Here is a 72,089-nt window from a genome sequence, read left to right on the forward strand (position 1 = left end):
ATTTATCATGTTTGCCACTGTAAGCACATGACATCTCTCAAAGCAGAAGTTTAAATGGGTGACTAGCACAGTGATAAAATACAGTGTACACTACTTCCTTGCTCATTCTAGCATCATCATATTAATGAGCTTTGTGAAACTTCAGAGTCAGTGATGGATTATACCATCTTATTATAGATAATCTTCTCCGATCATAGATTCACAGACGATGGACAAGGTAAACATGTTTAAATATCTGAATAAAACTCAGCGCTGATCTATTTGCTAATGTCTGTGATTTCATTCTCTTAAATTGAATAGACACTTGAAAAACAGTCCAGCTCCATTTGTAACATTTTTTATGATTGCTATTTTAGGTACTGACAAACTTTTAAACCACAAGGTTAAGCTGGTGACCAGCACAATGGTAACATACAAGCATATAGTTTTCTAGCTGCTGCACTCGGACAAGCCCCCCACTGCCAGCAACCCAGAGTATGAGAACACAAAACCTGCTATTCTTTCTCTCCTTACAGACATTAGAGCATAATTCCTCAGACTCACACTCTAGTCCCTATTAATGGATACAATATTGTGTGACCCCACAAATGCTTGCCCTAACTGTTTCTGCTGTAGAAACGTTTAAATTAATTTAAACATTACCACAGAGTTTCTGTGAAGCCCCTCCCAAGCCTGAAAACTGGAGACATTATTGGGAGGATTTACAAATGTTTGAACTGAGTATTTTAGCTGCAGAAAACGTTTAATTTGTATAAACATTACCGTTTCTACTCTGAGCACTTTCCTAGTCCCAGTCATTGAATATCTTATGAACCTATCACGAGTCTCTCTAAAGGATTCTTCTGACTATTTGGCCACTAAATCATTTAAACAAGTATAAGTAAGGATTTCTAGCTTGACCTGTACTTTTCAGTAACATACCTTGGTATCCTTTTGCTTACAGAATGTTGGAAATTTTCCTGTGTGTCAATTTTTTATGAAAAGACAGATTTTCAAAATGTTTCCTTATTTTAAATTTCATGCCCTTTTTACGGTTCATTTTGTTTTACCTCATAGAATCCCCTTTTGATGTGCCACATGATGGACTTTTTTTACTCAGCTCAATTTGATTTTTTCCTCAAGGAAATTCCATTTTAAGCCTATAAGAAGACATTGCATGTAAATAATCAAACTGTACTGCTAGCCATGTAAACTCACAAAACTTAATGTAAACCTGCTACTTTATTAGAAATTTATAACAGGTGCATAACATTCTACTTTATAAAAATGTGTATAATAACTTTATACAAGTCTAAAGTTTTGCAACTAGTTAACCTAACACTATAATATTTGAAATGTATAATTTTAGTTTACTTGTACTGTTTATTTCCTCTGAGCCTATGTTATGGTTGAAAGGGTCTCTGGACCAGCCCACCTACTCAGTTACCAAAGTAAGTAAGGAAGTAAATAAATAAATAAAATGTTTATCTCATGAAACTTATAACAGTTTTTTTTCTAGGTTATTTTTGCCTCATTACCTGAAAACTACTAATCCTCTCATCAGTGCAGCACACAGTCATTCTTCTGTTCAAGGGATTTCTCCTGGAGCTAAGACAAGAGACATCCAAATGTGGGACATCATTCAGGCAGCCATGAGGGTGCTTTATGGTCTCACCAGCATCCCAGTGATGAGAGCATTCAAAATGTCCTAGCTCTGCTCCCTGGTAGGGGGAACAACAGAAATGTATCAGTGTAGTGGCCTATAATGCCTTTACTCCTTCTAATACCTATCACAGCACTCTCCATCTGAATCTACTAACAGCAATCTCTTCTTCCACTCTCAATCCTCATCTCATCTTTTTACTCCACATTAAGGATGGCACAGTGGTGCTGTGGTAGCATTGTCGCCTCACAGCACAAGGTTCTCAGCTTTGATTCTTGGCTGGAGTGCCTTCTGTGTGGAGTCTGCATGTTCTCGCTGCATTCGTGTGGGTTTTCTCCAGATGCTCTGGTTTCCTCCCAAAAGACATGCGTCTGGAGCATTTCTCCCCGAGCCTCCGCTGAAAATTGGCTTCATTCCAAGTCGGACTTTCCAGGTAAATAAATGTTAAATAAATAAAATAAAATAAATTAAGACCTTTTTCCATTGTGCACTTAAACAGTACTCCCCATCTCTAGCCTGTTACACTCACCCCTTTATTCTATATTTTAATACATACCACTCTCAAAAAGAGCCCTGTACCATTCTGTTCAGGTTTGTGACATAATTCCTCCTGGCCTCATTTCTCCTGCTTCTAGTCCCCATTTTATCTCCTTTGCCTTCCATACCACCCAGTTTGTTATCCTTCAACTATGGAGGAATTAGTGACAGCTTTGCATCCATTATTGTAAGGTCTTTTTCCCAATTTACCTTGAAATTTTCTTCAACTTCCATTTGCTTACATCTTTTCGTTCTTAGGAAAGGCTGATGTTAGCTTGCCTTCTATAGTAATTTCTTTGGAAAGACTGATGTTAGCTTGCCTTCTATAGTAATTTCTTTGGAAAGACTGATGTTAGCTTGCCTTCTATACTCCTCCCTTATTCCTTATCTACTCTTTCTAATCTTATCTATCCTTGCTGCTTTCCTTGTAAAAACATTACCCATATATGCATTCATTATCTATAAATGCACAAACACACGCACATAAACACGCATGCACACATGCACACACACACACGCACACATACACACACACACACACACACACACACACACACACACACACACACACACACACACACACACACACACACCACTAACTTATACCTTCTCCCTGAGTTCCCTCTTCCTATAACCATAATCCTTCCCCTTGCAGCCCTTTCCTTTAATCTCTATATATTTGCTTCTCACAATCCAGTATCCTTCTCAATTTACTATCTTATTACACTCCCATTCCCTCAACTCTGTTACCTACCCTATAAGTTACCCCCAGTCCTCCAATCTAATTCCTGGATACCCACCTTCTTATGCAAACCCTTTCTATACATGCTCTGTGTCTCCTTTAAGTTTCCATGACGTCTTTTTTCGAGATACTTAATTCAAATCTCGTCTCCCTTCTACCACATCCACTCTTCCACTGCCTTTTCCTCTTTCCCTTCACCCAAATACCATCACATTTCTCAGCTGAATACCCATAATACAAATAACAAACATATGACTCCAATTATCCTGACATAGTTGCAGTCACATAATCCTGGTTAAAAGAGATGGCCAAGTCCTTCTATCCATCTGTTCCACGTATATATATAAGAACACCCATTCAGAGATTCAAATGGGAAATGGAACAATGATTCTTAATAAGAAAATCCTCCAGGTCTCCCTAGTTACTTGTTCCACTTCTGAGCAGGAAACTAATCATTAAGTGGGTCAGTATTTAATCATTAACTTGGTCAGTATTTAATCATTAAGTGGGTCAGTATTTTTCTTATACTGGGATCATGCACACAAACTTTACATTGTTTCTGCCAACCAACCTCCTCCACCCTCTTTCAGTAATAACTCCAACCTTCTTGACCTACTTTCTCCTTGGTCCTCTTGTAATACCTTTATTCTTCTTGGCGATCTCAACCCTAAAGGGCTTGGCTCACTCCAAAATTGTCTAGAACAACAGATTGTCTTCTACAACCTGACCCAAATTGTTAAATAATCCACCAATACCCTCAGCCAGTAGTAGCTCATTTCTAACAATTAAATATTATACTTAATTAATATTCCAACTTAATGCTACTCCCTTAAGTAAGCTTCCTAACTCTGTCACTTTATACTTCCCCTTACCTGCCCTATGGACTTTAAAAAGAAGAAAAATCCTACCATAATCATTTTCAGCCACTCAGTTCTGGTAATTAAAGAAAATAGCTGCATTATAATATTGAACCCTCCCCCATAATAAATAAAAGCAATGTAAATAACAATCTGTAAATAGCAAGGTATAAAACAGAATGAAATGTAAGAAAACTACACTGCCCTTCCCAAAGAAAAACGCAGACAAATGGCAAAATACATATATAAGCATACTAGTAAAATATCTTCCAAGTCAAAACAAGTGCTCTACTATGTGGCCAATGTGACCAGAAACAATATACTGGAAACTTAAATGTTTAACTTTAGTATATCAAACTCAAAAGAAATGTTTTATGATTCATGCCTTTGCCCCCCGTTATATAACTCATTCTGAATCTTACAGTACAAGATTTTTCAAGTATTGTATCCCAATCTCAGTAGGTCAACAGGCAGCATATTGTCTTTGCTTCAGAAGGCTGTGGGTTCTATTCACATGCCAGGTAGTTGCATTATTTATTTTTTCAATACTGACACTGCAGTGCAGCATAAGGAAGTGTTGCACTCCTGAGTGTGCCATCATTCAGATGAGACATTAAAAGATGCTCCATCTGCCTAAGACAGTGATAACTCAGGTGGATGTAAAAGATCCCACAACACTTATCAAAAAGAGTAAGAGTTTTTTATTTACATAATCCATAATTATTTACCCAATCAATAATTCTTTACATTTACAATATATACATATTTTTCAATTATTTACAATATATATGTACACTTTTTTCAAATCACATCCTCTTTTTACATTTAGCTTCATCAAATAAATTACATACATTTTAATTTTCAGACCCCCACTCCAATTTTCACAAAAGCTTATTTTTTCAACATCGTTGACAAGTCCCATTTTGGCATTAAACAAAATTTCCTTAACCCTCTGATTCCATGTCAACCATAATATATCAAACATTTTTTATCAAGACTTTCAGCCTCCTTCTTATTTTTGTTTCTATAATATCCATATTCAATTATATCCATGTTTAAATTATTCACATCTTTACATTCATTCACATATTTGTTTTCTATAAACCTTTTCCATAACATTTTTGATCTAAAAAACATGTTCACAAGTTTCAAATTCCACACAATATAAACATCCTCTATTTTATGACTTTTAGATGGTACATTTTCTTTTACTGGTAATTTTTGTATAGACAGTCTCCATAAAAAATGTTGACTTTCTATATATCTTTTATGTCTCTTCATTCCTGCAGTGATAGCATCCCTTTTTTCAATGTTTAATTCCTTACAATGATATAGCCTATATTTGTCCATAATTTTTGCATACCATTCCTTTCTCTTATTATCAATTTCATTCACATTTATTTTCCACAATATATTTTGTCTTGATAATTTTCCATTTCTTTATTACAACAAATCCTTCTTTTTCTTGAACTAGGAAACATCAACCATTCTGTTTTATATTTTAAACGTAACATTTTTGGTAAAAATGAACGCGCATTTTCCTTTAAACATTTCATTACTGTATATAAGTTTAATGAGGACATATGCACTACAGAGTTTATTAAGGCTAAACCTCCTTTTTCCTTTTTTACGGACCATACCCCTCTTTTCACAGGGTTCAACCTCAATCTCCAAATAAAAGAAAATATTATGTTATATACATCTTTCTGTAAGTTTAAAGGAAGACTGTAAAAACAGCTAGATAAGCAATCTTTGCTAACAACACATAATTTATCAAATAGACTTTCTTTTTAAAGGAAAGCCTAAAAGATTTGAAACACACACACACACACACACGCACACGCACACACACACACACACACACACACACACACACACACACATGTTTTATTTCCTCTATTTTCTCTTTCCATGTGGAATTTACAATTTCTTGGTTCCCGAAGTTTATCCCAAGGATTTTAATTTTATCCTTATTGAAAATTATACCACTAATCCTTCCCTCAAAACCTAAACCTTGACTTTTGTCTTTATTTAATACAAAACCAATAACCTGAATAATTTATTGCACTCATTTTATCATTGTATCCATACTTGCTTCATTTTTGTTATAACAATATCATCTGCATAATTTAATAAAATGGACATTTTTATTCCTTCATTTGAAATATAGCTCATAATATCAACCTCCTTATTCATAAACATAGATATTGCATTCATTACTAATACAAATAATGTACCACTCAATAGGCAGCCTTGTCTAATACCTTTTTTACCTTTATATCTTCATCCAACCATCCATTTATCATAATCTTCACTATGTTATACTTACATGCTGACATGCACACATTTTAAAGCCTCCTAATTATATTATACAGATTGGATGAATCCCATAATACTGAGTGATGGACTGCATCAAATGCTTTTAAATCTCCTACCATTACTTTTGCCTGTACATTTGTAACTACTATATCATCTACTATTTTCTTCATTATTAACAAGGAAATGAATCCTGAACATTTTTTCCATTTATGCCAAACACATATTCATTTACAACATTACATACTTTGTCTTCTATCCTTTGTTGTAATTTTTTCATAGAAATCTCATAGTCAGTATTATTCAATACAACTGGTCTCTAATTCTGGATATCTTCTTTCGCTCCTTTTTTCCATATAAACCTAATGATACCACTACATAGCTCTTTATACTTGAAATCTTTTTCTAACCATTCATTTAATACCTTTATAAACCATTTATTTTGCTCTATAGTCATATTTTTATACAACTTATGCACTATTCCATCAGCACCTGCTGATGAATCTAAATTAATTACTTTTAATGCCTATTCTAGTTCCTCTATTCTTATATATTTTGTGAAATCCTTATTTTCATGTCAGAAAATATATGTACCTTCCATTCTTTCCATGTTTTTGTTCTCTGCTCTTAAAAAATGTCTTAATATGTTCTTTTACTGTATTCATAATCTTCTCTTGTATATTATGCATTTTACCTGAAGAATCATTTCCCTCATTACACTTATTCTGTTTAATTATTTTACTTAAATATGTTGCAATTTCTTCCTTTTTCCTTTCAAGAAATATTTTTGTTTATACAATAAATGCTGTAATTTTTTTGTTATTCAAACCATATAATTTCTGTTCCTTAGTAAAAAAAAAATCTTCATTGCTCTTTTATAAACAATCAATAATATCATTGTTTAAACTCTTAACATTATTTTTCCCATGTATAGCTTCTCTTTCTCCCATGTTACATAACTTTTTTTATATTTCAGTTTAAAATTTAACCACCATTCTGACCAATCTTTTTAAAATTCTTTCATTTCCACATGATCTTATCATAATGTCATAACCTTTTTTCCTGCTTTAGCATCCCATTTCACTTTATTTATTCTTTTTATACCTTTCCCTATTTTATATACTCATTATTTCCCTTTACCATAATCCAAATTTCCAGATGGTCTGAAAAATTTGTCAATAGCACCCCTTGTTTAACTATTAAACTGTCAATAAAAAAATAATCTATTTCTGTTTTGTTTCCCCTCTTCTATATGTCCAAGTCTCTAAATTCCATATTTTCAACTGTCCATATTTCATAATGTCCTTTAATATTTTTATATCATAAGCCTTTGTGTTTTGCTGTCTTAGATTGGAATTAAAGTCTCCACTACAATTATTTCCATGTTAACAGCTACATATTGTATTATTTTTCTAAACATCTCTTCCCTCTCCTTTTTTATTACATATGCATATATTGTAAATAATTATCATAACATGTTCTCTCTATCTTACATCGATAATATACATTCTACCTGCTATAACAAAGGTAACAGCTAATAGTTATATAAAGATACAATTAAAGTATTTCCAAGCAAGACTCCCAAAATTCCATATCATATTTTCCCCACCACACTTCAGTTTGAATTCTTTCTGACTTTGACAAAAATCTAGAGTCTTCTAGTATAACATCACTATCTAATTGTTTGCACCACTTCAAAATCCCTATCCTTCTTTCCAGCTTTGTAAAACTACTGACATTTAATGACACAACTTTACATGTACCTCTGCTTTAAATAATGTGTATTCATCCTTTTTCCTTCTTTTTTAAATCTTCACATTCTTTCTTTTCCTTTCTCTCACTCTTTTACCAACTGAATTTCTCTTTTGTTTAACTATATTCCATTTAACATCATCATTCTCTCTTAAACTTAGCTCATCTTCTATATTTAAATTCTCCTTTACTTTATCTTTTTGTATCATTTGTTCTTCATCAGTAATACTATCTTTTTCCCATTTTTTACTTCTAATTTCTTTTCTATAACTTTGTTCTTTTTACCTTCTTCTTCTGTTATGTCTGGCACTGCTTCATTTTCTTTTTCTTCACACCCCTCCCCAAATGTCCCAATTTTTTACATTTATAACGTTTTGGTTCACCAGTTTTTTTTTATTATGCCCTATGCCCCTGCATGAAAAACATAATTTTTTTTCTCATTTGCTAAATAAATTATCTGTTTTTCCACACAAAAAGCATGTTTTTGGCTGTCCCCAATATCTAACTAGGCCTCTATTACCTTCAACATTAACGCTTGGAATATGCACAATACTATCATTTTCTAGTTTCAATATCACACTGCAATCCCAAGCTCCAGTCCATACACCTCTATTGTCATACAAGTTTGATAAATTCAATACATCAGTATATAAATATAGCAACTACCTTTCTCAAATTCTCTTTTTCTAGTTCTAAATTGAGTATTCACTTTTTTCTTGGTTTCCCTAAACCAGGGCTTAAGTACATATAAGTTCCACAGTGCATAGTTTTTCTTTTTTTCATATTCTTCTATAAACCATTCCATTATGTGCCCAGTCTCAAAAATAATGTGACAGAAAGTCTGCTTATTGATAAAGCTCTTACCTCATTAGTTTTAACCTTGAGCATCTTAATAACTTCATCCCATACCTTTCTGTATCTTCCTGTACTTTGAACAATCTATTTTTCTTCAAACTTACTTCTTTCTCTTCTTTTTTCCACACATCCCCTGTTTTACAGTTTCTGCATAATATTTCTTTTCAACCTCCATACCTTCTTTCTTTTGCATTTCTTCATTCTGTATTCTGTCCATCATCTGTCCCAATGACATTTCCTTACTGTCTTCTGGCTCACTCTCATAGACCATGCATAGCAACATATCATCCCGCAACCCTCCTGACTGGAGGGTTGTAACAACAGACTCTTGTATTATACTCTCACACTCAAAGAGTTTCTGCTGAAACATGTCTTTTGAAACCATGAAGGATGCATCCATCCATTGCAACTGCTTTTGCAAAGGCTCTACATTCTTTTCCATCAGCTCTGTTGTTCCTTTATTATTCTCGACCACCTTCTTGCTCTCCAACACAAAAAATGCATCTGCTGCTCAACTGGCAGCACCAGAAACACCAGTATCAAACTAAAACTCCTTCTCTCATTCTATCTGCACTTCACTAGCTTCCTGCTTCTCCGGACTGTCTTTGTGCCTGGAATGGAAGACAGGAAGTGCCACATGACAAAGACTCCCCATACGTGAAAAGAGTAGAGGAAGTTCCCTGTTGCCCTGCCCAAACAGTATGAACACCACCTCAAGTCTCCCTTGAAAATAAGCTATTGGCCTATTGGTACTAACTCTGTTAACAAAGTATAAATAAAAAAAATAAAAATATATTCAGTAGTCAGTCTAATGACATATCTAGATAGCATTATATAATAAATCTACATATCCCTTTTCAGGACACACATATTCTTTTTATCAATGCATATGATATGCTCATCTTCACAAATGTATTCACATGCTTTGTTTGCCATCAACACCCCAACCAATCAGGAGCATTTTTTCTAAAGCCCAGCATCAGATCCTGTTAAAGAAGAAAAATAAATTACTTACATTCCTATTCATTGTACATGTTATACAAATAATCTAATTATTGCATCTCATTAAAATGAATTGGAAACAGTCATTCTAACAAAGAAAAAGATAACTGGAATCTGTGGGTGTACAGCTTGTACTGTAAGATGAGGAATGAGCTTTCATTACTGATAGCTTCATCACTAATTACAATTCTCATACACTAATCTTATCATACTCTAACCTACCACATTTTCCATATACACACATACACAGACAAAATACAAAAAAAATTATAACTATTTCCATAAAAATGGTGCTAGATAAAGAGACAGGTGGGCATGCATGCAGACAGGCAGACAGTTAGCATGCCTCCCATCTTACTATAGTAATTTTACCTATAGCTTGGGTTGTGTTTGAACACATGGCAATACATCACATCTGAACAAGCCAAACAAAATATAAAGGGAAATCCACAGCCAGTGAATTCATTCTAAATAAATCTCATTATAAGTGACCCCAGAATGGAACAGCCTGACACAAATATTTTATTATTTCCTGTCTCAAAGGTATAAAAAGCAATTATTTAAACATTCTATATCAAGTATAAACTATAGATACCTTTATGCTCCATAATACTATGAAGCCTATTTAATATATGCATACATAGAATTGTGCAAACTCTGCTGCTTAACAAGTTTTTAATTCAAGACACTGCTGAGAAAAGAAGTATTATAATTCAAGAAGTTACCACTTGAAACGATGCAACTAACTAGTGGAATGGGAAGACAGTTGAGGACTTCAAGATGCAGGATAAAATCGTCACATTCCTGGCAAAGACTACACTGACATAACTGTCTGAAACTTTAATTCATGCCAAGGAATGTAATTTCACAACTGAACATAAAATGCTGGATAATATAAAATGGACTCTTACTTATCTATTTATTTACTTTCTATTTGTTAACCAGGTAGGTAGACTGCTCCGAAGACCATTTTTAGCCATGACCTGGGCCAGCAGTAAAACATAGAGAAGACAAAATACATTTGTATTTTATATATATATATATAGAGAGAGAGAGAGAGAGATGCAGATACATTTATATTTACACACTTTTGTAATGTTAAGCTTCTATCCATCAATGAAAAAGACAATACAGATATTGTACACAGTAGGAGTTTGCCATGAGCACTTAGATCAATTTGTTACTTGTTGTAATGTTATACACACAAGGTAATACATGTAAGCAACAGACACAGTAAGATAGCAGAATTTCTAACCATTACTTTTTCAAAATTACAATATGGGCATTATTGTTGATTCTCAGCCTCCACAATGAAAAAGTGTTTCATTGTCTGGACTAGCTTTACTTTTGTTTCAGTTGTGGGGCAAATTCAGTTTTTCTGAATAACTCATTGTGATGTGGCAAGATGTGAAGATTGAACTCAAATTATAATGGTATGTTTTTGAGTGGTTTACATTGTAAAGAGCATGAAGGAGATGTCCTCTCATTTCAGTGTGATCTTCGGATAAATCTCTTTTGTGGGAGTATTTAAGAAAGCACATGTCATGGTTATTTGACTCCAGGACCATCCTTTAGTCAACTGGTGCCCTAGGCAAAAGGTCTCCAAGGCGCTGCCCCAAAACTACTCTGTGCCCCCAGCCTGCTCTACCTACACCATCCAGATTACTGGAAAAGCATGCCTGCTAAAGCAGCGCCCTAGGCGGCAGCCTAGTTGGCCTATGCCTAAGGCTGGCTATATTTGACTCCCTCTCACAATAAATAAATAAGCATTATTTACTGATAGTATTTTAGTTTACTTGAAATATCAAAAAAAGACTTACTGCCTTTTTTACAGGTACTGTTTGAGTACCTATCTGTCATTGTACAACATTTACAGAGAAAAAAAAAACATAAATCCTCTCTTATGTGAACTATACTCATCTTTTCAAAAGGTAAAGGAGTACCTGCTATTTAGTTGGGTCAATACATCTACTAAATACCCAGGAAATTTCTTCTCTGAGATACATTCCAGACATCTTTTGCTCAAGTAATATGTCAGCATTACCATTTCATAAGAAACTTGGCCTGTTTTGATTTTTAAAGACTAGCAGCAAATAAAAGAAGTTAAAATGGTTGGCCTATACTGATTTTGAGAGACCTGTAGCAGATAAAAGCAGTTGAAATGATTGGCCTATTCTGATTTTTAAAGATCTGCTGCAGATGATAGCAGTTGAAAAGGTTGGTCTGTTCTGATTTTTAGACACCTGCAGTGGCTACTAGCAGCTGAAATGCTAATTTTAGTGAATGAGTTGCTATGCAGAACATGCCTTGCCCTTCACCTTCCCAGCTAGTATAGATCTGTCTCTACAAAGGCAGGTGCTGCAGCAGCCAAATGATCTGCCTGTGACAGGAAAGGGGCCTTGTTCTTCCAAATCCTGGGCAATTTTTTTTTTTTTTTTAGCAAAGCAATTGTTAACTACATTATATGTCTATTCCTAATTACTCAGGACTATCAAAGTATACAGTGTTCCAAATAGTTTCTTGGTTTAGGAATCCTGTCCTGTTTATTGAACTAGGCTGAAAAGCATGGTTGCTGCTACTTCTTCCATGCTGTCAGGCACCTCTTCAGAATTTAAACAGAATAAGTTATATTAGTACTAGAACCTGTTGACTGATCTTCAGTCCAGTAGTTATAAGCCAGAAATTACCTAATTTTACAGCACTGGGAAGACAGAGATCTGATTTACAAGGAAGCAGTGGGTATAGAGGACTTACATGGCAACTTGCCATTTTCCTGACGATGCTAAGACTTGATATTTATTTGCCATCCAACAGTCTGGTACCTCAAAGGCAAAATCTTTTTAAACATCTCCCCTCATTGTGGTCATCAAAGATGACTAGCTTCCCTGTTCTTTCCTTACTTTTTCCAAAACAGACGTGGATCTCTCCACCCTCTATGCATACAGTTCATTGTTAGCTCATTCAGACACATGTAGTCCACTTGGGTGAAACTGTTAGCCCATCTAGCTCAAAGAAATGTACACAAATCAAACAGTACAGACAACAGAATTGGTTACTAAGTATTACAGATACTAGCATTTTGCTTGGTAGTTCTCCCACCAGTACTTTTAAGTTCCAAACCGTCTCACCAAAGTATACCCAAAAGCCACTCACTATACACTAATAGTGTAAGGCCAAGAAGACACCTGACTTCTCATTTTCTTATACTATTGTTGGACTTTATCTGTTCTTCTGGGTGACTGCTGAGTTAATATTATAACTGGCACACATTATTTTACACCTCCGACAATATTTCTGGGATTGGTCAAAAGAAAGGGTTAGGCTAGACATGAACTGCGATTCGTCTGAGCTATTTTACCGGCAACTAGAAGGGCTATAAAGTGCAAGATGAAAAGTGAGAATCCACTAATGGAGGTCTATCACACATTAAAAAAAAGATGCACAAATGGCACATATTTGACAAGATGCCCTAAGTGGGATCAAATGGCTTCCTTAGATGGAAGTGTGCTTACACTTGACCCAGCTGTTTCCCTGCTAGAGCAGGGATGACACTGATGGACAACTTAAAGTACAGGTCCTGCAAGACAATCCAGATATACTTTATTGAATGCACAATAGTATTAATTTTACTTTACTGTGGTACGTTTGTGAATCCTGAGCTGTATTGATTTAGCATGATCACTGGTAATAAGCTGGTACAACTCATTATATTACTATAATAATCAGCATATTCTTTTGGCCTGGTACAGGTCAGCAGAATGGCATCTCTTGTATAATGTCAGTTTTGCCTGTTTGATGATGGTATTTTTATGGATATAAATTAACTTAGATGTAACACATAAAATTCCCCCATAAAATATGCTACGCTTGCACTGAAGATTTGCATGTTGAGATTCTGATTTTTTTTCTTTTCACATCTCTCATTTTTATGGAAAAACATCAATTTATGCTTCTGGTTTAATATCTCTAATTGATTAGCCAGTCTCAACTAATGTCATATGTTTTAAACTTGTCATGTCACATTTCTCAGCGTATTTATTGCAAGAACCAATGATGTAAATAGCAACAGCAAAGAAGTGCTATTCTGTGATGAATGACAGAAGAAAAATCCTTTAACAAATATATAAGAGAAAATGAATAACTTGAAATTTAAGAAATAATACGACAGCACTGTGTTCTTACAAAATCTGAAAACACGTCTTCTCAAATTGTGTGGATGTATTTCAGTTTCATTATCAATCAGCCCTTTTTAAATGTCAACTGTTTTTATCCATGTAGTATAGTGACTGTGTGCTGCTTCTTCTAACTAATTCTTAGTATTTTAAATAAGATAATGCTTCCTTTAACGGTAATAGCATTTATTAAATCACTTATATTTCTTAACTAAGTTAAGACAGTGTGTTTGGTCTCAGGAGAAAATTGATTAAAATCATTTAGAATGCTTGCACCAACATATAGATCATTTGTATCCAGGGTAATACAAACAAACATACTCACAGCACTAGAAACAGTACTTAATGGTAGCAACAGATTTAAGTTTAACATATGGTTTAAGAAGCAACCTCATCGTTCTTATCTACCACTTCCATATCCGGCAGGCAGCTTCAGCACATAGCAAATCTGATAATACACTGTCTTCAACATCAGCATTAGTCAGGCTCTTTCTATTGCAAAACAGCATTTTGCCATCAGTTTACAATAAACAAGGCAATCCTCCTCTTGCCTTTGCAAGCATTTACTGAAAATTTCCTAAGTACAAAATTCTCCAAGTGTTAAAAGGCACAGTGTAAGCAGGGTGTGTGTGTGTGTGTGTGTGTGTGTGTGTGTGTGTGTGTGTGTGTGTGTGTGTGTGTGTGTGTGTGTGTGTATATATATATATATATATATATATATATATATATATATGTGTGTATATATATATATATATATATATATATATTTTTTTTTTTTTTAAATAAGTAGGAGTCTCTATAGTATGCTATTGTGCTGGCAAGACTCATGAAGAGGGATTATTGTGGGTTCACATACATCAAACTGGGGAAAGGAAGTAAAGAAGGCTGGTCAGACATACTTACTTAGTAAGTAGCAAGATGTACTGTAACTTACGGTAGATGGACAAAACCATATCAACTGCCAGATCTGAAAAAAAAAGTTTGATAGGGAAGAAAGTAAGAGTCAGGACTTCATACAAAGTTTATAACCTCAAAAAGAGGAAAGCAGCAAGAACATATAAGACAGGCACAAAGGTCCCATATGCACATGTACATTTACTAGGTCCCATATGCACATGTACATTTACTATCGTAGTGCGCTGACTCAGCCAGCTTGAGTTTATTTTCATGCTAAAGGAGATTCATTTGTATTCACTAGTGAATGTTATTTACTGGTTCTTGTTTTCCAGGAAGCTACAACACAGCAAGTGATGCTAAGTGGGGGTTGGGGGTGGTATGCATCATGATTCTGCAACAATGCGATATGCACCAACAGACCTACATCATTGCATGTTGGGCATGGGGATGGGGAAAGGGTAGGGCATAAATCAGAAAATCCCCATGGTCATGAGTATGATGCTGAACTGGGATACCTCTGCCTAATATCCCACAATGGGAAGAAGTATCAGATTAAGTACAGGGGTTCAGGACTGACCACTGGCATCGGAGATTGAGAACAGATGAGCAGTGGCAGTTGATGTCTCTTGCACAGGGAATAACAACTTTAAAAAAGAAAGAAAAAGAAGTGAAAGATTTAAAACATCTTCCTCTGAATGCAGTGATATACTTCCAGCAATTTTTTTTTTAACATCAGATTAAAATTAATCTAATTGTTGCTTAACAATAAAGAATTTCTGTATGTGTATTATATCACTAGGAATTTATTTTGTTTGTATCCTTATAACATAATGTCCAACATGATATTATAAGACTCTGCAAATGGGTGGACCAAAGCACAAAATAACAGCACCATCAATAAAGACTTAATGACAATGATAAGTAGTGACTTGAATTTAACCAGTGTCTGTACCTACTAATTTCTCTAGCCTTCAAACAAGCCTCCTAAAACGGGTCTATATCAGAACATCAAAAGTTCATACTTTCGATTGTTCTTACATCAACCCCTATTCAGCAAATGCTGAAAATAGCAAAATGACAGATAACCAAATTTTTTCCTAGAGAAAGAATTCGGTTGTCCATTTCTGTCATTTCGCTATTTTCAGCGCTGTGGTGGAAAGTTATGGGTCGGGTTCAGGTAAGTGTGCGATAGGGCATGGGTTAGGTGAGTTAGGGTTAGGGAGCGAGGGAGGTATATGTGCGATTGTGTGGACATGAGGGTTAGGGTGGGTTAGGTGAGTTAGGGTTAGGGCGCAGGTGAGTGTGCGATAGTGATAGAGTTAGGGTTTGGGTTAAGGTAAGTGGATAGTTAGTGGTGTTTGTACAGTTTAATGTAGGGTTAGCTGTAAGATTTTGTGTGTGTGTGTGTGTGTGTGTGTGTGTGTGTGTGTGTGTGTGTGTGTGTGTGTGTGTGTGTGTGTGTATTGCTGTTTTTTTGTTTTTTTGGTGTGCTTGTGTTGTGTGTATGTTCATAGGTTCATAGGTTCATACTAGGCTATCTGCCCTAGGGCATTTATAAGCCTAGCCAGAATGTGTTTGGCTTTCGCCACCCATTTTAAATTTATTTTGCTATGCCCTTTTTCGAGGTTAGTATACTGTGCCTCTGTCTAACAGTGACACAGAAGTGATACCTGGGGTAAACCTACAATCTCCCATCCACTCATCAAGATTCCTCTTGAAGAGAGTCAATGAGGGACTCTGCCTAACCTGGACTGGGATTTTATTCCAGAGTGAAGGGAGCCTCTGGGTTATGAATCTGTCCCTCCAGCATGTCCTATTTATTTCAGTGCTGAGGTTCAAGTCTCTCGAGCGTAGCTCGATGGGATTTGGATTTTCTGAGGTGCAGCATGTCCATTAATTCCGGGTTGGACATGGCTTTATACATCAGGCACAGATTGCCTCTGAACAGGCGGTATGCCACTGAGTAGAGCTGGAGTTTCTTTAACTGGGCAGCATATGGCATCTGTTTGAGCCCTTTGATCCTCTTGGTGAGGTACTTTTGGGGTCTTTCCAGTTGCTGCAGGTGTCTGGTAAGGTACAGCCCAAAAGGGCATTGTACTCAATTATGGGCCTGATGAGGGATGAGTAAAGAGGCACAATGACCTTCCCTGATCTAGATGTGAATCCCTTCATGATTAGGTGGGCTATATAAAATGTTTTTCTAACCACTTTGGCCACGTGGTTGTCAAATGAGAGATTGCTATCAACTTGGGTCCCCAGGTCCCTAATTACTTCTTCTGTACTTAATGGATTACCACCTATGTGGTAATTTGTGGGCACTTTGTTTTTGCCAAAGGGGATGACTATACACTTTTTGGCATTTAGCTTGAGGCCATGGCTCTGGCACCAGTTGTCTGTTTCTATGAGGCCCTTTTGGAGGACGCTTGTGTTGGCTGGAGAGTCGATTATGGCGCCCGATTTGCAGTCATCTGCGAACTTGGTCAGCCACAGTCCTTCAGTGTTGGCCTGTACCTCCGAAAAATATATACCGAACAAGAGAGGTCCCAGGACTGAGCCTTGTGGGACACCACTTGTAACTGATTTGGAGTCTGACATGGCTCCAGCAATTCTAACCATGTGGGTTCTGTCCTTGAGCCAGTTTGCAATCCATCTAGTGACATAGGGGTTTATATTTAAGCTGGTGAGCTTATCTATAATGCCCGAGTGGGGTATTGTATCGAAGGCTTTTGCGAGGTCCAGGTAGGCTGTGTGGACCACCTTCCCCTCGTCAATGGCCTTGGTGACTGTTTCAAAGAAATCAACCAGGTTTAAGAGGCAGGATCTGCCCTTAACAAAGCCGAACTGGGTAGGATCCAGTGTTTGTAGGTCCCCAATATCTTTATTTATGAGGTCCATGATGATCCTTTCCATAGCTTTGCAGACCAAGCTAGTCAGGCTTATGGGGGCGATAGTTTCCAGGATCCGTTGAGGCACCACCTTTATGGAGAGGGACTACTGTTGCTGTACGCCACTCTTTGGGCACATATCCTGTAGTAAGGCTGAGATTGAACAGTAGTTTTATGTTTGGGTTTAGCTCTTCCTGGAGTTCATGTAGGATGCAGCCCGGGACACCATCTGGTCCCATTGATGCTGTGTTTTTTGCTTTGGAGAGGGCGGCTCTTACCTGAGCATCTGAGATGTCAGGGGCAGCACTCTGCTGGGTTAGATATTTGCCGTTTGGGTGGGGGGGGGGAAGTTTGCGCTGAACCTGTCAGCTAGGATGTTGGCAATGTCTGTGGGTTCAGTGTATTTTTTGTCATTTTGGACTAATTCTGAGCATATCTGGGAATTACCACCCAGGTTCCTAACATAACTAAAGAAAGCCTTGTGATTATCCTTAGTGTCCTGTGCAATTTTTCTCTCAAGCTGGCCTTAGACAATTTTATGTGTGCCCGTAGTTTTTTGCTAATACTAATCAGTGATGCCTTCCCTTTTTGGGATTTTGCTCTATCATTTAGTAGCTTCCTCCTTCTATTGTATAGTTTGTTTATGGCTGGGGTCCACCAGACAGGACGTCTGCCTTTGGAGGATTGGGTCTTGGTTTTATTTGGGATCGCATGATCCATGCCTTCCTGAAGGTGTTCATAGAATGCGTTTATAAAGGATTCTGCGGTCTGGGCCGTATTTTCCACAGGCCCAGGGGCTTTGAAGGATTCCACCTCAGTTTTGAGGAGTGTGAAATTTGCTTTAGAGAAGTTTTTCACTGAGGTTTTCTGGGCAGGGCCTGGGGTCGGGATGTGAATATCCAGTGAGATTAGTTTATGGTCTGATCTTACCAGTGAGGGATACACTTCTGGTCTGGAGCATAGAGTCCCCATGTTGGTGATGATCAGGTCCAGTATGTTTTCCCTCTTGTGGGAGTGGTAACAAGTTGTTCCATAGCATTTGAGTTTATAAATTCTAGGAACCTTTGGGCTAGGGTGTTGGAGCTAGAGTAATGCTCCCAGTTTATGTTTGGGTAGTTGAAGTCGCCCAATATAATGGTGTTTGGAGAGACCTTCATATTTTCCAGTGTTCTCAGGAAGGCCGAGTGGGGTTCCTGGGTTTGGGAGGGTGGTCTGTAGCAGGCTATAAACTGGAAGGTAGTTTTACCCACTGTTAGTTGCACATGGATAGTCTCTGATGCTTCGTGCTTTGCCACCAACCTGGAGGTGTGGGTGTCTTTGATGAATATCGATACTCCCCTCCTTTTTGGTTCGGTCCAAGTTTTGGGGCGAAAAGCATGGTATGAGGTATAACCTGGTAGTGCTGGGGTGCTCTCGGAGCCCTGAACCAGGTTTCTGTTACTGCACAGATATCGATGTTCTCCATGCTAAGGAGAGTTTCGAGTGCGTGCATCTTGAGGTTTAGACTTCTGGCATTGAGTAGCATTACTCTTAGTTTCTTATCCCTTGTGATACCTATGGAGGTGGGTTTGTCTTTTGAGCCTTGCCTAAAAAAGGCACTATGGGGGTAGCAAAAGCCTTTGCCAATATCCGAAAGCCCAGGGGTGACAGGTGCAAGCCGGGACATATGTTTTGGAATAGCAAATTTTTTTCCCTAGGAAAGAATTTGCTGTTCTGAATGTTCGATGTTGTCAGCGTTCGCTGATTAGGGGTCGATGTAAGAACATTCGAAAATGCGAACATTTGGTGTTCTGATATAGACCCTCCTAAAACATCTTGAAATGGTATCGCAATAAATCATTACAATAAAAAGCATGGGGCTGGAAAACTTGAACTGTTCGGAAAGGTCACAAGAACTGTACTACATTCAGTTTCTTACAAATACTTAGAGGTGTCTTCTGTTCTGTAAGACAATGTCAGAGCCTGTTTTTCTAAAGTTTGATTCCTGAAATGCACCACAAGGGGAACTAAATACAGGTAAGGAAGCACTGATACCACATTAAATAAAAAAAATGGTAACAGATGTATTAAGCAACACCATCCAAGATTAAGATATAAGATTCCTCGTACAACCAGCAAAAGTAATTTATCTTCTCATAAAATAAAAGAAAAGGTTGGTTAGGCAGAGTAGTACAAACACTTTTAATAAAATATAAAACAAAAGACTGTTAAAACAGGATGAGCACTTTCATACACAAAGGCAATTCATCAGATCCAATACCAAACACCACACCAGATTGAATTTATAGCTTAATGCCTGAGATCACGTGACTTCAAAATTGGCTTAATTGGGATAACTTCATTTCACCCCTTGCCTTCATTGGCTCTGAACAAATGCATCCACTTTATCTCCACACATTCAGTTTTGGTCCTAATATCACGCCTCTTGAGTTAGGTGTGTATAATTCCAATACCATAAATTTAAACCAATGACTTGACCCTGCTGTCTTAACATATTTTGATAATGCATTTCTGTCAACACCCTTCATTATGCTATAGACATGTTCTCTTATTCGATCCCTTAGACTGCTCATCTTCCCAATATAGAAACTTTTGCAGTCCACACAGGATGCACAATATATAACATTCTACAGTCAGCATGGAGTCTGATGTCATAAGCACGTCCCATGTCTGGATGTACAAACTGGTCATTAGTTTCTATAAACCTGCACATATCCAAGGTTTTTCCCCAAACAGGAGAGTAAAAACTGAACTCGCAAAGAAATAAAACTATATCCTTATAATTTAATCCTGTTAGACAACTATATTTTTTGATAAAGTTCTGAAAAAAGTAAGGACATTCATCAATTTCCTGCGACCAGTAACAACTTGTCCAGAAAACTGGTGTGGGTTGATTAGTTCAACAATCAGACTGCTTCAGACCACTCTGATGATGTAGAAGGATAAAGCCCTAACTACAACCCAGCCAACCTGGGTTTGATTAGAGCCTCAGGTGACTGATGAGGCAGCATGCAGGGATGGGCATGCCCATCCTAGCTGAGGGCACTTGCAGATAATGCTCCTTAAGGGGACAGTTGATCTCAGATGCAACAAGCTAGTGTGAGGGATGGGAAAAAGGAAAAAGTGGGTAGATAGAAGCACATACAGCTGAGCCCCCAGGATGACCTTAAGATCCACAACTGGCCCCAGCAACACTGGAGCAAGTGCAGGGGAGGTAGACAGATGCTGGTAGAACCGGCATGGACATGGGCCAGTATCTTGGATCCCTGTTATGCAGGCTACCTTTCAGTTTGCCAAGCCTGTGCAGAGCTGTATATTTCATGTTCCATAGTTTAGTTTCATTATCTAATTACAATCACTGCATTTGGATTTCAAAAGATTTACTGGCACTGAAAGGAGGAGACAATACATATGTCAATGGTGAGTAAATAGCAGGCTAGATACAGCAAAAACACTCAGGAAGAATAAAGCAGTGTTGTGTCTTGCTTCCCTGAGATATAGTACAGTGCAGCACAGAATGTCTTGTTAAAGTTATAAATGTTTACATCAGTTGCACGCTTATTTGTACAGGTAGGTTAAAGCACTATTAAGTGAGTGTAGAGTACACAACAAGAGAAAATATAAGACCGAAAATAATATGCAGACAAAGGAGCTCTGATAACAGTGGCTATAAGAAGAAAGCAGAAGCATACAAGCACCATACATAGATTTGTACTAAAAACAGAACCCAGAAAAACATTTTGAGTTAAATAGACTGGAATCTAGGATAACAGTAAGACACAGCTGTGTGATACTGTGGGGGGACAAGACATAACAGATTATGGACCAAAATGAAGCCAGAGCTTGGTGCAGATGTACAAACCTGACATAGACTGCTTGCATCCAGTTAGATGGTAAAAGCAGAAACAAGGGTTGGGAGACAGTACTGTGGAAACATAGGAAGTGAGGCATAAATATCTACAGACAAGCCATGTAGGAAAATATAGGCATTAGCTGCAGTCATGTCCTAAAGTCAAACACTCGAGAAAAAAGGAGTATTTCAACACACCAAGTTTTATTTACCTCGTCTAAGCAAATTCTACAGTTTATGTAAAAGTAAAAACTATAATATGGTAACATGTACTACCTTTGACTACTTATACAATGTCTTGTAACTCTTACTCCTACCTATGCTATTACTCATAACCCCCCTCTACCTCCCAGGCTCACCTTTAAAATGCCGGAATACGCATCTCTCTCACTTAGTATATATGTAACAAGATGTTAACTGCACATAGTGCGCAAAAGCTGTATAAATGCAATAAACAATATTTACAACTAATATGTCCTGTGACTATGCTATGTTCATAATGTTTTTGTGTGTCCCTGTATATTGACAAATGTCATATGTTATATCATTTTATACTGTTCTGACTTTCTTAGAACATATCTGCTGAAAAGGGGGTAATCAGCCCAAGCTGATTATCCCAGTTAACAAATGGAGATAGATGGATAGATAGACAAACAGAAAGAAAGATAGATAGATAGATAGATAGATAGATAGATAGATAGATACATAGATACATAGATAGATATCAAATATCTAGAGTACCTTGACCTTGTCGGTAGCATCCTCAACTAACTTGGCAGTTCCCTGCGATTTAGCCCTCTAAGTGCCCAGAGCAAGGAAAGACTACCATTCCGCTGGAAAACATAAGAGCAAGGCAGTAAGACAAAACAGCACGGCAGCTTCTACAGAAGAGCCAAGGCAGTTCCCTGCGACTTAGCCCTCTAAGTGCCCAGAGCAAGGAAAGACTACCATTCCCCACTGGAAAGACATACGAGCAAGGCAGTAAGACAAAACAGCATGGCAGCTTCTACCGAAGAGCCAAGGTGGTTCACAAATATAACACTTTATTGTTTGAGGCTGCTGTCTGTGGGTCTAAGGTACACTAAATAATTTCCCTCATGTACCAGGTTTTCTCCCAAATAACAAAACCTTAGTTAAATACGTTCATTCCAGCTAAAAACCTTAGTAAAACTACCTGCATTTACAGCTAAATACATACCTAGCTGAGCTTTAAGCTGTTTGATATGGTATAGCCCTGCTCCGCTCGCCCTCGCTTCGCTAAAATCCTGCAATTGGTCTATGCTAAAACGCCTCCCCTTAGAAGAAGCAGTATTGTACTTTAACAAAAAATTCCTTGAGATTCTTGACTCTCATGCACCCATCCGCTCTAAAAAAGACAAGCCAAAAACTGCACAGTGGCTCTCAAAAGAGACCAGGCTTAAAATTAAACTCAGAGACAAAGCTTGGGCTTTATGGAAAACTACTAAACTCCTTCAGGATCAAATTGAATACAGGCAACTTAGGAATGAAACTAAAAAACTTACACTACTTGACAAAAAACAATACTACAGTAATCTACAACCCTCTAACCAAAATAACCTCAAAAGTTCTGGGCTGACTAAACAATCTAATACACCCTGGCAAAATGACTACCCCTGTACCTGAGGCCCTCACTGATAAACCCTTAGAAGTAGTTGCAGACAGTTTTAATCGCTTCTTCACCGAGACTATCCACACCTAGCTAGCAACTTGCCCCCAGCCCCTACAGCCCAAACAGCTCCACCTCTAAAAATCTTCCACTATTTAGCTACCAACCAATTGCTACATCATTTATCCACACCTTACTCAGAAAACTAAAACCTACCACACTGCAGCTGACCAACTTCCATCTGAATACCTACAAAAATCTGCTGACGCCATTGCCTATCCTGTGTGTGTGTGTGTGTGTGTGTGTGTGGATTGCTATCTTTTTGTTTTGGTGTGCTTGTGTTGTGTGTATGTTCATAGGTTCATGTAGGTTCATACTAGGCTATCTGCCCTAGGGCATTTATAAGCCTAGCCAGAGATGTCATATTTGGCTTTATACCCATTTTAAATTTTGCTATGCCCTTTTTCGAGGTTAGTATACTGTGCCTCTGTCTAACAATTGACAGGGGGAGTAAAACCTACAATCTCCCATCCACTCATCAAGATTCCTCTTGAAGAGTCAATGAGGGACTCTGCCTAACCCTGGACTGGGATTTTTTATTCCAGAGTGAAGGGAGCCTCTGGGTTATGAATCCTGTCCCTCCAGCATCATCCCTATTTATTTCAGTGCTGAGAGTTCAAAGTCTCGGCATTCGATGGGATTTGGATTTTCTGAGGTGCAGCATCATCCATTAATTCTTGGGTTGGACATGGCATACATCAGGCACAGATTGCCTCTGAACAAGCATTATGCCACTGAGTAGGAAGCTGGAGTTTCTTTTAACTGGGCAGCATATGGCATCTGTTTTGAGCCTTTGATCCTCTTGGTGAGGTACTTTTGGGGTCTTTCCAGTTGCTGCAGGTGTCTGGTAAAGAGTACATCCCAAAAGAGGCATTGTACTCAATTATGGGCCTGATGAGGGATGAGTAAGAGAGCCACGATGACCTCCCTGATCCTAGATGTGAATCCCTTCATGATTAGGTGGGCTATATAAAATGTTTTCTAACCACTTTGGCCACGTGGTTGTCAAATGAGAGATTGCTATCAACTTGGGTCCCCAGGTCCCTAATTACTTCTTCTGTACTTAATGGATTACCACCTATGTGGTAATTTGTGGGCACTGTTTTTGCCAAAGGGGATGACTATACACTTTTGGCATTTAGCTTGAGGCCATGGCTCTGGCACCAGTTGTCTGTTTCTATGAGGCCCGCTTTACCCCCGGAGGACGCTTGTGTTGGCTGGAGAGTGATTATGGCCCGATTTGCAGTCATCTGCGAACTTGGTCAGCCACAGTCCTTCAGTGTTGGCCTGTACCTCCGAAAAATATATACCGAACAAGAGAGGTCAGGACTGAGCCTTGTGGGACACCACTTGTAACTGATTTGGAGTCTGACATGGCTCCAGCAATTCTAACCATGTGGGTTCTGTCCTTGAGCCAGTTTGCAATCCATCTAGTGACATAGGGGTTTATATTTAAGCTGGTGAGCTTATCTATAATGCCCGAGTGGGGTATTATGTCGAAGGCTTTGAGAGGTCCAGAGTAGGCTGTGTGGACCACCTTCCCGCAATGGCCTTGGTGACTGTTTCAAAGAAATCAACCAGGTTTAAGAGGCAGGATCTGCCCTTAGCAAAGCCGAACTGGGTAGGATCCAGTGTTTGTAGGTCCCCAATATCTTTATTTATGAGGTCCATCAACACAAATCACTGGGACCACCACGATGAATAAAACGATAATTTATTAAAAATGAGAACAAGCGCTTTCACGCACTCAAACAGGTGCGCTTCATCAGGTTGTATTGTATAGAATTGATTCGACCACTTATATAGTAGCATATGCCCCAATCAACAACTAATTATTGCAGAGCAAACAATTCGTAATTACTCAGCGAAGCCTGAGTGCATTTAAAATGATCACGTTTGAATAAACATAACATGCAAAACAAATATAACGTCACAGAATTATTTAAGTCAATAGTCAAAACAAACTAACTATATGGTTGACATTTAAAAAATTTTTAAAAACCAATTCAGATATAAATAAAAGAAGCATTCACTGTTGCCTATTTCATAAGACCTAAACTTACTAGCACTTCTCAATCAATAAACTCAGTTCAGAGCAAAGTGGGGAAGGGAAATACAAAGGGTAAACCCACATCGTAGCCTAGCATTAGAGCTATCTATCTCTGATATATTAAAATCTAATCATTATTCATAGAGAACATAAAGCAACATAGTTAATATATTTCTCAGAATGTAGAAATAAGCAGATGTATATATCCCTGGCATGGAAGCCACATCAAAAGTGCATGTTTAGGAGTCAAAACCCAAGGATAAAATATAAACAAAAGTGTGAAAAAGGGAAAGGAAAGGGGAAAGGAACAAAGGAGGGAGGGAAGGTGGGGGAGGGGAGAGGAAGGGGCAAGAAAGAAAAGAAAAGAAAAAGAGGGAAGGGAGAAGAAAGGGAAGGGAAGAGGGCTGGGGCGGGGGAAGGAAAGAGGAAGGAAAAAGGAGAAACGAAAAGGTGCACCAACAAGATCACCCAATTAACAACAAAGTGTAGAGCTAATGTTAGAAATCACTTTCAGACCAAGAGCCATAAACATCATAACCAATGAAACCCCCTTCAGATCATATAACCCAGGGGTTCCTTTGAGAAAGGGTGGAACCATAGGGACAATACAGTTATTCACAGGAGTGCTGGTCTAATGCTAACTTAAAGCTTATTTATGAGGTCCATGATGATCCTTTCCATAGCTTTGCAGACCAAGCTAGTCAGGCTTATGGGGGCGATAGTTTCCAGGATCCGTTGAGGCACCACCTTTATGGAGAGGGACCACTGTTGCTGTACGCCACTCTTTGGGCACATATCCTGTAGTAAGGCTGAGATTGAACAGTAGTTTTATGTTTGGGTTTAGCTCTTCCTGGAGTTCATGTAGGACGCAGCCCGGGACACCATCTGGTCCCATTGATGCTGTGTTTTTTGCTTTGGAGAGGGCGGCTCTTACCTGAGCATCTGAGATGTCAGGGGGCAGCACTCTGCTGGGATAGATATTTGCCCTTTGGTGGGAGGGGAGAAGTTTGCGCCGAACCTGCCAGCTAGGATGTGGGCAATGACTGTGGGTACAGTGTATTTTTGTCATTTTGGACTAATTCTGAGCATATCTGGGAATTACCACCCAGGTTCCTAACATAACTAAAGAAAGCCTTGTGATTATCCTTAGTGTCCTGTGCAATTTTTCTCTGAAGCTGGCCTTAGACAATTTTATGTGTGCCCGTAGTTTTTTGCTAATACTAATCAGTGATGCCTTCCCTTTTTGGGATTTTGCTCTATCATTTAGTAGCTTCCTCCTTCTATTGTATAGTTTGTTTATGGCTGGGGTCCACCAGACAGGACGTCTGCCTTTGGAGGATTGGGTCTTGGTTTTATTTGGGATCGCATGATCCATGCCTTCCTGAAGGTGTTCATAGAATGCGTTTATAAAGGATTCTGCGGTCTGGGCCGTATTTTCCACAGGCCCAGGGGCTTTGAAGGATTCCACCTCAGTTTTGAGGAGTGTGAAATTTGCTTTAGAGAAGTTTTTCACTGAGGTTTTCTGGGCAGGGCCTGGGGTCGGGATGTGAATATCCAGTGAGATTGGTTTATGGTCTGATCTTACCAGTGAGGGATACACTTCTGGTCTGGAGCATAGAGTCCCCATGTTGGTGATGATCAGGTCCAGTATGTTTTCCCCTCTTGTGGGAGTGGTAACAAGTTGTTCCATAGCATTTGAGTTTATAAATTCTAGGAACCTTTGGGCTAGGGTGTTGGAGCTAGAGTAATGCTCCCAGTTTATGTTTGGGTAGTTGAAGTCGCCCAATATAATGGTGTTTGGAGAGACCTTCATATTTTCCAGTGTTCTCAGGAAGGCCGAGTGGGGTTCCTGGGTTTGGGAGGGTGGTCTGTAGCAGGCTATAAACTGGAAGGTAGTTTTACCCACTGTTAGTTGCACATGGATAGTCTCTGATGCTTCGTGCTTTGCCACCAACCTGGAGGTGTGGGTGTCTTTGATGAATATCGATACTCCCCTCCTTTTTGGTTCGGTCCAAGTTTTGGGGCTGAAAAGCATGGTATGAGGTATAACCTGGTAGTGCTGGGGTGCTCTCGGGAGCCCTGAACCAGGTTTCTGTTACTGCACAGATATCGATGTTCTCCATGCTAAGGAGAGTTTCGAGGTCGTGCATCTTGAGGTTTAGACTTCTGGCATTGAGTAGCATTACTCTTAGTTTCTTATCCCTTGTGATACCTATGGAGGTGGGTTTGTCTTTTGAGCCTTGCCTAAAAAAGGCACTATGGGGGTAGCAAAAGCCTTTGCCAATATCCGAAAGCCCAGGGGTGACAGGTGCAAGCCGGGACATATGTTTTGGAATAGCAAATTTTTTTCCCTAGGAAAGAATTTGCTGTTCTGAATGTTCGATGTTGTCAGCATTAAGCTGATTAGGGGTCGATGTAAGAACATTCGAAAATGCAAACATTTGGTGTTCTGATATAGACCCTCCTAAAACATCTTGAAATGGTATCGCAATAAATCATTACAATAAAAAGCATGGGGCTGGAAAACTTGAACTGTTCGGAAAGGTCACAAGAACTGTACTACATTCAGTTTCTTACAAATACTTAGAGGTGTCTTCTGTTCTGTAAGACAATGTCAGAGCCTGTTTTTCTAAAGTTTGATTCCTGAAATGCACCACAAGGGGAACTAAATACAGGTAAGGAAGCACTGATACCACATTAAATAAAAAAAAATGGTAACAGATGTATTAAGCAACACCATCCAAGATTAAGATATAAGATTCCTCGTACAACCAGCAAAAGTAATTTATCTTCTCATAAAATAAAAGAAAAAGTTGGCTAGGCAGAGTAGTACAAACACTTTTAATAAAATATAAAACAAAAGACTGTTAAAACAGGATGAGCACTTTCATACACAAAGGCAATTCATCAGATCCAATACCAAACACCACACCAGATTGAATTTATAGCTTAATGCCTGAGATCACGTGACTTCAAAATTGGCTTAATTGGGATAACTTCATTTCACCCCTTGCCTTCATTGGCTCTGAACAAATGCATCCACTTTATCTCCACACATTCAGTTTTGGTCCTAATATCACGCCTCTTGAGTTAGGTGTGTATAATTCCAATACCATAAATTTAAACCAATGACTTGACCCTGCTGTCTTAACATATTTTGATAATGCATTTCTGTCAACACCCTTCATTATGCTATAGACATGTTCTCTTATTCGATCCCTTAGACTCCGGCTCATCTTCCCAATATAGAAACTTTTGCAGTCCACACAGGATGCACAATATATAACATTCTACAGTCAGCATGGAGTCTGATGTCATAAGCACGTCCCATGTCTGGATGTACAAACTGGTCATTAGTTTCTATAAACCTGCACATATCCAAGGTTTTTCCCCAAACAGGAGAGTAAAAACTGAACTCGCAAAGAAATAAAACTATATCTTTATAATTTAATCCTGTTAGACAACTATATTTTTTGATAAAGTTCTGAAAAAAGTAAGGACATTCATCAATTTCCTGTGACCAGTAACAACTTGTTCAGAAAACTGGTGTGGGTTGATTAGTTCAACAATCAGACTGCTTCAGACCACTCTGATGATGTAGAAGGATAAAGCCCTAACTACAACCCAGCCAACCTGGGTTTGATTAGAGCCTCAGGTGACTGATGAGGCAGCATGCAGGGATGGGCATGCCCATCTTAGCTGAGGGCACTTGCAGATAATGCTCCTTAAGGGGACAGTTGATCTCAGATGCAACAAGCTAGTGTGAGGGATGGGAAAAAGGAAAAAGTGGGTAGATAGAAGCACATACAGCTGAGCCCCAAGGATGACCTTAAGGTCCACAACTGGCCCCAGCAACACTGGAGCAAGTGCAGGGGAGGTAGACAGATGCTGGTAGAGCCGGCATGGACATGGGCCAGTATCTTGGATCCCTGTTATGCAGGCTACCTTTCAGTTTGCCAAGCCTGTGCAGAGCTGTATATTTCATGTTCCATAGTTTAGTTTCATTATCTAATTACAATCACTGCATTTGGATTTCAAAAGATTTACTGGCACTGAAAGGAGGAGACAATACATATGTCAATGGTGAGTAAATAGCAGGCTAGATACAGCAAAAACACTCAGGAAGAATAAAGCAGTGTTGTGTCTTGCTTCCCTGAGATATAGTACAGTGCAGCACAGAATGTCTTGTTAAAGTTATAAATGTTTACATCAGTTGCACACTTATTTGTACAGGTAGGTTAAAGCACTATTAAGTGAGTGTAGAGTACACAACAAGAGAAAATATAAGACCGAAAATAATATGCAGACAAAGGAGCTCTGATAACAGTGGCTATAAGAAGAAAGCAGAAGCATACAAGCACCATACATAGATTTGTACTAAAAACAGAACACAGAAAAACATTTTGAGTTAAATAGACTGGAATCTAGGATAACAGTAAGACACAGCTGTGTGATACTGTGGGGGGACAAGACATAACAGATTATGGACCAAAATGAAGCCAGAGCTTGGTGCAGATGTACAAACCTGACATAGACTGCTTGCATCCAGTTAGATGGTAAAAGCAGAAACAAGGGTTGGGAGACAGTACTGTGGAAACATAGGAAGTGAGGCATAAATATCTACAGACAAGCCATGTAGGAAAATATAGGCATTAGCTGCAGTCATGTCCTAACGTCAAACACTTGAGAAAAAAGGAGTATTTCAACACACCAAGTTTTATTTACCTCGTCTAAGCAAATTCTACAGTTTATGTAAAAGTAAAAACTATAATATGGTAACATGTACTACCTTTGACTACTTATACAATGTCTTGTAACTCTTACTCCTACCTATGCTATTACTCATAACCCCCCTCTACCTCCCAGGCTCACCTTTAAAATGCCGTAATACGCATCTCTCTCAGTTAGTATATATGTAACAAGATGTTAACTGCACATAGTGCGCAAAAGCTGTATAAATGCAATAAACAATATTTACAACTAATATGTCCTGTGACTATGCTATGTTCATAATGTTTTTGTGTGTCCCTGTATATTGACAAATGTCATATGTTATATCATTTTATACTGTTCTGACTTTCTTAGAACATATCTGCTGAAAAGGGGGTAATCAGCCCAAGCTGATTATCCCAGTTAACAAATGGAGATAGATGGATAGATAGACAAACAGAAAGATAGATAGATAGATAGATAGATAGATAGATAGATAGATAGATAGATAGATAGATAGATAGATATCAAATATCTAGAGTACCTTGACCCTGTCGGTAGCATCCTCAACTAACTTGGCAGTTCCCTTGCGATTTAGCCCCTCTAAGTGCCCAGAGCAAGGAAAGACTACCATTCGCCGCTGGAAAAACATAAGAGCAAGGCAGTAAGACAAAACAGCACGGCAGCTTCTACAGAAGAGCCAAGGCAGTTCCCTTGCGACTTAGCCCCTCTAAGTGCCCAGAGCAAGGAAAGACTACCATTCCCCACTGGAAAGACATACGAGCAAGGCAGTAAGACAAAACAGCATGGCAGCTTCTACCGAAGAGACAAGGTGGTTCACAAATATAACACTTTATTGTTTGAGGCTGCTGTCTGTGGGTCTAAGGTACACTAAATAATTTCCCTCATGTACCAGGTTTTCTCCCAAATAACAAAACCTTAGTTAAATACGTTCATTCCAGCTAAAAACCTTAGTAAAACTACCTGCATTTACAGCTAAATACATACCTAGCTGAGCTTTAAGCTGTTTGATATGGTATAGCCCTGCTCCGCTCGCCCTCGCTTCGCTAAAATCCTGCAATTGGTCTATGCTAAAACGCCTCCCCTTAGAAGAAGCAGTATTGTACTTCAACAAAAAATTCCTTGAGATTCTTGACTCTCATGCACCCATCCGCTCTAAAAAAAACAAGCCAAAAACTGCACAGTGGCTCTCAAAAGAGACCAGGCTTAAAATTAAACTCAGAGACAAAGCTTGGGCTTTATGGAAAACTACTAAACTCCTTCAGGATCAAATTGAATACAGGCAACTTAGGAATGAAACTAAAAAAACTTACACTACTTGACAAAAAACAATACTACAGTAATCTACAACCCTCTAACCAAAATAACCCTCAAAAGTTCTGGGCTGGACTAAACAATCTAATACACCCTGGCAAAATGACTACCCCTGTACCTGAGGCCCTCACCGATAAACCCTTAGAAGTAGTTGCAGACAGTTTTAATCGCTTCTTCACTGAGACTATCCACACCCTAGCTAGCAACTTGCCCCCTAGCCCCTACAGCCCAAACAGCTCCACCTCTAAAAATCTTCCACTATTTAGCTTCCAACCAATTGCTACATCATTTATCCACACCTTACTCAGAAAACTAAAACCTACCACACTCGCAGCTGACCAACTTCCATCTGAATACCTACAAAAATCTGCTGACGCCATTGCCTATCCAATCTCAGTACTTATAAATCGCACATTAATAGAAGCTAATATTCCTAATATCTGGAAAATATCTTATGTCATCCCTCTCCATAAAGGGGGAGGCTCTACTGAACTATCCAACTATAGGCCAATAGCCATACTCTCTCCCCTAGCCAAAATAATGGAAAAATGTATCCAAAAACAGTTCATGCACCATTTAATAAACAACCATCTCCTGGCAGACACTCAACACAGCTTCATACCTCACCACAACACCACTACAGCCCTATTAGCCTTCTCTAACACCATTAACTTTCACCGTAATAACAACCATATCTCTTCAGCCCTATTCCTGGACCTGTCCAAAGCTTTTGATATGGTGGATCACCAACTATTAATCCACTCCCTAAAATCATACTGTCTAGATCTAAAATCACTTCAATGGTTTGATTCCTACCTAAGTGGTAGACAACAAGCCGTACTCTGGCACTTTAAACTTTCCACCCTATTACCAAACAACCTGGGTGTTCCACAAGGGTCCATACTAGGTCCTCTGTTATTATCCATCTTCATCAATGATCTTCACACTGCCATTCCTAAAGTTAACTGCATCCAATACGCAGATGACTCAACACTAATTTGCTCAGCTACATCCCCTACAGAGTTACAGCTAAGTACCAAAACTACCTTTAACATGATAGAAAACTGGCTATCCAACCACCACCTGATTCTAAACCCCAAAAAGACTAAAACGCTTAAATTCCTACCAACACAAAAGTCCCTCCCCATAAACTTCACAATCAAATCCAAAGATGGCACAATTATCTCTCCTAACCCATCTACTAAACTTCTAGGTGCACTATTGACAACCACTTAAAGTTTGACCTACACGTTAACCAATTGATCAAAACCATCAATAAAAAACTAGGTCCACTGTACAGATTAAAGAACTTTCTAACTCCCATAGCCAAGGTAGCCATTGCCCGTTCTCATCTTCTCTCTACTCTCCTGTACGCATCCCCTCTTCTTCTAAATAACAATAAGTCCAATCTAAATAAACTTACTACCTGTTACAATCACATTGCCAGATTTGCCACTGGGCTCCCTTTTAGAACACATCATTACATCAATCTAACTCAGCTCGGTTGGCTCGAACTTCCTAGTCTAGTACTATACAACCAACTGATCATAGCCCACAAAATCATATACACCCCTGAAAACACCCCTTCACTCAAACACCTAGTCATCCTGTATAACAATCCACGACCACTACGTTCTTCCAACAAAGTCCTCATCCAGACTTACAAAACTAATAACCTAGCCGGTGACTCTCTCCTGTCCAACTCCCTAGGTAGAACCTGGAACCTTTTACCCCCTGAGATTACCTACATTTCTTCCCTAAATCACTTCAAAGCCAAGCTCAAACTACACCTGGGGTCAAAAAGGTCATGCTACTGTACCAAGCCTGGCTAATCCTCACTATACACAATGTATTAGCCATAATTCTCTCCTTCTAACTAATACATTTCACTCTCACTTACTAACAATGTTAGCTTGTGGTTCCTTTGACAATATTAGTAATGTCAACTTCTGACTCCATGCTCTAAAATGTTTTTCGTCACTTCTTCAAGCAACCCAATACTTTTGTACATTGCTTTTGTCTTTTGTTTATGTTTATGTTGCTGTTTTTGTTGGAGCTTTTCTCCCCGGGCCTCCACTGAAAATGGACATATATCCAGTCGGACTATCCCGGTTAACAAATGTAAAATAAATAAAATAAAAAGATAGATAGATAGATAGATAGATAGATAGATAGATAGATAGATAGACAGACAGACACAGCAACATTAATCACTGAAGTTGTCCACTGCATGTGAGCCAATAAAACAATCTATTGAACACTTATATACGAATAGTATATATGAATATGTAATTCCACTAAAATACTATATATGTAATACCAACACCCTACCTGACTATAAAAATATACATATATTCTATGTAGTTTACTTTTATTACTAAATTATAATTTTTGTCCCTAAATTGTAATTTTTATCACTGTTCTATTATTGTTAATAGTTTGCCATTGTGATATTCTTGTATTGTAACTGGAGCTTTTCTCCCTGGGCAACCACTGAAAATGGGTTCCTGACCCAGTGGACTTTCCCGGTCAATAATTAAATAAAGAATAGTACTATTCAGCAGATATTTAGCTAGGATAAGATGCCAGTCTACCAGATTTCATTTCTTTCTGCCTTTCATTTGACATTACAATTTGTTGAAAAGGGGATTATTCAAAAGTGGTAGTAATAAAATGCAACCACAATATGAAGACCTAGACCTTGCTCATCACATACATTAAATGTTAAATGGCAATTTACCCAAATAATGCACAACTACCATCTTTTAGTAGTTCCGCTTTCAAGGGAATGCTTATTCAGTGATCGCTTATTCAATCATATGCCTTACACTCTTTTTAATCACTTCTTTCAGAGATGACACATTTTACAAATAGTAAGTTACTCAAGAAAACTGTTTATATATAGTAAATATAGTTATACAGTGATTTGCTATGACTCTACTGCAGTTAAATAGAATTAGTGTAGTTAGTTACTAGTATTTTGTACTGTTGTCTCTGTCTGTCAATAGTTTATAAATGTCAAAAATGACAAGCCAATTGCTTTCCCATTTGCAAAATTGAATAAAGAAATAAATAAAAAGCTTCATAAATAGTAGGAAAGCATATCAATGCCATAAAATGTCACCTTAAGTAGTACTCTGATTTTACAAAGATTTAATTTTAAATATTCCTCAACTGATGTAATAGATGAGGAAAGAGTCTGACTGGGCATTCTAGACTTGGATAAAGCATATGACAAGGTCACAAGAAAGCTGATTTGGGCAGTCCTACATGGTTCAAAGGTCTGGAAATATTGATAAAATTAGTGCAGGCTATGTACAAGGACCCAATGGCACAAGTACAAATGATGGTTGGACACAAAAAAGGATTCCCATTGAGAGTGGGCTTGCATCAGGGTTCAGCTCTAAGCCCAGTGCTATTTATTTTGAAGCTGGACTATTTTATCAAACAGAGTGGAGGGGACAGGTCAGCACAGCTGCTGTGTGCAGACAATGTAACATAACTAGCAGACTCTGAAGAGGAACTTCTGCAAACGATAGGGGAATCTAATACTAAATTAAAGGGAGATGGGATGAAATTGAGTACAGATAAGACAGTTGTCATGCCATCAAATGGGGAAATCAGAAGTTGAAAACTGAGACAGAATAGTGGAACAGGTTAACATCTTCAACTATCTGAGATGTGTGGGTCAGAAGAAGGGAAGTCTGAATTAGGAAATTAAAGCTAGAGTCAGAAGGGCTGCAACTAACTGGCAGTGTGTGAAAGAAAAATATCAAAGATAAAAAGTGAAGTGTAAAAAAACTATGGTGTGCAAATGTTTCTGTATGGTACAGAAACATGGGCAGTGAAGTGAGAGCAGTGGAGGAAGGAAAATGTAATGGAGATGAATTTCCTGAGATGGCTGATAAGATGCATACTGTGGGACAGACATAGGAAGTATGACTCATTGCAGAAGCCAAAGTAAGTCCAAATGTAGAAGAGGTCACAAAGAACACATTACAGTGATTCAGGTACATATGCATCAAAGCAGAAGACAACTTGGTGAAGTTTTGTGAGAGACAGGAAGAATGCAAGAGGAAAACAAGGACATCCAGCAAAGAGATAGATGGATTGCATGAGAAAAAACCATGACAGTCAGGCATGACTGTTGAAAAACAGAGAGTGGCACTGAATTCAGAGAGGTAGCAACAGTTGATATAGTGACGTGACCCCATGTAGAAAATAAGAAAAAGGAGCTGATATTGATGATGATATTTAGCATGTCTCTACGTGATCAAAGGAAATACAAGGCAACTGAGTATTGTGACCATTCACGTCTTACTAGTATCCAAACTTGGGCCATACCTCCTTTTTCAAGGAGGGCTAGATATGTCAAGCCATGGGTAAATTTGTGAATACTCATCCAATCTTCTAGTACTCATCTGGGGGAAGATAATATACCACACTGCTTGTTATGCAGTAGTACTCTATTCCAGAGGTGGGAAGGTGCTGCATTATGAACCTCTCTGTTCCCATCATGATTTATTTATTTATTTGCTGATGAAAATTTAGATTCTCTGCTTCAGGTATTTCTGGGACTATTTAACTTGTGAAGATACAAGAGATCCAAAACAGCAAAAAAACAATGGCAGCACCAGGAAATGACATTCAAGATTTAATCCACAAGTTCAAGACAATATTTCAAGTAAAATACAAGCCAGAAGTAAGCACTTTCATCTCCTGTAATGGAGACTTATTCAGACTAATGGCTTACACTTAAACAAATCCTTTTTAAATACTAAAATAGCAGTCAATTAAACTTAACTGACAATCATTAAAAGCTGAATTAGCAGTTTTAAAACAACAGTCAGCCTAATACTGACAAATACCTCTAACTAAAATCCCTAATGCTTCAGTCCCTTCCTTTTTAAATACATAATAAATTCTTCTCTGTTATTAAGTCCTGGGGGAAAACATGCATTTAATCTAACCTGCCAGCAGTACTCCAACCACCCTAATTCTTCTTCTACATTAATACTTTTAAAATTAGGATGCACTGAATCTATTACCAAACACTTAAAATTAATTTTACATCTATTTTCCACATAATGCTTACCCATAGCATTTTTACATCACCCTTACCAATAGCATAGTGGTGTTCATAGATTCTCCTATACAATTCTCTTTTTGTTTTGCCTACATAAAAGGAGCTACATGAATTTTTGAAATATATCAACAATGTTTGTTCCTATATTAAGTTTACGCATAACTTTAATACAGAAAGAATTAATTTTTTAGATCTTATGATCGATAAATCTGATGGCAAATTAGTTTCTAAAATTCATAAAAAAAGAATTTCAAAACAACATGTATTTTACACTATTCAAGTTTACATCCAAAAAAGACCAAGTGGAACATTGTCAAAGGTCAAATAAATAGAATTAGTAATTTGACGAAAGATGATGAAATCTTTCATGTTGAAGCGGACAATTTTTGCTGGAGAATGTTAAGTAGAGGTTATCCCCAAGAAATGGTAGATAAGGTGATGGCAGAAGAAATTATGAAAAGGAATAATATAATTGTAGATAAACCAAAGGAGAAAATCTCTGTAGATTTTACCACAGCTTTAGCATTACAGAATAGTACTGATTCTAATACTATTAAAAGTATAGTTAGAAGGAATTGGGGAATATTAAAAGGAAATAGTGAAATTATAAAGAAATTAGGAGCTGAACCAAAATTTGTACAAAAAAGAGCAAAAAATTTTAAAGACTTTTTTCAAAAGAAGTTAAATAAAAATAAGGCTGTGGAAGAAAGGAAAGGAATGGTAAAGTGCTTCAATTGTAATTATTGTCAATATTTATACATCGAAAGTCACAAAATTACACTTGGGAAAACTTTAGTAGAAGTCCCAGGAAGATTCACATGTAGATCTAAAAATGTTGTTTATGTATTAATATGTGTAGAATGTAGCTCCTTTTATGTAGGCAAAACAAAAAGAGAATTGTATAGGAGAATCTATGAACACCACTATGTTATTGGTAAGGGTGATGTAAAAAATGCTATTGGTAAGCATTATGTGGAAAATAGATGTAAAATTAATTTTAAGTGTTTGGTAATAGATTCAGTGCATCCTAATGTTAAAAGTATTAATGTAGAAGAAGAATTAGGGTGGTTGGAATACTGCTGGCAGGTTAGATTAAATGCATGTTTTCCCCCAGGACTTAATAACAAAGAAGAATTTATTATGTATTTAAAAAGGAAGGGACTGAAGCATTAGGGATTTTAGTTAGAGGTATTTGTCAGCATTAGGCTGACTGCTGTTTTAAAACTGCTAATTCAGCTTTTAATGATTGTCAATTAAGTTTAATTGACTGCTATTTTAGTATTTAAAAAGGTTTTGTTTAAGTGTAAGCCATTAGTCTGAAGAAGTCTCCATTGCAAGAGACGAAAGGGCTTACTTTTGGCTTGTATTTTACTTGAAATATTGTCTTGAACTTGTGGATTAAATCTTGAACGTCATTTCCTGGTGCTGCCATCATTTTTTTGCTGTTTTGGATACTGATTTGGTTAATAGCGTGCTGCTGTATTTCAAGATACAAGAGATCCAAGACCACTAGTTCCCTAATGCCACACAAGGCAATGCATACAGTGCCCCTTAGGAGTCTATAAGGCACTGAATAAAGAGACAGTACTTCCACAGTCTTTTCTGGTAGCTAAGAGCTTTTAAGCCAGTGATTTTCTTAGTTAAGAATCTCTGGGTTTTTTTTGTTTTTGTTTTTTTTTTTCTAGTTGTTAGATATGTCTAGTGAGGTACATCCCATTCATCAACCCAAGTTCCAAGGTCTTTAACAACATTCTCATTTTGAAGTGGGTTCTTGTTTATATTATATGCTAGTGGGAGGGTTTGCTTATTAAATGTTGCACTTTTAGCATTGAATTTGAGCCCATTTATAGTACAACAGGTATTTATGAATGTATTTCTTGCTGACAGGTATGAGCGTCAGAGGAGACTTTACAGTGACTGCCAGTTTACAGTCATTTGCAAAACTGGTTAGCCAGAGGTCTTGGTTCATGGTTTGGAGGTCAAAAAAGAAAATGCCAACCAAAAGAAGTCCCAGACATGATCCCTGGGGTCTATATTAAATCAGCAAATGCAGAAAAAAGTGAACGCTGATTTATCGACCCCATGTAAGTGAAAGCTTACAATCCCAAACACTTAGAACAGCAATTTTTTTTCCCAGGGGAAAAAAAAAATCGCTGTTCCAAAAAAAAAAAAAAAAACTTGAAGACATTACATAAAGTGGGGGGCTGTGCCCCCCCACCCCTCCTACTTAAATATATCAAATCTGAGATCGCACTACAGTGATGAAAATGGCAAAATAACAAAGGCAGCCAAGCGATTTCTTTCCCAGGGAAAAAATTTGCTTATATGCCGTTTCGTGCTTTCAAGTTCGATCAAGACGCATTCAAAAGAATGCATCTTTGATCAAATAATAGGGAACCGATCCCTGCAGGATACCACTGACTGCCTTTATACTCTATGATGAGGCACCTTCTACCTACATCTTACAAGTTCTGTCATTTAACAAACTTTGTTATCCATCTTATGACATAGGGATCTATTTGTAATTCATTAAGCCCATTAACTATGTAGTATAGGATACATTAATCACCTTGGTCAGGTCAAGGTATACTATGTGGACAGCATGACCATTGTCAACAGCCTGTGTTACACTTGCAAAGAAGTTAACCAGATTCATTAGACAGGATCTATTCTTGACAAAGCCAAACTGCTGTGAATCTAGCCTGATGGGAATTTTAATATTTAATTTATCAGGTCAGTTATAGTATGTTCCATGGCTTTACAAATAAGACTTATTGGCTAATGGGCCTTAAATTTCTCAGATCAGTGGTAGGGCCACACCTCTGGGGGTGGCATAACTACAGCTATGCATCAAACTGGAGGATCAAAGCCAGTGGCTAAGCTTAGGCTACAAAGTTTAAGGAATAGGTCTGCTAGGGCTTGTTTAGTACTATTGATTAAACAGTCCGGTATATCAATCCCATGGAGGAAGTACTTTTAATCTTGGTGGGTACCTACAGTTCATGTTGTTTAGTGATAAAACAGGGGTCAGGGTGCTTCAGGGATAACTTGGCTTTGGGCAGCTATCTCTGTGGTAAAATTTATACTGAATTTGTTTGTACATTGGTATCATGTAGGTGGTGCTATGATGAATACACTGAGAATACTATTGGGAGTTATTTCTTAGTTTCCTAGAAGGATTTGCAATTGTCCTTAGCTTCAGATGCTAATGTAAGCTCATGGGCATATCTAATAGTATTTTTCAAGGCTTTAGTTAAATTTCTGTGAGATTATTTATGTTGTTGATGGACCATCAAGGTGGTTTGTTTTTAAATTTTCCATTGCACATAGGTCAAGTTGGAACTGCTAGCTCTATATGTTTATCTAAGTGGGCATAACATTCATTTGTGAGGCTACCTGCCATGGCAACATCTGGGGAGGTCATGGGAAAAGTTAAGGCAATAGGTACCCCTTCCAAACATAGGCTACTTAAATTAGTTTGTGATAGTTAAGATTAGAAGTAGGATTAAACTGTGATGGTACCTTTTTGGTACTATAAATTTGGCAGATTCAGAGAGGGTGATGTGAAGCATTTTTTTATAATGTAGGATATAAAATGGAAGCAATAGAACAAAGGAGCACATAAAATGGAATCCATTTTACAAAGGAGCATGTGTGCCTTTATTAGATTTAACTCCAAATAAGAACTGCTACTTAATAACTAAAAATGATGCTACAGTGCAGGAACCACCAGGAAATTACAGCAAAACACCAGAAGATCATCATACTTGTAAACTAATTTAATAAGTAAAAAGTCATTGTACAGATTAAGTGCATTCATCACTTCCCCAAACCCATTTAAACCTATGAGAACTAATCAAATTATAGAATCAATACATTCTCAAATTAATTATTCAGTGACTTTGAGAAAAGGCATTTAAAAACCTGTATAACTAACATATAACTAAGACATAAAATACTGCCAACATCAAATTTAAAATTACAATAAAGTAATGTGTATAAGCATACAAATAAATGTATTAACTGCTGAATACTTTATAAAATAGCAGATATAAGTATGTGTGTGTATATATATATATATATATATATATATATATATATATATATATGTGTGTGTGTGTGTGTGTGTGTGTGTGTGGTTCCCCCTTCAAAACATCTAAAACCCATAACATATAAAATTATAACATCGAAACTATAACATATCTAAAACCCAAAACATCTAAACCCCATACCATTGACTTTCATAACATCTAAAATGTGCATCACAACATCGAACACTACAAATCACATGAAAATAACATCCCTACACATATAAGAAAACTAAACTAACAAACACACTTTTTTCTACTTTTCTGTAGGAGGGCAAGCCCCCCTGCACCCCCCCATGTGAGCGGCTCTAGCCCACACACCCCCCCATAAATTAAATATACCAACTCTGAGATCGCACTACAGTGGGAAAAAGTTACTTTCCTAACCCCACTGTATCACGATCACCATAAAGAATATACACATAATATCTATATCACTTACCTGTATAGCCTAAAAAACACACTCAGAGTTGCAAAATAAACACTTTATAAATAGTACAAATTCCTAGATTATATCAATAACTATAGAAATAAAAACTACAACATCTCACACTGATACCACAAGATTAACAGATTAAACTATAATATTTACATGTTTGATGATACATTATTCAATATTATACATTTTAGATGTTATGAAATTCGATGTTATGGATTTTAGATGTTATGGTCTTGATGTTTTGATTTTAGATATTTTGAAGGGGAACCACGTATGTATATATATATATATATATATATATATATATATATATAAATACTATAGTCTCACAGCCTTCAAAATGCTGATGGAAATTCTATCATTTATTCCTGGATTCACATGTAACCTTATTTTCCATTGAAGTTCACATAACTCCAAGAGGTCTTACCTTGACCCCCCCCTCAGATCCTTAATAATCTTTTGTAAAATAAAAAAAAACAGAAACATTTCAAAATCTGTACATAGGTTACCATGTTTACTTAGCACATTAGCAAATGTTTTTCAGAAATATCAAAAACATGTTCATATATTCCTTTCTTTAACGCTCTTTCAGTTTTTCCAACATAGTATGCTGACCATATGCTAAATCTAGCAAGATAAACAACCCCTTTACTACTATAATAGTAATTGCCCTGACATTTAATAGTGCCATAACCTTTTATCATAACAGTTGATCCTCTTGCTATAAATTTACATTGGCTACAATTCGCACATTCAGGCATGTCCCTAAAAACGTGGCTAAAATTATTTTTTTTTATAATTTTTCTTCTGCAAAATATTTTTTAAATTATAGCCAAATCTATAACTATAAAGTTGTTCATGTCAAATTAGAATGCCTAAATCAGGAAAAGACTTAAAAATTCTCCATTTTTTTGTTATACAATTTCACATCAGTTTACTTGAATACCCATATTTTAAAACCATACTCTTTTGAAAATCATTGATACTTTCACTTTTAGGACTAATTTTTACTACATTAATGGCTTCTTGCTCATGTATATGTTCAACTAATAAAGGTTTATAAAACCAACAACTTATTTTCCTATATATGTCTTCATATATATTTTTAAAGAATGTTGGGTGTCCCTTTGCTAAAAAACATACTTGATTTATGCGATTCATCTACAAATACATATATGTCTGAAATAGTTTGTGCCAAATGAACAAATTGCTGTTATATCAAACTTTTTTTTTTGATGCTTAGGCTGATCACTACCCGAATGTACAAAGGTGTTGGAAGAGTACACTTAAAATTATTACTCATAACATATTTGATATTTAAAACATCCAAATAATTAATTCTGTCATAAGCTTTATGCACAGTGAAAAATACAGTCCAAGTCATATAGTTAAAATAAATGCTAACTTATATTCTGTATCTGTCCAATATATAAAAAATATTATCCAAAAAATGAAAACATATGCTCCAACATCCTACATATTCTGAATTAAAAACCTATTGCTTGTTGTAATATATCACCAAATTTGTGCAACAAGGTGCAATAGCAGCACCCATCATAACCCTTTTAATCTGATGTAAATACTCCCCATTCAAAAACAGAATTGTTTGTTAAAATAATAACCATAAATTCAGATAATACAATAATTTCTTCATTCTCTAGGAATTATGCCAAATAAGTCATATTCTTTAAACTATTGAACCCCAATATATGGGATAGAAGTGAACAAATCAACTATGCCTAATGTGACAAACTTCCTTATAAATTATATAAATGTGGGATAACACAGCAAATAAAATCCCATGAATCTTTTAATAAATAATTAAAATTCATAAAACAATTTTTAACTTTTCCATGAATAAATACATCCAGAGGTTGCATTATGGGCCCTCCAGTATCTAAGATTGGGCATAATAATGGATTTATACATCTTTAAAAACTGTAGGTAGCCCAAACATAGCTGGCACCTTTGATTTTATCACTTTCAAAAATCAATAATTCTCTGAAGAAATGACATTTTGAAAAAGCAGATAATTCAATATTCAATAAATGTTATGGTAAGACATATTTAATTCATTAATGGACAATATTTGATCATTATCACATTTAAAATCCTGACAATCCTATTATTATAATCTTCAGACCTAACAATAGTACTCTCACCCCCTTTATCAGGTTTTAAAAGCTTTGTATTTTTATTAATCCATAATTCATATTATAATTAACTTTATGAGACAAGTTCATTCTAAAATTAAAATGATATATTGTATGGATACAGCTAACATCATCTTCAACAATATTTTCAAATAAATTCAAAACAGGATACAAGGGAGTTATAATTATTTGTCCTTGAAAACCTATTCTTAAGGGTAGTGGCATGATCAGCAGAAAGAATGCAAAATTCAGTTTAAGATAAAAACACAAGTTATAGAACGTTATCAACAATAGCAATTTTACCACAGGGCAATAATGAAAAGATATCCACCATGTTTCCTTGAGCATTCCTCTATCTCTCTTAGTGAAATTATTTTTAGAAATAACCACAGTACCTGTATCAAGTCCCAATGTAGATGGTTCAGTCATACTTAGATCCATACAGCATCACCAACCATGTCTGTTATAGATGCAACAAAATCAAAACAGACATACTTCCAGCATGGTATGAAACTAATTACATTAACGGGTCAAATAATAACTTCTCTATTCTTCGATCCTTTTGAAAGTGTTGTTGTTCAACATACATCTGAAATTTATTTTGACTCATTTTGATTGAGGTTGAGGGTCCTCTTCTGTTCAGGTCAGCAAGGTTTTAGTCTAAGCAAACAGTTTCAAATATTATGGGGTCCTTCTGGCTGTTTAAAAGATGGTGTAGAAGTGATTGGTTAATGGTCAGTCAGGTTCACTTGTACAACTTTTCTACAAAAATCAACTATCTAGAAGGAATAAACAAGTTTGTTTGTAGTTGCAGTAAGTATTCTTCGAGCTCTAAGGAAGATTAATTTCCAACAGACAGTGCAACCACTGTTCATGGGCACAAAAATCAATGCTGAGAATTAGGATTAATTGCACTGAATGCATTCCATAGTACATGATTTAGATTGGTGTATACAGTAATTGGGACTGCAAATGACATTCCAGAAAGAATGTACAAAGCAACTACATAGCCAAAACACAGGGGACAAGAAAATAAAGAACAAAGGGCAATCGGTTGTAGTTTTACATTTTCAGAAAGACAGTAAAAGACAGAATATGGTGATATTTTTGAAGGCTGGAGTATTTAACTTCTTAACAATGGATATGGGCCAGATTTTACACACAGACAACCCTTTTATCTCTCAATTCTAAACTGGAACCATAGGTGAAGCTCTGACCTATCATAGTGCAGTTCTTTTCATTCACACAAAAAGTAATGCTTATTGTAGCCTGGGCCACCTCTAGATAGCAGAATATGGGAAGGGAAATTAGATTAGAAGGGATAACAATTATTCAAACTACTGATGGTGAAGAGGACATTTCAGTGGCGTATATATATATATATATATATATATATATACACACACACACACACATATATATATATATATATATATACACACACACACACACACACACATATATATATATATATATATATATATATACACGCACACACACACACACACACATACATGCATGCTGCATTCCAAAACAGCTGTCATTTCTACCTCATCTGAAAATAACTGTAAAGGATAGTACTAAAAGCTTTGAACAGCTTACACTGATTATAGCATTCCTGCAAGGGAAGACCCTACTCAATAAGGGAAAGTGTATAGAGTGGGACAAGAGTATATGACCTGAGAAATAATTCAAACTCTGAGGTGCTATCCACAGAGGGTTTGCTATGACCAGTGTGAAACTTACTGCACAGCAGAGACTTTGATTATACCTGCTACTACAGATTTCAAACACAACATGATGATATTATTAATATTTTTATTGGACATGTGCTTATCATAAAAAATCATCATCATTATTTCATCTAGCTAGCCTCAGTATAGCATGACTCTAGGGTATTAATGTAGGTTTGTTTTATATGCTTATTCATTTGGGATGATTCACACAACCAACATATCTGTTTTTATCTATAAAGTCTAAATGGGAAGGATAACCTGTAAAACCAAAGCACCAATACATTAAATCAAACCATTAGGGGAAGACTGTAATTATGGCAGCATCACAATCTGCTATGTTTGTCGCTGATCTTTTTAACAGAGATCTTCTTTAAGGTATGCATAGGAGCATACAAAAATAAATTATTTGACATTTGTTTACTGGGAAAGTCTGACTGGGACAGAAAGTGCCCATATTCAGTGGAGGCATGGGGAGAAAAGCTCCACAATCACCATATTTCAAAAATCAGGTAAGATATTTTTAATCACAAAGTACCATATTACATTATAAAAGAGAGAATACAAAAATTTAAAACACTAAGTATGATGTTACACTACAAAATATATGAGTAAAATCTTATAATAAGAAAAACATAGAACATATGTTTCATAGTAGGGTGCAGTGAAAAAGAATAACATGAGTTGGAGAAAATATGAGGAAAACTCCATTAGTTATATTATCTGTTACATAGATTAGTATGTGGTAAATGAGACCTGAAACAATTCTAAGAAGATATTTAGAGAGACATCAGAGATTACATGATTAGAGATAGTGAGCTGGAATTAAGTGATGCCTTAGTATGAAACAGGTGTTCATATTATGTTTATAGTAGGAAGAAGGGTGGAGAGGAGGAGATTATAAGAGGAGTGCAGGGTAGGGTGCCTTCAGGGAGGAAAGAGGTAGAGGAAAGTTGTGCAGAAATTAATGAAATAAGATACGGTAGTGGGGAAAACAAAAGGAGTGGAGTAGGAGGCTGGAGAGGATTGTGAGTGTGATCTTGGCTGAAAGGGTTGAGTGAAGTATAGTGAATAAGTTCAGCCAGGATTGGTACAAGAGCAGGTTCATGATTTTGTAAAGTATTCTTTTAGAGAACATTAAAAGTGAGTAAGTTAGAAATAGTTCTGGTGGTTAAAAGTAGGGAGTTCCATTTGTTGTTACTGAGTTAGAGTATAGGCTTTGTCCATGGGATTTATTTGGTTTATTTATGCTGAGAAGTCATAGGTTCATAGGTTGGTACCAGTCTATCGGCCCTAGGGCCTATACAAGCCTAGCCATAACAATTCCCTGGCTATTTCTTCCCACAATATTTACTTCCCTGGACCCCTATCTAGCAGAGCGACTGACGTGATCCCTGGGGTGAATTTCCTATCTCCTATCCAATTGTCAAGGTTCTTTTTGAAGAGGGCCAAAGAGGCACTTTGCTTGACATGTATGGGCAGTCTATTCCAGAGTCTGGGGAGTCTCTGGGTCAGGAACCTATCCTATTTCTTTAAGTGTAGCATGTCCAGCAGCTCTGTGTTTGATATGGCCTTGTATGTTAAGCAGAGATCACCTCTGAGTAGACGATATGTGACAGAGTATAGCTGGAGTTTTTTTAGAAGCTCAGCATAGGGCATCTGCTTTAAGCCTGTGATTCTTTTAGTGAGGTATTTCTGTGGCCTTTCCAGTAGTTGCAGATGTCTTGAGAGGTACATACCAAATGGGGCATTGTATTCTATGATGGGTCTAATGAGGGATGAGTACTGTGGGACAATGACCTCCTTTTTTCTGGATGAAAATCCCTTAGTGATGAGGTGTGCCATATAGAAGTATTTCCTGACTGTTGTGGCAATGTGGTTATCGAAGGTGAGACCACTGTCCACCTGTGTCCCTAAGTCTCTTATCACACTTTGGGTGTTTAGTGTACTGCCACCTATGTGGTAATTCACAGGTACATGTTTTTTCCCAAAGGAGATAACTATACATTTCTTGGCATTGAGCTTGAGTCCATGGGTCTGGCACCAAGCATCTGTTTCTCTAAGGCCATTTTGTAGAATATCCACATAATTTGGGGATTCAATAATGGCTCCCAGTTTGCAGTCATCTGCAAACTTTGTTAGCCAGAGTCCCTTAGTGTTGGCCTTGTACTTCAGAGAAGTAGATGCCAAACAAGAGTGGTCCCAGGACTGAACCCTGAGGTACTCCACTTGTCTGAAGCTGGATTTGGAGTTAGCTCCTTTTACAGTGTGGGTTCTATCAGTAAGCCATTTGGCAACCCATCGAGTGCCGTAGGGATTAATGGCCAGCTTAGTAAGTTTATCTATGATTCCAAAGTGGGGGATGGTGCCAAAGGCCTTGGCGAGGTCCAGATAGCTATGTGGACTGCCTTACCCTCGTCCACAGCTCTGGAGACTGATTTGAAGAAGTCAATCAGGTTCAGAAGACAAGATCGACCCTTCACAAACCCAAACTGGGGGGGTCCAGTGTTTGAAGGTTGCCAATGTCTTTGTTTATAAGTTCCATGATAATACGTTCTATGGCCTTGCAGATCAGGCTCATCAGAGTGATGGGGCAGTAGTTCCCAGGATCCAAGATGGATCTCCCCTTGTGTAGTGGGATAACTGTAGAGCCATTTGTCTTATGATCTGAGAGTTCTTTTAGTGAAATATATTTTGATTAAAGGAGTAAGAGATGGGCAGGGTAATGGTTTGTGTATGTTTTATGTAATGTTATAAGTTGAATGTAGGAGAGGTGGAGGGGGAGTTCCAGCCAATAAGGGTATGCAGAGCTTTACAGTGGTGGGTAAAGGAGGATGAATTAGTAGCTAAACTTGCAATTTTGTTGTAGCAGCTTTCAAGTTTGTTTTTTATGGATGATCAGTAACTGGTTAGAATTGGAGGTCCATAGAGTAGGGAGGGCAGAAGGTAGGTTTTTGCTACAGTAATTTTTGTGAGTGTGCTTATAAAATGTTTGTTTCTGTACAGCATACCTAGTTTTTGATGTTTTTGATGGGTTTTCTTGACATTGCTTTGGATGTGGAGGTCAAATTTAAGATCATCATCTATTATGACTCGTAATAGTTTGGTATGGTGGGCTAACTCGATTTCAGTGCCATTTGTTGAAAAAGATTTGAAAGATACTTTGTTAGGAGTGTGAGATTTTGGGGTAAAGAGGAGGTTTGTTTTGGGGGGGGTGAGTAGGAGTTGTGCCATTGTAAGCCAGGTTTCAATAGAGATGATAGATTGGGTTATTCCTTGGAGGAGAGTTAAGATGTTTGAAGAGCAGATGATGGTACAGTCATTTGCATATTGACTCAAGGTGCCTTCACAATAAGACTATAGCTTATTGATAAAAATATTGAAATGTAGAGAGCCAAGGATGGATCCTCGTAAGTCTCCTGTGGAAGTTGGAAGGTATTTAGAAATGGATCCTTGCCATTTTACAGTTTGCTGCCTGTTGGCAAGGTAGCTAGAGAACCATTGAATAGATGGAGATGCTAGACCTCAGGCTGAAAAATTGATTGAGGAGTTTACTGTGACAGACTATGTCAAAGGCTTTTGATAGATCTAAAAATACTGCATATACAAGTTTATTAGAGTTGCGAGTTTTATTGACAGTGTCTGTAAATTATAGTAATGCAGTAGAGGTGCTGTGGTCTGGCCAGAATCCATGTTGCATATTGGTGATTAGCTTATTTTATGAGATAGTGGAGAAAGTGTTGACAGATACATCTTTCAAGAATTTTAGAGAGGGGAGACAGGATGGCTATGGGATGGAAATTTGTAATGTCAGTGGAATTATTTCCTTTATGTATGGAGGTAATTTGTGCCATTTTCCACAGGTTAGGGACACAGGATTCTGTTACTTATCTATTAATAAGAATGCTGACTGGATATGTTATTGTATCTGCAGCTAGATTTAAGTATTCCAGGGAAGGTTGTCGGCTAAGGAGGAACAAGGTTTTAGTTTACGTAAAAGCTTTTTTATGAGTTATAGAAACTGGTTGAAAGGTAAAGTGGCTGGAATTGCCTGCATGTGTATTGGAGAGGTTGCAGATAGGTGAGTATTGTGAAGTTAATGAGTTATGGACTAACTCGGGAAGTTAGTTGTGTGGAATGGGGTGTGTCAGGTGAGTTTGAGATTAAGTTGGCTATGCATTCTATGAATTATGTATTGAAATAGGTATCTGTTTGAAGCTGGGGAATGTCTGGGTATGGGCTGGGATTCTTTTTTTGCACATGGGCTGATGAGAGAGGATATAGAGGACCAGAATTTTTTAGGGTTCTTTTTATGGCCATCTTGTAGCAAGTATATTCTAGCCTTTTTATCTCTATTAACTTGTTTCTTAACTTGGTTTCATAGCTATCTGGATAGTTGCCAGGTTTTATCATTTTTATTTTTTTGCAAGTTTATCCATGCTTTGTTTCTGTCTTTCATAAGGAATGTACATTGGTTGGTAAGCCAAGGGGTTTGGCTGTTTTTAATTCTTTCTGTATGCTGTGGGTAAGATGTTAAGAATATTTAGAAATACTGCATTAAAGTATTCAACTGCATCATTTAAGGGAAGTATTTTCAGGATGGACCAGGTAACTGCCTTCAAGAGATTCATTGAAAGACTCCTGGAAGAATATGGGGAGATTACAAGTCATTTTAAGCTTCTGTTCCTTTACTAGTTGTATAATACTCCTGTGGGTATAAGCTGGCTGGAGATCACTTAGTGTATCAGGGTGGGTACCTGATTAGGTAAAATTAGATGGGTTGGTAATCAGAATCCAATCGAAGATAGATTGTCGGGAGTTATGTTTGCCATGTATTGTTAGTGTATTAATAAGTTAAGTGAATCCAAACAGGTTTGTGCTGTTGATCACTGAATCTGTGGATAAATACTGCCAGTCAATGTTTACATCATCCAGGAGGATAGTTTAATTTGTGATTGTATCTGTTATCCAGGACAGTATATTTTCAGGTACTGGAATGTTCTTTTCTGGAGGGATTATAGCATGGCAATGCATATGCTCTTGACTCTATTAAGTTTAAGGAATGCATTTAGAATTTCTTCTTTTCCAAAAGTTGGGATGGTGTCTGTTTAAGGAGTTACTGTGAGCATTTTTGGAAAAATTATAGCTAATCCACCTGCTTTTTTATATTTTCTATTGATCCTAATGACATTATAAGCACAGGGTTAGTATTGCAGCATCTTTTCTTTCAGGCTTTAGCCAGGTCTCAGTTGTGGCTAGGATGCCTGGGTTGCATTGGGTCATCCATGCATGAAAATCTGTGATTTTGTTACATATGCTTCTAATGTTTAGCATGATTATTTTTAAACTTTTAGGGTGTAATTTATGATTTGGGGGTTGACTGGGACTTGGGTTGGAATGGATGTCACCACACACTGATTTTTGGTGGAGAAAGACGTTTTATTATGCATTTTTAGCAGAGATGGGTAGAAGCATTACCTTTACATTGGGACTGACATTTTTATTAGCATTTTGGGGTTACAACAGTGGAATGGAGTTGTGGGAAATAAGCTTGAAGAGATTTTTGAGTGGCTAGTGGAAGACGGTTGATATGTGAGGATGAAGCAATGGTTGTGGTGTGCTTATTTATTACTAGTACTGGTGGTGATGTTAGGAATGAGAGGAGGAGGATGAAGAAGGTAACGCAGGAAAGAAATAACATGGTTAGTGTTGTAAAAAATCTTGCAGTATGGTTAGGTGAGGTAAAGAGCAGTGATAATAGTGTGTAGAATATGTAGGTGTTGAGGGGGAGGGAGCAGAGTGAAATTTGTGAAGGAATTTAGAACAGAAGTGGATGGAGAAGGTATAAAGAGAACAGTTTGTTATTGGATAGAAAGTTATAAACCAAAAAAAAAAAAAAACTGGAGTACCAGTGCTCAAAATAACCAATAACTAAAGAAAAGCACTGATGAAAGGGCCACAACAAATTTTTAAGTAGCTTTAATCATGGTCTCAATACAGTCACAAAACACGTAATACACACATTAAACAATTTAATGAGTCACCGCTTTTTTCATCCAACTGTAGACTTCTTCAGATAAAAATATATTCCCATAAACACTATTTCGCCAATGATTAAATAGTGTTTATGGGAATGTATTTTTTATCTGAAGAAGGCTACAACTGGATGAAAAACACAGTGAATCGTTAAAGCATTTAATGGGTGTATTGCATGTTTTGTGACTGTATTGAGACCATGATTAAAGCTACTTGAAAATTTGTCATGGCCCTTTCATCAGTGCTTTTATTAGGTTATTGGATAGAAAGTTAGATACAAGACAGGAGGGTGAGTAGAGGAGGTGTAGAAAGTGAGGTGTAAGTGTAGATGTAGTCAGGGTGGGTGAGAACTGGGGGTAGGGAGGGAAGCAGAGTGAAGCCCACACATAGCAAGGGCTGAACGGAGTGGGTTGGTCCATGGCGGAGTACTTACCAGGTAAATTATTGGTAAAACTGCAGGAAAACAGGAGGTAGACAAACCTAAAGACAATAAAACAAGCTGGTAAATTGCTGTTAACATTCACCTAAGTCAACTGCAAAAGGCAGTATTGCAGTGACTTTGGTTTGAAATAATGCTATACTAGTTGGAAAACAACTGAGACATCAATCAGTGAGCTAGAATGTTTGTGCATAGAAAGGCAAGTCTTTGAACTCTTTATACTTCACGGGTCACAGCATTTAATTTTATGATAATGGGCTTTTATTGCCTTTCTAGGGAAGTTCTACACTGCTAGAGTAAAATATACTGGTGTTAATTTAGCTTCACCTTCAGCAGTGGGTGGGGGTATCTCGCCACCAGATTCAACACTATAATACAGAACACACTAATGTATAAATGAGGGAAAACAAATAAGTTTAGTTTTAGTCTTAGAAATTGCCTTATATAGATTATAATTCAAGGTATTGTTTCTTTTGAACTTTTGCAGCTGGAGGTGAAATTCAGCTGCACAAGTACCTTAGATAGTGTGATTATGTTAACTTTTCAGCAGCAGTTGTCAGACTTGCTGTGCATTTGGTACACTGTGAGAGAGAGTGACAGAAATTAAAAACAATTAGGATTTTTTGAGAGTTGAACTAGGCAGATAATGCAGCAGAGTATAGACAAATAGTACAAGTGTTTGGCAAATGTGAGTAGTGCACTATATTTCACAGTTGTGCATTTCTGCTTTATAGACTTTAAACAGGAAAATAAGGAAGCTAACAGGAAATATGTCTAGGTATGCAAGTTTGGGATTACTAAAATAAATGGAGGCTTCCATAGTTTAGAAGGACAGAAGGAAAATTAACAAGAGATGTGTTAGTATGCAATTATGGCATTACTGAGATGGAGGTTTACAGATTTTAGGAGGAGAGGTACAATGCCTATTCCAGTTAGTTCCCACTCTTTGCTACACAACATACAGTTTGTAAATGTGATATGTAAGCATTTTAGAATAAGCAGCTCGAGTTTGTAACAGATGAGAAAAATAACTAGGCAATGACCAAGCTCTCTTCACAAACAGAACTGTCTCATATTATTAACAATTGACTAGACTATACAGTGAATGTGCTGTTCATAAAACATAAAATCAGGTATTACAGCTGAAACCTTCAGTAGAAACAAGGAGAAACATGCAAATATATATTCCAGAGACTAGCAGCAGAAAGAGAGAAAAAAACACTTAACCAGATGGCAGTGCCCTAAGAACTTACTTGCTGTAACTGTGCAGTACATAAAGCAAAAATTAGATGGATTCACAGAATCCTACAACAAAAAGCAAGTAGAAAATTGCTAATGTATTTGCCACACATTAACAGCAGGAAGACAACACTTAGCTAGCATTTAACATAGTAGGAAAAACATAAGCGCTTCTACTGAGTCCTAGAGCAAACACCAGTAGAAAGCTGCTGATATATTTACTACACATTAACAGCCGAAAACCAACACTTAGCTAGCATTTAACATAGTAGGAAAAACATAAGCACTTCTACTGAGTCCTAGAGCAAAAACCAGTAGAAAGCTGCTGATATATTTACTACACATTAACAGCCGAAAACCAACACTTAGCTAGCATTTAACATAGTAGAAACTTTTTGTAATTGTTTTAGTACAAGGTTGAACCAGAATGAAATAAACCATATCTGTTAAGAAATTAAAAAATGCAATGTCCCTTACTGTAGAGTGAAGCGGCTGGATGGAGAGGAATACACTTATGTCATGGGGTAGGGAAGGGATTTTGAAATCAGAGCTACAAAGGCAAATGTAGTTGGAGAAAAACTGAAGTGAGGGGAGGACCAATCAAGTACTTCAATGGAATGCAGTTACTCTGCCCCCCCCCCATAAGGTTTACCACCAAAAAACATCCTACCTAATCCTTCTAATACCACTTTCTACTCTCCTAAAACTAAATACACCATCACTGCCTCCTATAGTTCCACAGCTCTATTGAACTATTTGACCAACTACTTAACAGATACCCTATGCTGCTACCTTTGAAAAAAAAAGTGTTTTATATTGCTGTTTAATGAACTATTCTGATGTATTCTATCATTAACCCTTTTCTTATATTTACTTTGTATCCCTATGAGATAATCTGTAATGTATGTGTGCAATGAGTACTTTGTATTTGTATTTTTCTGGAGCTTTTCTCCCCAGGACTCCATTGAAAATGGGTTCCTTGTGGCCCAATGGATTATTCTGGCAAACAAACTGCAAATAAATAAACAATCATTCAGTGAGGTAGAATGTTTATGGATACAAAGACAATGTCTTTGAACTCCATAAATATTTGACATGAGTCACAGCATTTAATTTTATGATAATGGGCTTTTATTGCCTTTCTAGCAAAGTTTTGCACTGCTAGAGTAAAATATGCTAAAGTATTAACTTAGTTTCACTATCAGCAGTAAAAGGCTTGTGGGTGGGTAGTGCCCCCTCCAACAGATTCAGCACTACAATACAGAAAACACTAATGTAGAAATTAGAGAAACAATTAAGCTTAGTTTGAGTCTTGGAAATTGCCGTACATATATTTTAACTGAAGGTATTGTCTCTTTTGAACTTTTGCAAACTGGAGGTGAAATTCAGCTGTACAAGTTCCTTAGGTAGTAATATTATGTTAAACTTTTCAGCAGCAGTTGTCAGACTTGCTGTGTGCTTGGTACACTCACTGTAGTGTGAAGCAGCTGGATAGAGAGGGATACACTTAGGTCATGGGGTAGAAAAGTGATCAAATTCAAAGCCTCTAAAAAATCATGAGTTCTAAAAATGAAGAATTAAAAACAGCCATATCCATTGGCTCACCAGTCACTGCAAATTCCTTTTGAAAGACATAGGCAATGCATGGATTAACTGGCAAAAGAATTAAAATGACAAAAATTGGCAACTATTTAGACAGCAATAAAACCAAGCCAAGAAACAAGTTAATAGAGTCAAAAAGTCTTATTATAACTCACCTAGACGATAGCCATAGAAACAACCCTAAATATTCTGGTCCTCCATATCCTCTCTCATTTACCCAGGTACAAAAAAGGATCCCAGTCTATACCCAGAAATTCCCCTCTACAAACAGCTACCTATTTCAATACATACTTCATAGAATGCATAGTCAATGTAACTTCAAACTGATCTAACCACCTCCTTCTATGCAGCTAACTTCCCCTACCTTAGACCCTTGCACATCTCCTTCACAAAACTCACCTAACTATAACCTGTCTGATACACTCATAGACAACTCTACCCACTTTACCTTTCAACCAATTTCTATAAGTCTCGTCAAAAAAACTTCTACATAAACTAAAACCTTGTTCCTCTCCAGCTGACTAACTTTCCCTGGAATACTTAAATTTAGATACAGATGGAAATTACATACTCAATCAGCATTCTTATTAATGGATCACTTACATAATCCTGTGTCCCACACTTATGGAAAATGGCACATGTTATCTCCTTACATAAAGGAGGTAATTCCACTGACATTACAAATTTCTGTCCCATAGCCATCCTGTCTCCCCCTCCCTAAAATCCTTGAAAGATGTGTACATCAACAATTTCTCCACTATTTCCTACAAAATAAGCTAATCACTAATGTGCAACATGGATTTCTGCCAGACTACAGCACCTCCACTAAATTACTATAATTTACAAATACCGTCAATAAAGCTCACAACTCTAATAAACTTACATATGCAGTATATCTAGATCAAAGGCCTTTGACATGGTCTGTCACACTGAACTTTTCAATCAACTTTCCACCCTGGGTCTATCATCTCCATCTATTCAATGGTTTGCTAGTTACCTTGCCAGCAGGCAACAAGATGTAAAATGCATACCTTCTCACTTCCACAGGAATCCCACAAGGATCCATCCTTGGCCATCTGGTATTCAATATTTTCATCAATAACTTACATTCGCTTTCTTGTGCAGGCAATTTGATTCAATATGCAGATGACTCTACCACTATCTGCACTTCAAACACCTTAGCTCTCCTCCAAGAAATCAATCTACAATCTATGATCTGCATTAAAACCTGGTTTACAAGAGCACAACTCTATCAACCCCCAAAAAACCTAATTCCTCCTGTTCAACCCAAAACTCGCACTCCTAACAAAGCAGCTTTCAAAATCTTTTAGGCAAATGGCACTGAAATTGAATTAGTCCACCATACCAAATGAGTAGGAGTCATAACAGATGATGATCTTAAATTTGACCTCTACATCAAAAATATCAAAAGAATCCATCAAAAATGAAAAAAAAGCCTCTGCTGAAAATGGGTATTACCCAGCTGGACTTTCCCATTAAATAAAGACAAATAAATAAAATAAAAAAAAATCTAGGCATGTTATACTGAAACACACATTTTTTGAGCATGCCTACAAAAATTACTCTAGTTAAAATCTACCTTCTGCCCTCCCTACTCTATTGAGCCCCAATTTTAACCAATTTAGAATTTTGCTACTGATTCATCCTTCTTTACCATTTGCTGCAAAGCTCCACATACCCTTAGCTGGCTGGAACTCTCCCTCCCCCTCTACTACATTCAGCTTATAACAATGCTTAAAATCATGCACAAACCATTAGCCTGTCCATCCCTTACCCCTTTAATCAACATATTCCCTAAAAGGACTCTCGTATCAGAAGATGAACAATTTCCCACCATAAACAAACCAAATAAATCCCCTTGACAAAGCCTATACTCACACTCAGTAGCAAAAACATGAAACCCCCTACCTCTAACCACCAGAACTATTTCTAACCTACCCACCTTTAAATGTTCCCTTAAAGAATACTTTACAAAATCACGGACCTGCTCCTGTGCCAATCCTGGCTGAACGTATTCACTATACTTCACTCACCCTCTTCAACCAAAGTCACACCTCACAACCCTCTCCAACCTTCTACTCCACTCCTTTACTTTTCCCACTACCTTACGTTGTTCATTTAAAATCTGCAGGCCTTTCCTCTTCATCTTTCCACCTTACTCAGTTAAGCTACCTAAAGACACCATACCCTGCACTCTTCTTATAATCTCCTTTTTTCTCCATCCTTCATCCTTTTATGATAATACAAGAACACCCTCTCTCATACTAAGACATCACTCAATTTGCCATCACTTTGTCTAATCATATAATCTCTAATATCTCTCTCTCTCTCTCAAATATCTTATTAGAATTGTCTCGTCTTTTATCACATACTAATCTATGTAACAAATATGACTAATGAGTTTTCCTCACACATTTTCTCTAACTCGTTACTCTTTTTGATTGCACTCTACCATGAAATATGTTCTATGTTTTTCTTATTATAACATTTTTTCACTCCTGTGTTTTGAAGTGTAATATGATCTCAAACAGGATCAATGGAGCAGTGCTAAGGGACATAAAAGCAGGTACATCAGTGCAAAAGGCACACACAAAAAATACACACTATTCACATCTGGTTTGCATTTTATCGGCCTAATCTGGTAGTACATTCTTATCCTTACTTTTTGCAACTCAGCAAGACTTCAATAAGGATTTATCATAGAAGCAAAAAAACACTAAATAATGCACCAGGAGGACTCTAAGAATAGAAGTATAAAACAACATTTGGAGTCTAATAGAAGTCATTCTGGAGCCAGGGGTAGTGCTGGGAGTAGTGGGGGATGTTCAAATGCTCTGGTTGTAGGCCTTGTAGATTTATTTTTGAAGGACCTATAATTTCCTTAGGCCGTGTGGATAGAACTTTTATAGTCCTTGGCCGGGTAAATTGTAGTACTGTAGATATTGTTTATATTGCCTTATATTCTGCATGTCCTGCCTTTTATGTTGGCATGTCCACTAGGAGTTTAAGAAAAAGAATTTTGGCGCATGAGTATGCTAGTAAAACAAAAAATTCTAACAATGTTCTGTTTAAGCATTCTATTGCTTGTGTCAACTGGAAAAAAAAACTTTTTCTGTGATGAAGGTGGTTAGGCAGGGCATAAGGGGAGGCAGCTTTAGAAATCTTGTGGCCCAGATGGAGTCTGAGTGGCAATTTAGGCTGGCCTCCTATATTTCCCCAGGTCTTGATGACGCTGTGAACATTGTGTTTTTTAAACAATAGGAAAGTGACTATTAATAAGTACTAGTTTTGGTTGCTTCCTAGAGCACTAGTTTATTGTTTTTTAATCAACAAAGTTTTGAATACTGAAACAGTTTATCTGTTTGCATTTTATTTCATTTTGTCTTATGGCTTTTAATCAGCATTTAAGTATGATGTAATCAGTTTTAATGAGAGTGATACGCTGACTGACTGGTGTTAATTGTATTACTTAAATGTTTAACTGACTGAGTTTTTAGGTTTAGTTTCTGAAGAAGTCTGTTAGAAGAATAGCGAATATTAAATTTTAACTATGCTAAAAACTACTTATCGGAGTCCTCCTGGTGCATTATTTGGTGTTTTTTTTATTCTAGTTTTGTCTTTGCACCTTTGCCTGGTACTGCTGTATTTTTTAGTTAAGGATTTATCATAATATAAATTCATTGCTGAATTCCTTTCATTAACTTAACCCTTTCTCTTATTTTTAAGGATTAATAAGGAATATGTGACATGTACTTTACCTTTAAGATGTTTTTCCATTAACAACTGTGTCAGTGAAGATCTTGTAGATTGCAAAGACATATTTCAATATTCCAAAAATGAAAGCTAGTAGTCGGGGACTTTGCTGCTGTCACTTTTCCTTATCAGTTTTTATCATATAGTTGGTCTCAGATGTGACTCATGTATCTTGTGTACCACATCATGCAATTGAGAAGGAATGATTACTTCTGCCACATTTGAATATTAAGGTTTGCATACATGAAAGGCCACCACAGTATGGAAGATGTACTGCAATGTCTGGCTAAACTTATTCAGCAGTACCTGACCATCTTTTCTTAGCTACATCTTACAAAAGAAAGCCACATTTCTTCCTTCTTTACAAACTACTAGCTCTTCTAACATCACAGCAGTTATAGGCAGTTGGAAGAAAATCCAATTATTTTTTTAATGTCTGCTTTACTGTCTTGTAAGTATGCCGTGCTAACAGTATCAGCTACATGCATTAGTTTACCTGATTTGTACTTAACTAGAAGAACATACTTTCATAAGCTTAGCATACTTTGAAGCAAAGCCAGTACCTTAAAATGACATGATTTGAACATACTCAGTAGTGGCTTATGGTGCAACTTATAATGTCTATTTACCATGCATATATATAAAATTGTGGAATTTTTGACAACCAAAAATGAAGGCTATAATTTCTTCCCTGAGCATAGAGCATCAGTAAAATCCCTTAATATGCAACTTAACTACATTCCTATAGTAGTACTACTCCAAAGGCCTTGTTAGTTTGCATCCACTTGGTGTAACCAGTTGTGATGGGTCAAAGAATTTCACAGTAGGTTCGACATTGACCAGCTTTTTAGCATCTTGAAATACATATCTTGTTCTTGCATGGCTAAACAATATTAATGTTTTAGTGGCTTCCTAAGAAACACTGTTGTATCCGATGTGTGGAATGAACTTCGAAAGCATTGTACAATATCAAATAATTTCATAAGATATGTCAGACACTGAAATTAAATTAGATTATACTGAAATGTATTATGCAACCAAACAAAGCAGGAGGAGGATGAAATTGTAGTAGTAATACTGAAATGAGAAACTTTCAACATGAACTTATAGTACCATTACATCTGTTATTCAACTAGATTGTTTACACATGGGGAGACTGAAAACATCCACTTGTCAAACCTGTCTTTAAAGGAAAGGGGAATAAAGCAAACCCAGAGTCATACAAATCCTTGTTTACTTTCTTCTTGTGGAAAAGTATTTGTGAATGTTATTTTGGATATATTATTGTCAGAATTGGAAAGGGAGGGACTTCAAACTATATACCAGCATGCATGTGTTGAAAATTGACCTAGAAAATACAGTTGTGTAAAATGCTATAAGAGTAGATGTCCTTTTCTTCACTGTTGCAGTATTCATAACAGACATGATGTCCTGCAATGAATAGGCCTACATCTGGCCAGTATATCAAAGCCTTTAGTTCTTGAGTGTCATATGTCAGCTGTATGCTCCCCACATCAGTGTAGGACATAAAGGGAATATACAGACACTCCAAACTCAGAACTGAAGTGACCCAGGAGAACAAGACATCCAGGAGAAAGAACACACAAATCCAGGGAAATGGAAATGTCTAGGGAGAATTGCACAGATCCTTGACCAGGTGGATGCTCCCAACAGAAAAAAGGAAGAAAAGCAGGCAGGAGTGTGGGACTGGATATAGCAACAGTGAAGAGGACAACATTTACTGTTATGGTAAGATTTTACACAACTGTACTATTTCCTTCCATATCACTGCTGTGGTATCCATAAACAATGGGAGGGAGTACAGATGCCACTGCAAAGAATGGGAGAAGGAAGGCAAGGAGGAATCCCCCACAAACCCAGGAAGCCCCCGGTTCTGGAAATGTCATCCAACTTGTGATGTTTAGTGAGTGTGAATACAGAAAACCAAGTAGCAACATTAAGTATGGAACTGGTGTCTAAACCCTTGAAGAAAGCTATAGAGGAGACCACTGCCCTAGTAGAATGGGCCCGAAGCAAGGCAGAAAGCTGTTTGCCATCAAAGGATCAAAAAGGAAATGGCTTTTGAAATCCAGGAGGAGATGGTTTGCTTAGAAACAGCCACATGCAATGTCTGGGAATGAAAAAAAATTTGCTGAGATTTATCTATAGCCTCTGTCTTATCTAGGTAATACCTGGGTTGTCTATAAAGACTCAAGGTGTCTGGAACCTTCTCATTAGCAGATTGCAGAGTAGGACAAATGAAGGATGCTGGATAGACTGATTAAGGGACAACTCATTTACCATCTTTTGGCATAAAAGGATTAGTATTCGTAGACACCGGGTTCCCTATGAAAAATCAAAAAAGGAGAAACTGCCATGGAGGATTGGAGTTCAGAAACTCTCTTGGCAGAAGGGCAACCAATAAACAGTCTTCCAGGTGCAATGTTGCAGAGAAGCAGCAGGCTCAAACGGAGCCTGGATCAATTTTTCAAGAACAAAATTAAGGTGACAAGAAGGATGGATGGGGTTTCTTGGAGGCTTGATGTAGAGGACACCTTTCCGGAACTGTTTAACCTTAAAATGCAAGGCCAACAGTGGAGTCAAAGGCAGACAAGCAGAGATTGCTTTCCAGTGAGCATTAACAGAGAAATGTGCCAAGCCAGCATTCAGCAGTTCATAAAAGTAAGAGAGAATCAAAGGGAGCCCCCCCCCCACACACACACACACACACACTGAGAAGGGGATCCTGGTGAAGTTTAAGAAACCAAACAGAAAATTTCTTTCATTTGGCTATATAAGATTTTCTGGTACCAGACTTCCTAGCCTCCTACAGAACCTTAAACACATCCTCAGAGAAATGGTGTTGAAAGAAGATTAAAACCCTATCGCCCAAAGTATAAATCGAAGAGTGGACAGATGAGGGTGAAGGAGAACCCCCTTGTCTTGTGTAAGAAGCTACATCCAGTGAAGGTCATTCAGACTGATGAACAACTGTGGTGTTCAGACTCACTGCAAAGTTTTGAGTATGGAGTGGCTGTATGTCACGTTTTTGCCCTACACTGATGCAGGGAGCATACATCTAACATATGATGGTGGTAAGAATTAAAGGCTTTAGTATACTGGATGGAAGTAGGGCTATCCTTGGCAGGAGATCACATCTACTATAAATTCTGCAACAGTGATATGGAAGGACATCTACTTGTAATAATGTTCTACAATAATAATATAACAGCTATAAATGAAATTTGTGCTGTGATTTGTTATACACACTTAACTTTAGACACAGTCATACACAAAAAAAATGATCAATAAATCTAGATATTAATGTAATCTTGATAAGATGTACAGCTGTGTGGCTTATGGATTGGACATGGCAAATTATCATACAGAATTTGGACAGGAGAAATTGTGTTATTGTCAGGATGGCAAAGATAGCGCTGTCCAAGGTCCATACTTGTTTAGGCTGCATCGTTTAGATATAGTTTTTCATATAAATTGGTCTATAGATAGTATGCAGATGACTTGAGAGTGGGTAAATTGATTACATCTGTTACAGATAGGCTATGCCTACAAAATAACTTGACTAAATTGACCATTTGGGCATAAAATAATAATATGCTGATAAATGCATCTAATACCAAGCATATGTCATTTGACAGACAAGGACTGAAGAATGAATATGTAGTGCAGCACACAGTAATTCAAACCATGGATGCATTTAAGGACCAGCTTATACAGATAGATTCAGCTTTGAGTTTTTTTTTTCCTAATCATAACAACCAATTGGCTAATGACAATTATAAAGCTATAAGCTGTATTGAAAGATTTATAAAGTCTAGATCATGATGTTTGCAGATGACATTGTGATTTGTAGTGAGAGTAGCGAACAGGTGGAGGAGACCCTGGAGAGATGGAGATATGCTCTAGAGAGAAGAGGAATGAAGGTCAGCAGGACTAAGACAGAATATATGTGTGTGAATGAGAGGGAGGATAGAGGAATGGTGAGGATGCAAGAAGTAGAGGTGGTGAAGGTGGATGAGCTTAAATACTTGGGGTCAATAGTTCAGAGGTGAAGAAGAGAGTACAGGCAGGATGGAGTGGGTGGAGAAGAGTGACAGGAGTGATTTGTGATAGATGAGTACCAGTAAGAGTGAAAGGGAAGGTCTATAAAAGAGTAGTGAGACCAGCTATGTCATATGGGTTGGAGACAATGTCATTGACAAAAAGGCAGGAGTTAGAGCTGGATGTGGCAGAGTTAAAGATGTTAAGATTGCACTGGATGTGACGAGGGTGGACAGGATTAGGAAAAAGTATATTAGAGGGTCAGCCCAAGTTGGAAGGTTTGGAGACAAAGCCAGAGAGGCAAGATTACGTTGGTTTGGACATGTGCTGAGGAGGGATGCTGAGTATACTTGGAAAAAGATGCTAAGGATGAAGCTACCAGGTAAGAGGAAAAGAGGAAGGCCTAAGATACAGTTTATGGATGTGGTGAGAGAGGACATACAAGTGGTTGGTGTGACAGAGCAAGATGCAGAGGACAGGAAGAAATCGAAACAGATGATCCGCTGCGGTGACCCCTAACGGGAACAGCCAAAAGAAGATGATGATGAAGCCTAGATCATCAGAAAGGATGAAATCATTGTTTGTATGTTGTATCATACCCAAACTAGAGTATGAATAATATGGAAACCTTATAAGAAAACTACCACAAGTAAACTGGAAATAAAACAAGGGCATCCACTGATGTGAAAGTAAGTTATAATAATAATTAGACTAATTGTTTTAGGAAACCTAGTATGTTTTGTTCTAATTTAAACTCAACTATGGAAGTGTTTTGTCAAGCTTGTGAAGATGATCTAGACAAATTATATAACGAATTTATGCCATGTTTATCTAAGAACAGGAAGTTTTTTTAATTTAATGGTAGAAGAAAAAGATGCTTTATTAGCATTACAGTTTGATAAAACTATCTGCATTAAACAAGCTGATAAAGGAGGGGCAGTGGTGGTAATGGACATGTTATATTATGAATCGACAGTCACTAAAATGTTGCATAATGCTGAAACATATAATTTAATAGCATATCTTGATGTAGCTAAGATCATTACAAATGTTCATAATATATTACATGATTGCTTTTTGGGTCCTAACATCATGGAAGACATCTATAAGTATTGTCTAGTTGATTTACCATTGATCCCTACTTTTCAAGCCTTACCCAAGATCCATAAAGATCCTATAAGACCACCTTTGAGGCCGATAGTATCAGGCGGAGGGTGGATAATAGAAATGATGTCAGTTTATGTTGAAAAACAATTGAGACCTGTATTAAATAATTATGGAACTGTTTTAAGAGTTTCTAAACAATTTCTTATAGATTTATATGATGTTAGTGGTAATATAGATATAAATACAAAGGATTTTTTATTTGTAACATTAGATATTTCTTCACTTTTTATGGTGATTCCCAATAATGTAGCTATAGATTTTATGAAAATGTTTTTATTAGGTCATAGTACCTATAGTCCTTCAAGAGTGGATGTGTTGTGCCTGTTTGTTGTGACAATATTGAAAAATAATGTGTTTAAGTTTTCAAAGAGTTATTTTAAGCAAAAGAGAGGTGTAGCTATGGGGACCCCATGTGCTAACAGTTATGCTAGTGCTGTATTGGCACATTGGGAGTCCCTTTATGTAATAATAATGAGTTCACTGTACACACTGAATTTTATCAATGATATTTTTATTTTATGGAAAGGGTACTTGGAAAGTCTGAGAGATTTTGTAGCATATTTACATGGAACAACATATTTTCTTAGGTTTTCTATGAAAGTATCCACTCAGGAGATGGATTTTCTTGATGTTTATATTTCTAAAGATTCTGCTAGAGGTTCGATTATGTCAAGATTTAGAAAGGAATGTGATAAGAATTGTACTTTACATCGTAATAGCCTACATGTTCCCCAGGTTTATAGGAACATCATAATGGGGCAATTTATGAGACTATCAAGGTTACATAATGATGACCACATTTTTTGGGAACAGGTAAATATGTTAAAGAATGAGTTTTTAGAGAGAGGTTTTAGTAGAAATGAGATACAAGGGCAACTTGATTATGTCCTAACTTTAAAGGGCAATGTGCCTGCACCCCATTATTCCTCTGTTAGAAGAGACTCAGAATATAACATTGGTAGGGATGACCCTACTAGGAAGGCACTAGGTATTATATTACCCTACTCTGATAATACAGCTGATATATGTGATGTTGTCAGAATAATTGGCATATTTTGAGATCTGATAGAGAGGTTAATGCATGTATAGGCACTGAACCGACATTTATATTCAAAAATAGTACGCTAAAGAGAATGTTATGCTATGGAAAAAGATAGGTGGATAGTGGAAGGAGAGCAGGAACCACTCCTTGTATGAATTGCGATTTTTGTAGGTACATTAGTACAGATGATGTTTTTATACATCCAAGGGACAGGCAAAGAATATAAATTGAAAGTCAGAGCTACCTGTAAGTTTAAACATTTAGCTTACATAGCACGGTGCCAAGCTTGCCAACAGTTTTATGTTGGCAAGACTGACTGCACCTTGATGGAAATAATAAGAGAACATGAGGGCTATACGGCAGGGTGATACTAATAATTCTTTAGCCCAACATGTAATAAGCACAACCACTGCACACACATTTAAGTTTTTTGTTATTGATTTATTGAAGGATGAAGGTAGAATGGGGGATGTTAATAATCATACTGAAGACAGGGAATTGACCTGGATTTTGAGGCTACAAGCCGATAGGTAAGGGGGGGCTTGAATGACAGGGTTTCTTTAAAACCCAGATTAAAGAATACAAGACTATTTAAATGAGTGTCATGTGATATGTAGAACTTGATGTTGTTGGTTGATAGTTATCTGTATAAGATATTTAAACAGTTGTTTGCAATTATGATATACGGGCTGGTGAAGTGGTTTATCCGTGAAAGTGCTTACCGATTTTTTTAAACAAGTTTATACTTCAAATAAAATGGTTTTCTGCCAATATTTACTTGGTTTTATTTTAATTTTTTAAAAGTTTGTTTTTCGGGTTCTTTACATATAATGAAACATTCCTGTATCTGAACTTGTTCAGTCTCTCATATACATTTTTAAGAGGAGACCACCTTCAGTAATATAAGGCATTTAGAGTCCAACCTCTGGGAATGTTTAGGGTTATCAAATAGTAACGCAGTATCAGACAACCTGTGTAGGAGGTTATTACAGGAACTAGAGAAGTTCTAATTAGTTCTCGCAGATTAATTGATGCATGTAATACAGTCCCAAATTATATTAAGCAAGGACTAGTTTAGAAATGTTGAAGAAAAACTTGGACATTTATTATTAAGGAAATGACTGTTTTGGCATACTCTCAGGCTAGAAGGGCATCATTGCCCAAGCTTGAAATATTTGTATACAAGTAATAAATACAGTACATACCTCTAGCTATACATATGCATATTTTACAAATATATATACTACATATGTAAATAGAATGAGACATTTAGTAGCTTGAGGCAGGTTTTATCAGAAGTAACTTCAGTGAAGAAATTTCATTAAAGTCCCACTCATCAAAATGCATTAACATATAAGCGTTTACTGAGACTGGAAGGGGACATTTGCAATCTTGAAGTTAGTATATTTACTTCATATATTCAGATCCTTGTGCAATTCCAGGGTCTGGATGACCGTGCATGTAAGGAAGTTTGTTCTTCCACCCCCTCTTGTACAATCTCAGATTTATTACATTTATAGATGGGGTGTGAGGGCCACAGCCCTGTAACATGGTGGAACAGGGAGGCTTACCCCACTGCAAAAACATTTGGGTGAAGTGATTGGATGCTAGTTCAATGGAACAATTTTCAATATCATTTTAGCAATATATACATGTTTTTAATTGCCCACTGGATTCATGCAATGGCTACCTTCACCAAGTTAGACTGTTTGATGTGTTGAGCAAAAGTCTGGCATCTCCTAGGCTAGGTAAGAGTCACATGACTTATTTGTTCCTGCCTGGGGATCATAATTTGACCATTTTCCCCCTTCCTGTGAGAGTTAGGTGGTAGGGAGTAGACCGTCTCTCAAGACCAGAAGAGCAGACTATCCTTATCCCCTCTTCCTCACACACTTATCAGTCTAGAAGTCAGACTGTTCCTCACCATCATAACGGGCATATACAGCAGGCCAGTATTTACTCACTTTATGGGAAGACACTGCAGGCATCCATCCCAGTCCCCATTCATAAACTGTGCTTTTGTGTGTGTGTTCTTCTCAAGTAGGCACACCCCCTCCCATCATTGAGAGGGCAAACAGGCTCTTCCCCCTTAATTCTTCTCTCTGCCAGCATCATCAGATACCAGAGCTGGGTCAAAGTCAGAGCTTTACAAGTCCACATCACTGAAAATAGTTTTTATTTTAGCAATACAACAAATCATGGTGTAATGCAAATAGTTGAGCCAATATACACCCTATATTATATGAATAATTTAGTACAACTCAACTAGTATGTGTTTAGGTGATGGGGGAAACCAAAATACCCTAAGAAAACACATACATATACAGTAAAAACCCCCAAAGACCGTGAATGGATTTCAAGACCAAACCTTGACATCCTGGAGCCATGAGGAAGAGTTTTTTGGGTGGCTTTTGTCCTAATACCTGCTGACCATTGTGTCTCAGTCCCTAACAGACCTAACCCATTCATTCCTCTACCCAGGAATTTTACAAAGGATAAGATTAACAAGTTCAAGAAAGCCATCATAAAGGAAAAGCCATGAGGGTGCTTACTCTTCTCCCCAGCATCGCATCTATAAAGATGTACATTATATAGCCCCAAACCACCTACCCCAGCCAGGGGATACTGGTGATTCAGGTTATCTTGAAGGCTCATAATGTATTTCCAGTGTGGGTAAATGCTCTTATATAGCTACTATAAAGGCTACTACCTATCTTGCTTGCTAAGTCTAATGTCTGCCCCCATGCTACATATTAGCATTGCAGCCCTTGCTTTAAGGGAACCAGTGCTGTAAAGGGACAGTTTTGCCCCAGATGGGTATGGTCATCCTACACTGCCAACACCAAGCAAATGAGCCACTAACTAAACTCCGGTCACACGGACTGCAGCTAGGGATTTATCCTAATGGTGCTGGCTAAAGTAGATGTCTTAGCACTGAAATATTTTGCTGGGCTCCAGCAGCCAATGAACTTTACTTCACTCCTTCAGTATCCTTAGCATGCAGCATAAAGAAAATGCAATAAAATTAACTGCATCAAGTCTAATATGGGATTCTATGATCCAAATGACAGCTACAATCCATTAGGAACTGTATTTTTATTTTTCCAAATCTGTGCACTGAACTCCTCCCTTCAACTTCATGAAGAGCCTCTCAACTCAGGATTATGCTACCTACAAGGAAATAAACCATGTTTGCTGGCTCCAAACTGTTAATGTGTAATTCATCAACAAAACAATCAAATGCACAGAATAAATGGTGAATGTGATCAATGTGTGACAAACAACAATGGGTTTTGATGCTGAAGTAACAACCATAATTTTAAGATGTAATTTATACATGTATTTTTTCAGAAGGTGGAGTGAGTAAATACAAACTACATAATGGTCTTTATTGGATAGAATTATTTGAAGTAATTTCTGCCGGTCTTTGCAGGTTTCCCACACAAGGAACAGTGGACGTTCATATCTGATGCCTTCCCTGCAGACAATAACATTTAAATCATTCTGAAGGGAGGTTTGTTGCTGCAACCTTTCATTCATGGAGATAAAGTAAGATTTTTATCCATATGTACCAACCTTGTTTTTTGCAGCTGATATATTCAAACTGTTAAGGGTTTCTGTAACCAGGAGTTTTGGGATACTGTGGCCTGAATCTTGTAAAGACAGTTTAGTTCCTTGGCTGTTTGCTTCATTTCCTCAGGACAAAATTATTCCTGAACTCTTCTGTGATACTAACAGTGTTACAAGGCATAGTGCTATGCAGGTGCAGGCATAATGAATTTATTAGACCCATTTTACTTATTTATCTCTGTTTTATTTAACTGGGTTATCCATACGAGTTTGTATGCTCATAAAATTTATTCTGCCATTTTATTTATGAATGTGTGTGTACATGGAACAGTGTTTGGGTCCAGTTTTAGTAGAGGCCTGTGGATAAACATAAGTGAAAGCACGCATTAAAAATTAGAATAATACATTGTAAACTTAAATATATTTATACATGCATACTACTAGAAGGCATCAGTAAGACAAGTACTTTTAACAGAATTGTAATTTGTTTCATGAATAAACATGGCAAAGCAAGACAGGCTTTGATGTCTCTTAGAAAGGATTCACATCAGTAGACAGTAAGAACGAACTGACTATGTACATCATCTACTTCTAGACATCATAAACTACATTCACACAGTGGCTAAGTAAGAATTGTTAAAGGTGTAAATGCTAAAAGCACTCTTAAGGCTCCATGTAGTCTCTCTCAAATTCCTGAACTGGAACCACCATATTCTTTATAGGCTCATAGGCAAGTACTAGGCTACCTGCCATTTTAAGCCTAATCAACTTCCCTCAAAGGTGAGAATCAAACCCTGTACCTTGTACCTGTGAAGTATATACCTTAATCATTACACCAAAACCCAAATGAAAGATTCATCTATGTCCCCATCAGAACTGAACCCTGGTATCCCTCATTATGAGCAGGGATAGTCACAACTACTTTAACAAGAAAGTTGCTACTATAGTATTGCTTCTTCTTATCTTAAAGAATCAGCGGTCTACTGACCTAAGAATCAATATGAACTACTGGGAAGTCCAGGTAACTCTGGAGTACAGAAAAAGATGGGCTGCATTTATAGTCCATTTTGTGTGTAATAAATGAAAACATCCAAGGACAGCAGATGGTCGCAGTGATGCACCCCTTATGACAATACAGGTACGAGTTTTGCAGACTTGTGGTAAATTTGTTCTAATTTAGTAATCAAACTGCATATTAGGCCAATAAAAGTGATGCTGCCATAGAATAAAGCAGAGTGCAACAGTGAGGATACAAGTTTAAGCATTTGTGGACTGCATAAGAGTGCCAGACACACTAAAGGCTTCCTTGCAGTTGATTACATTTTTTACTTTCAATTTGGCCCTTGAAGGCAAGAACATTAATAACTAGTTCTAAGTATTTTATTTTGTTAGTATGAGGAATATTGTCACCAGCAGCAGTTCTGCATTAAAACATCTGGAAAATAAGCTTTTATTTATTAACTACTGCAGGACAGTGTAAAATTACTTTTCCTTCCACTGAGAATGGAGTAGTAGTCACTAGGGCCTTTTCTCAAATATAAGAAAATCCTGCCTCTGACTGTGCACCTGCTGGCTTGTGACTCCTCCTTCAGTAAAGTAAAGCTGTGTTTGTCCAGGCATATGCTAAATTTCCTGTATGGTTGCTGCTGTGTTCAGGTAAAGAATTTACATAAGAGTAGGAATTCCAGTATTGAGCCATGTGGTACTCTTTTAATGCTTGTAAACTCACTGGACATTTGGTGACCTCAGCTGACTCAGAATTTCCTGTTGTGAACAAGCTGTAGAACCAAGGAAGATTGTTGCTGTAGAGACCAAGACTAGATAGCATATTTTAGAGACTGCTATGGATAATGGTACTGAAGGCCTAAGACAAGTCTAAGACCAGACATTGCCTTTCCTTAATATTTTCTCTCACACAATTTGTGATTATGAGAAGTGCTGTATTAACTAAACATCACTTATGGAAACAGTGCTGTGACTCTTTTAGGAAACTACGGTCCTAAATGCACACAGTGAGTTGCTGATGTTATTCAGTATCTTGCCTACTATGCTAAAACTAGCAATTAGCCAGAAAATTTTTCTGGCTCAGTTGATACATCACCTTTACAAAATGAGATAATGTATGCCTTCTTCCAAAGGGATGGAACTGCACCCTCTCTGCTGCTTCTGTTCATCAAACAGGTTAGGGAGGACAATAAGGGAGTGGGCTGCTGGTTTCCTAAATTTTAGGAGTAGATCATCAAGTCCCGCTGATCATGCACTTCTGATTTTCTGCTATAGTTTTGTAACTGTACACTTGCTCACCTTCTCTAATTGGAAACGGGACTCTTCCTTCTCAGAAAGATTGTTGGAAGCAGACAGAAGTACTTGCTACATTATGCTTTGTCTTTTCAAAGCAGTTTCACAATATTTCTGTAGTTTCATAGTCTGTAGCATATGGACAGAAAAATGCATCATGTTGTTACCTGGCCAGAGAAGATCATTCTGAAGACCTGTGAGACACTGGTAGCGAATACCACATTCTATGTAGCCCATTTTTGGGGTCTCTGGTGAGCATTAGCATTTGTTTGTAAATGCTCTAGGAATCTCTGGTGAACAATAGCACTTGTTTCAGAGTATTTGTAAATGCTATAGGAATGACTAGATTTTTTTTGTCACTGCATCGGGTCCAGACTTTGTCTATTATCCATGAGTACATTTATACTGTTTGGCCATCTATGGCCGATTGGCATTTTTGACTCTAAATGCCGATGACTGCTTGGAAGAGTAGTTTTGTACTTAGTCTAATGCTGGCATAATGCTGAGGGATCTCCAGTCTCTGGTCTAATTTTTAATATACTTTAATTTATGGCATCTATGTTTGCTGTCTTTTTTCCTTGACTGCAGTTACAAGTAGATCTGCTAATTCTTTTATAATGATACATTTGCATTTATTTTCATAGGAATGTAACCTAATTAGCAATTGTATGTAAAATTGTTAATGTATATTACTTTATATTTGTTCAAGTATATTACTAAATGTCAGTTTAAAAATGTTTGTTATATGTTGGAGCTTTTCTCCCAGAGGCTACACTGAAAGCTTTTTTTTTTTTTTTTTTTGACTAAACCCAGTCAGACAAACCCAGCAGAAAAAAACAAAATAAAAAACAAAGTATGGGGTGGTGATCACTTAATCTTTCAGGATTCCTGCCAAGGTAAAATTTGATGACTGAGAAACCAGCATTTGCTCTAGTAAACTTGCTGATTTATGTATTAATTTATGTTGGAAGAGTAATTAATTAGTAAGGAAGGGGCAGTTGAAGGAGGTAATGGCTAAATAACAAGTTAGTCCAATCAATATATGCAGTTCTTCTCATCTCCTTTACAAAATACCACAGTATTGGCATTGATCATCAACCAGAATAGGTTATCATTCAATAAACTGAGGGGTTACTTATGATATATGAATATAAAATAAAAATAAAAAACAAAGTATGGGGTGGTGGTCACTTAATCTTTCAGGATTTCTGCCAAGGTAAAATTTGATGACTGAGAAACCAGCATTTGCTCTAGTAAACTTGCTGATTTATGTATTAATTTATGCTGGAAGAGTAATTAATTAGTAAGGAAGGGGCAGTTGAAGGAGGTAATGGCTAAATAACAAGTTAGTCCAATCAATATATGCATTTCTTCTCATCTCCTTTACAAAATACCACAGTATTGGCATTGATCATCAACCAGAATAGGTTATCATTCAATAAACTGAGGGGTTATTTATGATATATGAAGTCTAGTAAGTTATTATGAGAACCAAGGAGGATATTCACTATGACAACCTCGAAATGGTTGTGGTTGCAGTTATGGTACTGGCACTGCTTCACAAATACAGCGCAATTTTTTTTGTTTTTTTGTGTCGCTATTGTTAGTAATGCTATCATGCTCCTATTACATTACAGGCTGTGCTACAGTAAAGCATGTTACAGCATATTAAGTTTAATCATTTTTATATGTACCTAAAAGCCAAGCTTCAGAAACTGCAAGGATGTCAGGATTATAGAAATATGCAAAGGCCTGATGTCATTCAGTTTTATTACAAATATTTATTTACACTTACAGTCCTGAGCCCCTTTGCTTCTAAGGCTCGCCTAAAGGCGAAATGAGCAAGATGATTTTTTTTACTATTTTGTGGTAATCTTAAGGTCTTCTATTTGTATTTCATGAAGGATCCAGAGGTACATAATGTTTGTCACATGGCTAAGCTGCGTGCAAGCCTTAAAGCCTATGTTGATCAAAAAGAAGCTTCAATGCTGCAACTTTCTAATACATAGGAATTTTTTTTAACCTAACAAGAACAATAATTTATCTCGAGACCACTATGGTTTGGGGAGTCT

Source organism: Protopterus annectens, chromosome 10.part0 (genome assembly GCF_019279795.1).
Source record: "Protopterus annectens isolate FY-2018-M chromosome 10.part0, PAN1.0, whole genome shotgun sequence".
Classification (NCBI taxonomy): domain Eukaryota; kingdom Metazoa; phylum Chordata; order Ceratodontiformes; family Protopteridae; genus Protopterus; species Protopterus annectens.